The sequence below is a fragment of the Ptychodera flava genome, unplaced genomic scaffold (assembly GCF_041260155.1).
Source record: "Ptychodera flava strain L36383 unplaced genomic scaffold, AS_Pfla_20210202 Scaffold_53__1_contigs__length_892398_pilon, whole genome shotgun sequence".
Classification (NCBI taxonomy): Eukaryota; Metazoa; Hemichordata; class Enteropneusta; family Ptychoderidae; genus Ptychodera; species Ptychodera flava.
In genome coordinates this window covers 14,582-81,570 of record NW_027248375.1, presented here as the reverse complement: position 1 = coordinate 81,570, position 66,989 = coordinate 14,582, and the positions used below count along the sequence as shown (strand labels likewise).

Sequence of the window (66,989 nt, the reverse complement as noted above, 5' to 3'; positions counted from 1 at the left end):
ACAGCTCAAATTCGGCCCGGACACATGTGAAATAAAGCAACACATACAGCGCCCCCTCTAAAGCAGTACTTTTCATCAATACGGCTGAAATTTGGCCAAGACACATTGAAATGCAACACATACACACCCCTCTAACAAAAATTACTTAACTAACCTGCTGTGTGACAACAATCAATACCACTCATTAAAACATACTTTTACTACCAACTGCACACAAACTTTGATAAAGCAAAACCAATACAAAAATATACAATTTAACAATTATTCAAATACCCAAAAATCATTTTCATTACAAAAAAATTGACCTTGCATTTCAATTGAAAATATAAATAAATACTTCTGAATTGCCCAATATAGCGCATCCTCAGGGGCAGCGCGTAGGGAATGTGCCCCATCTCTTCTCGTATGAATGTACTCCCCCCCCCCATTTTTTTAAAACTTTTTTTTCATGTTTCGCGTCCAAAATTTCAAAAATTTTGTTAACTCTCGTGGCTCTCCAAGCTAGTGGACATCTGAGGAGGAACTTTGTCTTTCGATTTGGTGCAATGTTAAATTCATCATCATCAGAGGAAGGTTGGCAGGACCCCGAATCTGTGTCTTCACTGGAAATGTAATGGTCGTTTTAAGGAGCATGGTTATGTACTGATTTTCTTGCTGACTTAATGATGACGAGGATTGAAGCATGTCCCGGCGCCTTGTTAGTTTCTGCAAAAGTAAAAATAGAAGCTTTTAAATGTTTGTGACAGGTAATGATTGATCTATCATATGCCATACAACATACATTCAGGTTGTATTAATAAATTAGCAGAATCTTTATATCTTTCCAATACTAATTCAATGCATTCCTTATATGGTCACATAATAGCGAACTTGCTAAATGCATGACGAAACGAAACGAAAGGAATGATACACGCCCTATGATTGGCTAGACGCTGCAACGTTCGTTCTTTTCGTATGCAATCTTTTGTTCTGATTGGCTGAACGAAAACGACGACAGCGTTTTCGTTCCTTTCGTTCACATTCTTTTTCTTGATTGGCTGAACGAAAGTGACGAAATATTTGCATATTCATTTTTCTGATTGACTGCATGGAAAGAACGAGCTAATGCTGTTCCTCACCTCAAAATGCTGGCGCCCCGCTCTCATTATATATTCACCATGTATAACTCCCGTCCTTGAAATACAAGGAATAACAGTGAACACAGATTGAACAGAGTTCATTCACCGCGACCTCCATTCAACACGCCTCCTAAACGGTTTTGAAAGGCTGACAAATTTGCATTTTTATTCCTTTATATTTTAAAGTTGTTTTTCCAAATTGGTTAAAACAGAGACTTCCGCCCGGTCATTTAGTATTTCGCGTTATTTTGGTCTCAAATATGGAATGGAGCAACAATCGAGCGTGCTGCAATGAATCAAGCTCATTGTTTAGGCCAGTGGCACACACTGCCCGAAACAACACGCCCGGACTCATCTCAACACACGCAGTCATGGAGAGTCGTAGCAGTGCACGTGGTTCTACGACTGCGATCGCACTTTTTCAGGCACACATTGGTGGAATTTCAGTCGTTAAATCTGAACAAATCTGAACTTAACTGTGTGAATTGAGATGAGATGTGATGACTAGGGGTGTGTGGTGTACGGCGGACCTTAAATGTCCAAGCCTCGCTATAATTAGTAACCAGACAGTGGCTGAGCTAGAATGGGCGCGAGGGGAGGGGTAGGGTGTTGATGCCCTCTAATACAAAGTTGACCCAAGATATTATATTCGTGAATAATGCACTTCAAACAGAAATATATGAGAATGAAATATACTGTTTTTAATGACAATAAAAATGAGATAACTCTATAAAGAATTGTTTATATTTTCAAGTGTTCTCTCAATCTGATCTAAAATTCTGGGCAATCTCTGCATAATAACCAGATATGCCTCATAACTTTCCCTGACAATATTGTGAAGCGGTCGTCGGTTGCCGGCCCGTGCTCCTGGAACCGGGATCTCGCGGCCAGGTGGCACATGCTGATTTGGTTGCTCTTGTTCTTGTAGTTGCTGTTGTTGTTGTTGTTGTTGTTGTTGTTGTTGATGTTGTTGTTGTTGTTGCTGCTGCTGCTGCTGTTGCTGTTGGTGTCGTCGTCGTTGTTCTGGCGTGTGTTGCTGTGCGTATCGCATCTCTCTTTCCCGGACGTGTCTTTGACTATAAATAATAATAACAATAATACTAATAATAACAATTTACAAATATTTTTAAAAATGATTTACCAGTAGATTTTACCATGGAAACAAAGATAATTACGATTTTAGAGAATAACTTATACTATCTTTAAAACATGCAATACTTTATCACCTCTACCATAATAGCAACAATAATACAATGTCATTGCATGATACTTACTCTGCAATTCTACTTGATATTGCATCATGAATTCTCCGCCTCAGTCTAGCTGTTGTACCAGTAGTGTACATTTGCCTAATTTGCGATGGGAGCTCATTGCCACGACCTGACATACTCAACAATTCGGTTGTAGTTATTGCCGAAGATTGTGTACCCTTCGGCAATAATTGCTATTTCTGGCTCTCGCACGCAAATACGTGTACGTGTACGAGTCGGCGCGGCCATGCTGAGAATGCTGATCGTCACACTTTTCAAGACTCGTGGACAGACACTTTCCTCGTCTATAGCACGTGTCATCTGTTGTTATTACGCAATCAGCAAAGTGTATATTTACACCTTAATTTGCATACACCAGACACTATTCTATTAACCAATCACTGAAATGATTGCCAACGCGGAGAAAATCGTCCACACTGCATAAACTATAATAACAAATTTCTGCAGTATTGACACAGCATCAATAAATATCACCATGCCTGGATTTACTCGTGAACTGCTTTTTCAGATATTGGGCATTATTGCTCTATATCTGGAATTATGTGTACTGGTATTGCCACCTCTTCCAAACCATCAGTCTTCCGTGGAGTATCAGACTGCTACTATGCCTCTGCTGGACACACTGCTTTTGTTGCATGCGTCACTGCCAATACCTCCACAACTGCCACGGATAACTACGATCCTGTTTCCGCCCCAGTAGTACCACCCGCAAGCATGGATGCAACTCCTTGACAACGCTACCAATTTATGGCTACTGACTGGAGAAACACCGGAATCGCTATTGCAAATAATTGACGATTTGTTGCCACGCCTTACAAGACGTGTCGGACGACATAACACGTTGTCACCAGAACAACGAATCCTGATGGTACTCATATGGTTGAGGAAATATCTCAATATTGACACTCTGGGTGCCTGGTTTAGGGTAAGCGCATCAGTTGTTAGCCGGGACATTCACCATATTGTACCAATGATGTGGCACTATTTCCGCGGTATGGTGCGATGGCCAACACGGCAAGAAATAGACGATTTGCGTGGTAACTGGGAGTTCTTTCCGAATGCAATCGGGACAATTGACGGAACGTTGCATGAAATATATATGCCAACTGTTGAACCTCAGAGTGACTTTTACAGTGGTTACGCACATTATCATTGCATTGCTACTCAGATAATAGCTGATAATCGATGCAATATAATCTTCATCAAATCGGGCTTTCTGGGGCACAATAACGACGCCGGTCAGTTCGCTTTACTACCGACGATTGGTCCCGGCGAGGCACTGCACTTACCACGAGATGTGTATTTATTAGCCGACCAGGGTTATCCTAATGTTTATCCCCTGATGACGAGATTTAGCCGGCGTCACATGACCATACCACATAGTCGTGTTAACCGCTGTCGGATCACAATTGAACATGTCATCTCCTACCTGAAAACATATAGAGCTGTGAAAGAGATGTACCGACACCCCAGGTGGTTTATGCCTGTTGTTGCAGACGTGTGTGCCTTTTAGCGCAGAGACATATAATTTTGTTCAGGAAGTGAGATGAACGTTTAAAGGAAAGAAAATTTGCGTCGTTTTATTTTCGTTTTATATATTGTTGTGTTTCAGACACTTTTATTATCACGTATGAGCAATAAAATGCAATTTTATTTGAAGTTCGCGCAAAGCAGCGCCATCGTTTCCTCCACACACGTAGATTTCATTATTTTATACGTAAATTATTGAATGATGAATGAAACGAATGGTTTTGATCTCATTCCCATGTTATGTAATGGTTATGTATGGGTTATGTATGTTATGAATTGTTTACGTATCAGTGTTTGTATTATTACTATTCATGATTATTTACTTCGTCCGCGTGTAATTTAATTCGCAAACAATCGACCTCTCGCGACAATAAATTGTTCTATCACATAAACAAAATTATCAACTTTCTTAAAGCCGCACTTTTCAATCCCAGGTTCTCGCATTAGTGGCGTTCTCCTCCCAGTAAAACATTTGGCCAGTACGATGTTTGATTTCTATAACATTGATTACACAAACTGATATCAACCTTTTGTCACATTTTGCTAATCCTGCAAACAGTGTTTATACAAGCGTTTGATTGACGGTCGGTTCAAATCACCAAAGGTCATTGATTCCCCACCACAAACGCTCCAATTTCCTAAAAAATTGTCTTCCAGTCGCGTTAGACTTTGAATATAACCACAGAGTTCGATTAGCAGCAACTTCGCGCTGACCACTTGACAGTCTGTCTGTGTTTTTGCGGCCGGGGAAAACTAAAAAGTGGCATTTTCTGGAGCGTGTGCCCGCGTGTTGCCATTTTGGTGTCCACTTACACAGTGAACGCCGCCATAGCTTGGCGTCCTTTAAAAGGGAGGCTCCGCCGCATTATTTCCAGGTACATTGGAAACGTGCACTGAGCGAAATAATACTACACTGTGGCCACGGCAGGGCATGAACGTGAAATCCACCAGCTTTACAAAACACTTCATTCACCGTGACCTACATACAACTCGTGTCATGAAAGTGTTTCAATCTGTGCTCAGTTTTATTCCTTGTATTTTAAAGACAGGCGGAATCACATAGTGAATATATAATGAGAACGAGGCGCCAGCATTTCGGTTAACAACAGCTCGCCCTTCAATGCAGACAAAATGAATATGCAAATATTTCGTCACTTTCGTTCAGCCAATCAAGAAAAAGAATGTGAACGAAAGAAACGAAAACTCTGTCGTCGTTTTCGTTCAGCCAATCAGAACAAAAGATTGCATACGAAAAGAACGAACGTTGCAGCGTCTAGCCAATCATAGGGCGTGTATCGTTCCTTTCGTTTCGTTTCGTCATGCATTTAGCAAGTTCGCTAATAAAACGCATGTTTCAACATTAAATACGGCTAGTTTTCAATCGGGTTCGAACCCACAACATACGGCATCAGTCGCCTAGACATAAAAAGTGATTTTTAAAAACTCGTACTGCGCCTGTGCCTTGCCGATGCTTTTCACAACGCAGGCGTGATGAGGACTGGGTAGTGTACCGAAAGATTTTGTGTTCCGACACAACGTCTCTACGTACATATTAGCGACGTTGCGTGGGAATATACTTCAACATCAAGTCTGTATTGCGAGCACTGGCCGAGCTCGCTCGTATACAACTAGCACGGGCCAACATATCCCTGGATACACAGAGCCTACGTCCGCGATTTGTCACAAACATGGCCTAAATTTAACTTGTACATACCTTAAGTTTTCTCGATGGCCTTATTTTTCGCCTTGCCCGAGACTCTTCTGCCAGCTTTTCTTCTAGTAACTGCTGCTTTTTAGCATTTCTTCTTGGTTCTTGAGGAGGCGCTGAAACTCTTCTCTGCTGCTAGTAACTTCTTCATCTGAGTAGACGGTCTTGCGGCGTCAGTGCCCGGACTCACGTCCTCTCCACCTAGTTGAAGTTCTCGTCTTGGCCGGATGATCCCAAGAAGGGATGACGACTCAGTCAAACTTGACTGCGGAGTTACTTCTGTATGATTTTCAGAGCTCGGAGTAGCCATCGTAGATGATTTCGAAACGCTTAGGTTGTTTAAACTTCGCGGTTGTTTGTATTGCTTGTATACACATGTGTATGCAAATTTAGATTCATCTTTGGCATATACCACGCCCCATTAGGCTCATTCACAGTATAAAGTAACACGCTACAGTGACATTGTGTAATAGTTTGACCCAGAACTCTGTAGCACTGCTGCGGTTCCACTTTTAGAAATGAAAGTTTTGAAGTCAGAATTTACCCTGAATATTAACATTAATTTGGCCTTTTTCACCGAACAATACAGTTTAGACGCGCAGTTGCTTAACAGAGAATGATGACTGCATAATGCTTGCTGTTTAAAGTGGAGCTTCACGCTACCGACAGTTATTTCAAAACAATGTCAATTTAGATGACAAGGAAATCCCCTCATACTATATAGTTTCGAAAAGCAGATAATCTAAAGTTTAGTATGGTAGCAACAGTTTACTGAAAGGATGATGTGGATGTATATTTTTATAAAAAAAACATCAATTTTCAAACTAATGAATACAGTTATTCTTAGTAAAACACAATACAATTTTCTGAAATTTAATATTTTACTTGAAACAAGAGTATATGGACAACAAAAAATATTTATTCTATCATCATTCAAAAATTGCATGACTTGAAAGATTGACATTAAAAAAACGGTGAAAAGCCTGATTAACAAAATTAAAATGCCCCTTACTCAAAATGTAAGAATTTAAATGCCAAGCAAAATAAGTGCTTTGTTAAATAGGATTTAAAGTACATAATGTGAAAATTTAAGAAAATTTGAGCTAGGTAGAATGGATCTGAATTCTTTAGAAATCTTGAAATTGGGAGAAAAGAGAAGCCAGGTAATCGGATGATTTGCATACATTTGCATTTATTAACACTCCGTTATCATGCAATTTACGACTGCTTGACAAGCTAAAAGGTAAATCCAACAAATATGTTAATATTTGGTTAACAAATTGATTTAAATAGATGAATATTTGCAAAAAAGTGGTTTTGAGCAAAATACACTGTGTTGGGTGCAGCGCGCCCGTAATCTTAGCATTACAAGTGTATTTAAATTTTGTTCTTGTCTTAGTAGGCTTCACAGTGTGTAGACAAGACATTTTGCTCAGACTATTGCAGTATTTGTTGATTCCATCCCGCGACTTGGTGTGAGTACGAATATTATTATTTGGTTAAAAAACCCCGTGATCAACTTATTTTGCTTTTTCATTTGATCGTGTATGGAGAGACAGGGCTCGAAATTAGCGGTATTCCCGCATCCACAGACTACCAACTTTTTCCTTGGGTTACCAGACTCCCCCTATTACAGACAGTCCAAGATCTGTTTTTAGCCCTGCCGAAGGTGGTGGACATCGCCATGACGACTATCACATTTGGCATGCAACTCTGAGAATGAAAAGGCTGCCAATACAATGATAGCTCACCAAACCTTTTAGTGTCATTGTCATCAACTAAACCAGTTTACTTTGGGTAATGAAGTTGTGCAAGTATTCACATCAAATGACTGACAAATTCACTTCATGGGCAGAATCTTGAAAAATAGCTTTTCCTTCTCTTGTTACTGAAAAAAATCCCTAAACTTAAATATGCATGGGCTACCAGCCATTGTCTCTGGGCTACCGATTTCAGAAAATGGTAGCCAAAGTTGACTACCAGAGGAAAAAGTTAATGTCGAGCCCTGACTGAGATTGTCGCAGAATAATCGTATGGCCTTTTGGATCTCGATCGCTCTTGAATGGAGAGCTATTTTTAGTGTTTGGAAAGTTGGATACGGGGGCTGGAAGGTGGCTTAGCTTGCACCCCTTGTTTAATTATAGGAAGAGAGAGTACTTTCGGAGAGATGTGTTGGGCCATCGTCCGAGACTATGACTGCGTCAATATATGACAGACTAGTGTCCTTGTTGTGTTACTTATATGACATCTAAAGAATTTATGAAACAATAGCAACACCACAATATTATGTTAGTTGAACTTTATTGGCCAACAACAACAATATCAGCAGTGTCTCAATTGTGAATGCAATCATTAGGTTTACAAAACTTTAGAAAACAGCAAACCTTGCAGTGCATTGTGCGCAGATGCAGTGGCCTCTTATCCAAAAGTTCGGGTATTAATAAATTTTGGCTTTGTGTTACCGTAGAAATCGACACACGAAGGAACATGGGTGGAAATCAAAAGCTGCGAAACAAGATTCAATAGGATGACTGATTTACTGCTTCACCAGATTAAACTAAAAATGCCATGACGAATAATTGTCGCTTAATTTATATTTAAGTTCGTTAATTGAACTTAATTGGCAAACAAGATTCAAGAGGGTGACTGATTTACTGCTTCGCCAGATTAAATGGATAATGCCACGACGAATAATCGTTAATTGAACTGGGAGCCTCCTGCGTTATTTGATTTTCTTACACCAATCAACTCATCATTGACATAACGTTTAAGTTGCTAATTACACATTTAGTGTTTCGTCAAAATTGAGTGTTCTTAATGTATGTAGACCAGAGTTCACGACCCCGATAATAAAGCTTGATATATATGCAACAACAACATAAACTTTACAACAAAGTATTCCATATGCCATGGTGGTTTGTAAGACATCTGTAAGACATGGTCGACAGTGCATAATGGTTGGAAACTGTACACGCCAATTTTCTTAACTATGTTTCAGACAACCATGGAACCGTGACCATCTGTTGTAAAGTTAACACTGTAATTGTTCATACGAATCGTTCACAGCAACCCCTTCCTATGATGTAGAATAATTCATGTCTGAACACTATCAATAAGTGATATGGTCCGCATCGCCAAAAATAATACCAAATATTCATCCTCGAAAAACTACTATTTTCGTCGGTTACGCTTTATTCAACGTGATCGAATGGCTCAATCGGATTCTCGTCATCAATTTCGTTGAAGAGGCCCTGCAATTTACAAAGTATGACATTAGTTAGCCATTGACATTGAAAATTTATTGATTCATAAGATTGTGAGCGTGTGCTCCAAATTAGCATGTTGATGGCCAGTATGTTGATCGTTCTCAGGCAACAAGAAACATCCATGAGAAAGTGATTCATTTACGTCACATATTACGTTATATACTTGAACAGAGCTGTTTCATGTTTTTGAATTTAGCAGATATATCACCATCAAAATATTGAGTCAACATTTTATAACCTTACAAATACACAAAAATTGGAACCACGTAACGCGCTCTTGTAAACGTCATAATTGGATGTCACTGTATCATGCTTGACGGGATATAGTCCAGCGATAATTTTGAAAAAGGTAGCTGAAAACCTAAAATTGCGTTCGGCACAGAAGGTAAGACTGTAAAAGATAAAAACTTAGGAGAAACCAATTTATCAGAGGCATTGCGGGGTATTTAAAGCACATTCCAATATTAGAGTATTCTTCACAAAGAAATAGCATTTACCTCGTTATTCATCAGATGTTCAATTTGTGGTATTAGCTGCTCAGCGGACGGCCTCATTTGTAAAGGTGACTGCCAACATTTCCGTATTACTTGATATCTAAAAGGAAAAAAACAGAAGTATAAACATCATTGTTGTTTATTTCTTATTTGTAAAATGTACCGGTACAAGGTCCACTTGATATGACGCAATGATCAAATATAAGCTGAATCTTTGCATGTTTGCCTTGGCAACCTATTTTACATTCCGTTTAATTGTATTAAAATATGAAAATTACTTCTCATTATAAGTTTTTGACGCCGAAGGCTTCCATCAACAATAATCTCGAATCAAGTTCGGAAGGCTCTTTCCGACTCGAAGATCACGGTCCTGTCCTTATTTCACAACTCTCGTTAAGACAGTTTTCATAAAACTGTGCAACTCACGCTTCTTCTGTACATGTGTTTGGCCTTGGCAGTCTCTCCCCACGGGCTATTCTCCTAATAAACTGGTAAGGCGTGTCTTCTTTGAAAGGCGAGTCACCTTGCAGTGAAACAAACGGCAACAATTGCTATATTGGACCGACATAGGTTCTTTAATTTCTAAGGAAACAGATCTATGCTATCTCTCTAAACTATACATACGAACCCAATTTCACAAATAATTAACTTCCAACTTGAATACTACTGTATTTCCGAAGAATATATGTGAAAGTCAAACGTTCTGTCGATTTCATCGGGTATTCCCTATTGTTACAAATTCAAGTTACGGTACTATTTGCCAAGAATTTGACAATCACACTCTAATCCTGGCTGGGCACATTGAATTGACATTAAAATGACCACACTGAACGTAATTTACTCGTATATTCCGGCTAACGTAAAGGTACTGTAAATATTTACGCAAACCGTTCGACTTCATTGCATCAACGTCAACATATTAACTTTAAGGAAGTATGAAGTATGAAGAACGGTGGCGAGCACTACGATTCAAGAATGCTCTCACTTCGGTGCTCTCATAGTTTGAGGTATGACATGTATCACATTGTCGAACTCTACATACCATGTGAACAAATTTCCCAAAGTAGAACTCCAAATGACCATCTACGAGGAACAACAAAATGGGAATTTGAGTCAGTTAAGATATATTCTTTTCGTCGGACCTTATGTTTCTGTTTAAGTACAACAGGAACTACAAGAAATGCAACACCATATATGCGCTACGCATCCGTATTTTTCACCTTATGAAGTACTACTCTTAAAGCTAAGTAACAAAAATATTTTGCAACTAGACGAGTAGACGTTTGCAAAAGCATCTATTACTTAAGACATCTATTAAGACATCTATTACTTAAGTATATATATATATTATATTATATTACTTAAGTATATATATATATTATATTATATTACTTAAGTATATATATATTATATTATATTACTTAAATATATTATATTATATTACTTAAATATATATATATATATATATATATATATATATATATATATATATATATATATATATATATATATATATACACTCTTCCATAGGCAATCGATGTTCTCTTTGCTTATCAGAAAAGCTACACCTTATCCATGCTTATAAATCAATGCTGTTAATCAAACGCTCTGAATTTAGTTTCAAAATGTCAATACAATATTCGCACATTTTAACAAAACCAAGTGTTTATGTACTTGATACAAGGCGTATGTCAGTATGAAGCCTCGGACAACTCGGCAGATCAATGCATCGTTATACGAGAGGCACAATAAGCATTTACATATACGGGAGATAGTACGATACCTAATTAATTATCCATTTATAGAATTAATGTACAAAAATCAAATTTTCAACTCCATAATATACATGAACATTTTCTCCTTCCTTACACATCACTCTTGTAGTAGAACTCTCCTCTTGTGAGGAATTCTGGTGGCATCCATTTTAATGGCAGTGCAGTCTGATTCTCAGCCTGTTGGTTAAAAGTTATTAGGGAAACGACTTTTAATTTGAGGTTAAACGACAGCACCCTTTTTTTAATTTCGGTAACCATTTGTCATTCGCGATTTAAGTGTATCAAACGCTTAATTGAACTATGACCTTGATTCGTGCGTATAATGTGTAACTATTGTCAATTTCAACAAATTTAGAAAACCCAGCAAAAGCTTAGCTCTCCATAAGATTGGTGGAAGACCTTAAGCCTAACTATGGATAACAACTGCCGCGCGGAAAACGGGAGTAACAATTTTCTTTTGTCGGGATCGAAAATGGCTGTTGTCTCATATCATTTTTATAATATCTATAAACTTTGACGATGTGGAACAGTAATTTAACTCACCCAGGGCATTTTTACGTAAACTCCCTTCGTTTCACTTGCGTCTCTACTGAGACCAAAGTCGCTAATTTTTGCTACTCCACCATTGAATAGTAATATATTTCTCGCTGATAAGTCTCTGTGTAGAATCTGAACAAAAGGAAGGAAACGTCTGCGTAAGAGTGTGTCAATCGACCTAGTTTGGACGTGCATATGATATTTGCAACGATATAATTTTCGAAATAGTACATATTATTGCCTGAAAACATGGGTTATGTGCCCGAGAGCAGGTGACAATTTGCCCTACGGCGGGTAGGACAAACTATCTCTTGCTGAGAGGGCACATAGACCCATGTATCAAGACAATTATATTTGCATTTCATATATGCCTCTCTACAGTTAACGCTATATGACATGTAGTTAAATGTAGGGCATTCTCAAACAATTATATATATATATATATATATATATATATATATATATATATATATATATATATATATATATATATATATATACAATTATCGACCAACATCAAACAGATTATAATGTCAAATAGTAGTGCGCGAACGGATATTTACATCTAGCGTTAAGCGTCATCTTTAAGGACAAAAACGTAGAAGGTCTTCACCGGACCTGGTAACTATGGAAACCGGTCCGTATATAGTTCAAATAACCGGCTAACACCCTGGATGTGCCTATTCAATTCAATGCACTAATTTTCATTCACACCAGCATGTATTAAAACAATTAGAAAATAGCCCTTATTGACGAGGAACTGGCCATCTAATCTCGCTTGAATACAGACGTTGATATGCTTAACATGGTTGAAGTTTTTTTTAAATATTTAACCACTACATTCATTTTCTCGTCACGCCTGACAAAGATTATCACGGCTGTAACCTTTTTCTGTTGGATATATTGCATCCCCAACGTTATGTGCCTTGTGTAGCAAAGTAATTCTTTCTCCTTTTTCGTGGATATGCGCTTTCCCAGGCAGTGAAGATAGTTCAGAAGATCACCACACGTTGAACTCTCCATTACTAGGCAGTTCTCTCCTGTAAAAGAAATAATCCCATATATACATATATTATGTATGCACAACAAACGTCATCCGTCTAAAAGTGTTCCCGAATTACCTGTGTCATTTGACAAATATTAAATCAACCTACGATACGTTATTGCCATCAAAATAATAAAATGGCTTTGAGGAACATGGTTATTATGCTGTCGTTTGTAAAAAAATATTTGCAGTGTTATTTTTCATTCAAAGAAGCCGTGTAATTTATAAAGATGGCTTTTTTATACAAATATTCGATTTCTATGAATGAAAATAAAAGTAAGCCCTAAACTGAAGGTTTCCCTATCATTTTATTATTTCAGTTATGGAAATATCATCAATCGATTCATTACATAATTGTCGCCTATTCTTTGCCTCGTATAAGAAACTATGTCATCAGACCCTCAACTACGTCCCTAGTCCGATGCAAAAGAAATGCCATTTCTGCAGATACAACACAGAACCAAGTGATATTTGGTAAAAATTCCTAAATTATATCATTTCATCTGCTTTTGAGTCTTATCTGCATATTTGTGCAACCATCTGCTCAAAATTTACAGGTAAAAAGATACGCAAAAGGTCATATTCGCTATAGTAATTCGTTTAGTCAAAATACGGTCATAATAAAGTGTGTCCTATGCCTTTAATATGCTCTGTGAATACTTGAACATGCAAATTATAGAAATTCAGCAGCGATATACAATGAATATAATTATCAATGTTTTACCAAGTCTTGTCAATTGCAAGTAATAAGGCGGAGGAAAATGAGTGATTGTCTACCGATCATTATCGTGCATTCTACCTTGTTGTAGAACAATGCCTTTCAATATCACGATATTCGGATGTCCCTGTAGTTTAATTAAACAAGATATTTCTCGAGCGAAGTCAGCATAGCACTGATAGTTTCTTCTGGCTGGAAAACGCAAATTAACAAAACTTTAATTTGGAATGTAAGACAAGACGTATGAAAAATAATGAACTACAGCTCTTTAAAGAAAAACAATATGCTCAGTAAACCATAGTTGTCGGTTGCCATTCTTTGTCAATGATTGTGTATATAGCATGCATTGTGATTAAGTACATCTCCAAAACACTAAATCTACTGCATTACCTTGAGCGTAGGACTGAAGTTGACGATCATCAACTAATTATAACACAAAATTTAGACATTTAAAACAAGAAAAAACAAAAACATTTCCAACGTAGCACCCACCTGGTAGGAGAGATTTTATTGCTACATCTTCGGTAATTTTACTTCCTTGCGGCTTGAAGTTTCCTTTATATACTTGGCCAAATGATCCCTGTCCCAGCAATTCATTTGATTTTGTTAACCTGGCTGGCTGTATTGACCAGTATTCACATTGTCCAATATTTTCCTGTGCGAGTGAGTTGGAATTTCATTTGATTATCACAATCTGAAAAAGTCCCTGTGATGATGTCAATTGCAAGTTGTCATGTTTCGGTGGAATAGGGAGAAATCGATTTCGCTTAAAATTATATGATATTTAAAGGGGTAGTTCACCAAGGATGATTTTTACATATGTGCTAGCTTTGTGGTCACTTACCCCTGAAAAGCTTTTTTCGCCTTTAATTTTTACAAAACCGATAGAAATAGTACAGGAAGTTGCCCATGTAATTTGAATCATGGAAAAAGGTCCAAGCTTGGAGCTTGCATCATGGAAGGGACCATTTTCCTATGGTATGGCATTGTCCACTCAGCCATGCTCAAACCAGGCCGTGCGTATTTACATAACTTTTGTTTATACTGAGTATCCTTGCATAAAAATGAATCACTTATAATAAACTTTCCACTCTCAGATTTTGTTTTTGCTGTTTACTACTGTGTTGCTGTGAGTGGACAATGTGGGGGCCATAATCGTCCGAAGATGATCCCTTCCATACCACATGATGCAAGCTCCAAGCTTGGCGCTTTTTCCCCGTGATTCAAATTACATGGCAACTTCCTGTACTATTTTTATCGGTACTTGTAAAAAATCGCGCGAGTTATCAATGGTGAAAATAGCTTTTCGTCCTTGATGAACTCTGCCTTTAACATATATCAAAGGCAGCCTCATATAGGTAATATAAACTGTGACAAGAAACTTGGCCAAACGTTTTACGTGTATAAAACAAATTCCCTACTGCTTGAACAAGCTAAATAAAGGTCAAATCAAGTTTCAAAGGTATTAGGAAATCAAAAGTATTAAAATTTCGACGGAATTCGAGGAAATTTCCACCTTTTGCATAAGAAATCATATTTGATTGACATTTACACACTAAATATTTATGCTAATTTGTATGAAACTGAATGAATGCTCCGGAGAAATATATGATATCATTTTTGTTTTGTTGTTTAGTATTAAATGAGCTCTATTAAACAGACCAATCTAAAACTCTTTATGCATCTTCACACCACTTTTTAAAATCCGGCCAAAAAAACTTATAAAATGTGATCATAGTGACTACGTATCTTTCGGCTTGAATATAACGAAATAACATCAACACAAGTTGAAGGTCTGATAACAAATTATGGGGTCGAATAACCTTTTCAGAAAATATGACAGTTAATGTGGCAGGTGCAATACAAAAATGGTTATTTATTTATTTGTTTTTATCTTTGCATTTCTTTAGGTCTTACAAAATTCAATGGTTATGGGCAGATTTTCATCAATGAAAACTCCCCGATTTAGATTTAACCGTATATATATATATATATATATAATATATATATATATATATTATATATATATATATATATATATATATATATATATATATATATATATATATATGTGTGTGTGTGTGTGTGTGTGTGTGTGTGGTGTGTGTGTGTGTATTATATAGATATAGATATAGATAATATATATATACAAAAAAACCCAATGAAAAAAGATATACACAGTAAGAATTGATAAAAACGAATAAAGCAATAAAATACAAGTCAATAAAAAGAAAAGTGCACATTGCACACTTTGAGTGCGAGAGTGTCGACAAATTATTGTAATTGTTATGCAAATTTCTTTTTACAGACAACAGCGATGGTGCGCTGACTACGGAAGTAGGGAGCTAGTTCAACTCAAAAACTGTCCTGCTGAAGAATGAATACTAAAGTAGATCTCTTCTATCTTTGGCATTTGTAGCTAAAGATCATGGTTATGCCTACTTGTTGTTATAGGTGAAATCGTAAAGTGCTGATGGTACTGAATATCGATATTATTTCTCTTGATTTTAGAAAGCATAATTGTCCTATAATATATACGTCTGGTATGGAATCCATTGTAATTTGTTTATTAGAGGGGGATAGTTACTGATCTAATATTTTGTAACTAAACATGTAGCACGGTATTGTGCTTTTTCAAGTTGTTGTAATTGACCTTTTCATACAGGTCCGATACCGTGTAAGCAAATTCAAGTTTTGGGGCGTACGAATGACTGGCATGCTCTTTCGATAGTTGCTGGTTTACAGTCTTCCAGCATAAGTTTAATGAGGCCCAGTGTTTTACTGTCCTTGCTTGATACATGTATCTCATTACAATGACCATTGTTATGTACGTCATTTCCCCCACACTCATCATGACCTGAGTTTAATTAGTCTAGAACATTCTAAGGGTCACTGCCCTGAAGGACCTCACAACCTTGAATTCAATTGGTGTTGTTTGGAATGTTCTGAAAATTTAATTAGTTGTGTAAGAGAGATAATTTTAGAACAGTAATTAGCATGTAAATAAAAGTTCTAGATTGTTCTTATATGCTTATGTAATTCCATAAGTATAAATAAGGACGTGCAGGCTTGCAGTTAGACATTTTTGGATCGTGTATCTTGCGTGTTACTTCAAGTCTTTGGAAACTCCAGCGGTATTAATTTCAAGACTTTTCAAAACCTTCACTGCCAACGCTGGATTTATACTGTGGACTTTATGCAACTTCAAGCCTGCAAGCCAAAGGACAGTTCATTCATCCGACTGACTGTTACAACTCAGAGACTGGAGTTTTGCCGTCCCAGCTGAGATAATTAGTCTATATATACACTTTTACAGTTTGTATTCTATCCCTGACTTAGCAATTAGTTTCATTTCATAATAAATTTCGTTTTACACGGAAACTGCTGAGTTCACCTTTTGTTCGTTTTCTGTCACGTAACATCATGCCATGGTAACAAAGACTTTACATTACTCCTAAGAAATCGTCTGATGAAACCTTATTCAGGTTTGTCTTATTTATGTTACAGTTTGATATTACCTCATTATTGCAAATTGCATAACATATATACAATAATACTCCATTAAATACTTACCTTGAAAACATTGCATATTTCTCTCTCTTCGTCTTCAAGACGCTGATACATTTTGTCCTTGTGTTTACTGCGTAAGAAAACTACAGCAGCACCAAATATTGCAAGGGCGGAGAGTAAGATGATAGCCATTATTATCCTTTTTTTGTGCCATGCCTCGTCACTGTCTTGACCAGGTGATACTTGTGGAAAAACCCAAATGAATAATACCACATTTGTTATACTTCTAAAGTTCATTTAAAGTTCATATATTAATGTTAAGATTTATGTCAGAATTTTATATTAATTATGTCCAGTTTAGTACAGTACAGCGAACATGACATGGTTATGTAAATCATTACGTGATGCATCCTTTGTTATGTAAATTCTATAGCATTTACAGCGCCACGAGGTGTACTTTGATACTAAGTGTCTGTATTCATTTAGTGTGTGTAGTAACGATATAGCGGATGCGGTGGCACCACAAAGAGTTTGCTCTGAGTGTGTTAGAATGTTAGACATTAAGTTCCTAAGCCAAGCCATCCGGCCGAAATTGATGTAGTGCCATGACGATATGTAACTCATGCTTCAGTTTGGAAGAAGTTTGTCAGTGTTTGGTAATTTACGGTCCATAGGAAGTCTTCGATTACTCTGTCCATATAGTGCCATTGATGCCTGTACATGCTGTGTTGCAACTCATGAAGAATTGTCATTCAGTCTGGTAAATAATAATATTATATAGGGCTCACCCCTTGGTGTCGCGCAAGGGGTTAAAGCTAGAAATGTTATTTGTATTGATTCAAGATAAAATAGAATAAATTGTTACTTGCTATATATGTTTGTACGACAACCATGCCCATTTACCCTCTGATGAAAACAGTTCACGTACACGATGTCAAACCCTGCAGGTATAGATTTTCTGTAATGTGTAAAATGTTGGACAAAAAATGGCAATTTTTACCATGATAACAACCTATTGTTTCACAAGGGACGTATCGTGCCATCATTTATTTATTTATTTATTTATTTATTTATTTATTTATTTATTTATTTATTTATTTATTTATTTATTTATTTATTTATTTATTTACACTTTTAATGAGCGGCCGAGTTACTAAATAAGTAATTTTCATCGGGGCTCAATAAATACAACAATCTTAATAATGGCAGAAGTACATATAAGATAATAAAGTCGTTCACAATGGAAAATTCAGTTTGATAAACTCTCTTAGCTTCACCTTAAACTGTATAATATTAGGCGCATGTCTTAAGTCGTTTGGCAGAGAATTCCAGAGTTGTGTGGCACGGTAATGAAAACTCCGTTGACCAGTATTTAAAACTGACTTTGGAATATAACAGTCTTGACGAGAAACAAAACGTGTTTGATAAGCATTATAGTTGCAACAGTAACTGCACTGCCAAACTTCCACTTGCAAAAAGCTAGCGTTCCGTCTCAAAACTGGCAATTTGCATCTAGTTATTAACACAGGGGGTGGGGCACTTTTCTAAAATTTAATCCCAGCATTCTTTGCGTATGCCCTCTTTGATATGCCCGACAGTTTTCTGTTTCTAAATTTTAGGAGTGATAGTAACGATATTTTGTATAAGTGACAAGGTGGATAATACATACTGGCCGATAAAAGAGATTATTAATAGCATTTTATAGAATAATGCTTTACACGTTTCGTATTTGTTTATTTACTAGCACTCAAAAACATGGCGGCGCCCATGAATACTTCCGGTTACTTGCGTACTTTATTATGAATCTGCGCATGCGTAGTCAGTAAGCCCTTGGCGTGACTAAAACTGAAATGATATTAGACAGTTGCAGTTTGTAACATATGGTCATTTTGAACGCTAAACTGTATAATCACGGACATTGTGAGAGTGACTTTCACTTGGTAAAATGTTTGATATACAACAATACATACACATATACTGATTCAGTACATGTAATACGTTAACTATATACGTACGTTTACTAATAATCTGCATAAGCGTACACTTGATGTGCAAAAAGCTGCATTACGTTTACTCTTGATCTGCATAGATATACGCTACGCACATCAAAATATTGAAATGTTTCATATATACGTTTCGTATGCAATTGATATTGTGTTCAATATACGTCAATATACGTAAATATACTAAACTTATATCAAGTATTTTGTCCAGTGTCTTTCCTTGTTGTTTTGAGCAGTTGCGAACATAAAGAAGAAAGCAACTCAGCAATTTGCATTATGCAAATTACCAAAGTTGAGAAACATCTGTGTCGAGTGTAGCGAGAATAGAGCTTCGCTTGTTGTTCACACTATTACTTGAGAATATAAATTCATGTACCCTATCTTGTAATGTTAGTTGCTAATATAGAGAAGTCAATTTGCTGTCAGTATGAAGGAAGCTTGCCGTGTATGTGAACATAAAAGCCATCGAGTACCAGAAGTTGGATGTCTCTATATACGAGTGCTGTTGTTTGTTAATGACTGCATAGCATCGTTTAATTATCTGCTTGGAAAAGGTTTACGTTGTCTTTATATGTTGACTCATACTAAATGCCTGTTGTCAGTTTCGATTATTCATTTTGAGAATTCTGTGAAGAGTTGGACAGTATTGTACGCTTATACAGCAAGTTTTGTGTATGGAGTTCAGAGATACTGTAATACATTTTCCTTTGCAATAATTATTTTGATTTATATATCATTAATTTTACCATTTGCTCGAGAGTGTTACATCTTGGTGTAATTGTGAGTATAAATTGCTCTGTAATTTATTAATAATTTATTCATAAATTTAGAAGTGTCATGATAGTTGTTTGCTTGTACTTATGGCTAAAAATTACATATGAACGACGCAGGAACACAACGAATAATGGAAATTATTACCTTCTTCACAATGGCAACCGCTTGTACCATTGCATGTCGATTTTTCCCAAGATTGACAAGAACACTTCTCTTCACACAGGCCCCCACAAACCCCTTCTTTACATTTGCACCATCCTTTTTCAGAGTCACAAGATATCGTGTATTCAGTATGACATAAACACTCTTCGGAACAATTACTCCCGAACATTCCATCTGGACAAGCTGCGAACGAAAATAGTCATTTCACGTTTAAAGGTTTTTAAGCTTACATTTGTTCAGCCGCAGTATCTCGCGATTAGAGCTTTGTAAGTCGAAATTATTATCTCTCGATGCAGACTTGAAAACATTACTGACCTTTTTCACAGTATAAACCAGTCCACCCAAGACTGCATATACACCCAAAGTGTCGATCGCATTCGACAGCATGTCCACAGGCACAGTCAAGCTCACATTTATCACCCCATTTGTTTCTTTTACAACCTGTAAATATATCGATATTGAATGAGGTACACTTAGACTTTTCGAACATGGTAGCGATATTCATGAGCCACATATTTTCAGTTGAAGAAAAGTTGCAATAAAGCAATAACACATGGCGGTTTTTGACTTAATTTAAGGGGCGCTGCACCCAACACAGCGTATTTTGCTCAAAAATCACTGTTTTGCAATTATTTATTCAATTTTGATTAATAATTTGTTAACAAAAGATGAAAATATGGTAGCGTTCACCTTCTACTTGTAAAGCAGTCAAACATTGAGCGACAAAAACGGTTAAATTTATGCAAATTTATGCAAATTTATGTAAATCATCAGATTTCCTAGCTTGTTTTGCCTTCCAATTTTAAAATGTCAAACGAATTTAACTAAATCTGCCTGGGTCAATTTTCTTAAATTTTCACATTACATACTTTACAAAATGAATTTTTTGCAATAAAGTTCTTACCTTTTGAATAAGAGGCATTTTAATTGTGCTAATCATGATTTTTAATCACTTTTTGAGTGTCAGTCTTTCAACCCTTGCCATTTCAGAATGAGGATAGATAATTCAAAATAAATAGTCTTTTTTTCTACATGTACTCTTCTTCAAAGTGTAATATTACATTTCAGAAAATAGCGCCAAGTATTTGACTTAAATTTATTTTTATCATTAAATATCAAAAGTGAGATTTTTTACCCTAAATATACAATCACTTCATCCTTCGAGTAAACTACTGCTACCATACTAAACTTTGGACTCTCTACGTTTTGAAAATATATATGATATGAGGGAGTTTCCTCATCATCTTTGATGAGAAATATTGCTTTGTAAAAACTGTGTTGGCAACATGCAGTTCCACATCAATTTTTGTCACAAATAGAAAAATTGAGGTTTTCTACTCAACATTGATCTTCATTCTTCGAGTAAACCATTGCCACCAGCTAAACTTTAGATTCTCTGCTTTAAGAAGGGGTTTTTTATCATCTTTGATGAAAACTTATCTTTGAAAAAAGCAGTTGGTAACGTGTATGTCCACCTTAAAGGTGAAATGAAAAGGAAAAAAATAGCCAAAAAGTTACCCTGTTCAACGTATTAAGTATGTAAAAGAAGATTAGAGACAAAATAGTGCAAAGAATACGCCTAAAAAGCACCTTTTCGTTTCGCCAAAGAGTCGATCAGCAAGACTGGCCCAGAATCAGTTTTGTTATCGATTTCTCAAATTTGCCATCTGAGGGCGTCTAGTGACGTCATATGAGTCAAACAAAATGTCGCTCAGTGACAGCGAGAACGCAGCAGACTATTCAGACCTTGAAGACTTAGCCAGAATACATCAGTTATTTGGTCTCAAACTCTTCATATTTCATTCTTTTCTATTAATTAAATAATATGAAAGACCAGGTTCAAACATAAAAAGCCCAACACTCTGTAAAAAATTCCATAAACATGTGTACACGATCAGAATACCAAACACAATGGTGGCGTCGAGGCCACGTACGACACCCACACGAGCGCGTTCAAGAAATCAAGGTACTCAAGACAATGCTGGAAAATCTTTACTGCTAGCGACGCTGGCTGATGACCTGCATGGCCGAAGTATTCCAATCCCGTTTCCGGCCACGGAGGCTAAGGAGACTGCGTTCGCGGACGCAGGAACTTCTTGACTCCCTAACTAGGAAATTGATGTCACCCACGAGACAATGACATGATACTGAAGCGATATAGATCCGATCATCAAATGATCAAAAACCAAACGGTCCATTTCAAGGCGGCCACATCCTCCAAAAATAAATCATCCATTTAATAACATTAAGATTCTACTTCCTCCCTCTGAAACCCACAGAAAACTGTACTCAGTGTTCACTCATCCTACACACTGTACATGCACGCGTTCTCACAAATTGGAGTGTTCATGTAACACATTTTACTACTTTTTTGCATTAGTGTTTAAACAGCAGCATGCAGCGCTGCGATATTGAAGTACCAGCGATGTCAAACGAGCCTAATTTTGCAGGATTTTGGGCTCTGAATTTACTTGAAATTTTCGCAATTTTGTGTCTGTAAACATAATGGTCTAAACTACTGTGAATATGAAAAATACAATTATTATTTCTGTCAAAGAAGGTACTGTGTTTCCGTACAATCCACTTAAAGGCAGGGGGAGCCTATAAATACCCCCTATCTCCCTGGGCATTCATAATCCAATATGAGTGGCGTACGGTAACAACGTCAACGAATGCTCCCGAAAATCTGGAGCTTTCAACAACCATGGTGTAAATTAAAGCACTGTTCCAACATATTACGTTTTGTGAATACTTGTTGCATCACCTTATTGGTGAAATTCTCTCATTTTTTCCATTTTAAGTTGATTTTTGATGCCAAAACTGCTTCGATGTTGTGTTCAAAGCGTCCACAGAACAATAGATGAAAGCATTCAAACAGCTGCCAATCACGAGGGGACGCGAAAAGGTGCAAACGATCAAACATTTGATGTGTACATCGGATCGATTACGATGTCAACAATGAATAAACGATTCTTACCACTGAGCAAAATACTTGACCAACGGTTACTGAACACGAGTCTCAGATGAGTTCAGACACAAACGGACTGCTTCATGGTTTCAAGCACATTGCCTCTCCCTGTTTGTTTGTTGATCTGTGTACCTGTAGGCTATGAATGGGTGATGTGTATGTTGACCTGCAGTACGATATTTTATGATAGATCTCTTTTGGAAGTATATAGTGACCTAGCCCTACATACGATGCCGTGTGTTCCCGGCGTTATACGGCCTCCCACCACGGCTCTGCTGATTGCCACGGACAAAACCGGCAACATGCGGATCTAATTTGGACGGAGCACGAACAACTACTTTTCATACTGTTTTCGGCCGAAATCAACTCGAGTCCGATCCAAATCCAATTGCCTACCCAAATCACTCAACCGCTCACAGAGTGCGAAAAGAATGCTCTCGTGACGTCTAAAACCGTTGTTTGCTGGCGATGCATGGTCAATGGCCGAGGCAGTGGACGCCCATTGGATACGTTCATGCATAGACCCTAAAAACGTTTTTAGGGTCTATGGTTCATGCCACGATTATGCAGGTGCCCATGAGCTGCATTATTTCCTGTCGGGTCGGGGCGATGAAACTAAACCGCGATTGACTCATCTCTGTCTGATTTGACCAAAAAGAGACACTTGAAATAGATTATAGCATCAAATGTTGACCGTTCAGACTGAAACATGATGAAAGGTCTGAAGATCGCCGTGATGTCGTTCTTCTCAGTCTACACGTTTTTCTGAGGTTGTTTTTACTAAATTGCTCTAATATTATCTGACGTTTTTTTGATCGATTTTTCTTTCCCAACCAGGGCACAACATTACCCTTTTTACTTAATAGTAACCTAGGATTCATTTAATTCGCAGATTACATGTAATAGACTCTTATGTTCTTCCTCGATTGTCTGTGACTGATTTTGCTTTCCCGATATCGATATTGCGTTCGCACTCACATGTCTTGAACCTTACGCCATTCACTGAAATAGTTTTCGGACAAACTCAATAAATTTGACAACTACTAACGAATAGTCGGCAAAATTTACAGAGACTAGCAATAATAATTATGGTCATTTTACCATCTTTAGCAAAGCGGATTCGCTTGGCGGAAGCAGTATCTAACGATCTGAGTTCCCAGTTTTACCTATCCGAGTGAGTGTAGTATTAATTCGAACGAGTGAGATCATAATCTTACGATGTTCCGAGTGGCCTGGAGATTTTTTATAATATACAATAAACTGACCCTATCAAAATTACTCTGTTTTACATTGCTTGGATATTGATATTTTTTTCTATACATTTTGACTTTTGATTTTTTGATTCTCCATTGGCGGCAGCACAAGTACGGTTACAACCGTCATGTGATGACCGGAGTGCGATTGTAAAGTTGTCGGGAACAGTTGTTGTTCAGAAGAAAAATCATTTTGTATTTAGAGGCTGCAGTTCGGGATTGTTCATGATAAACAACCAATTATACATTTCCTACATCTTTGGAACGGGGATTACGGTAATCTTTCATGTGATGAAAATTTTTTGAACGTGTTTGCAATGTGTTCCACGATAAGTGTGAACGGATTCTTTGTCAGTAAAATCGTCAGAAATGGTCCAGTAACCATGGTAAAATAGACACAGATGAAAAATCATTGTGAGGAAGATAGTAAGAAATTCACATTGCAATATTTGCTGTCGTATTTCTCAGCAGGAATAACCCATTTTTACACGTTGTGTATAAGAACAGCAAGCAGGTGTTCGGCGGTCGATTGCTTCTATCATAATGATCTTGATCGCAGCTATTTGGCGAGATGACAGCGGGTACTTATAATCTCGCAAAATTATTGACATCATGTCTTTGTATTGACAATTTTCGATCGGAGGCAGTTCAAATCAACAGCCGTGGTATATTAGGAATCGTGTTTATCACTGGACACCGAACTACCTGCTATCAACAGTACGTTATGTACCATCGGCGGTAACACATTGGTCGTAATCTTGTCTAATTCTGCCCCGCCTTTTGCACCGTCCTGAAAAAGCTAGATTTTTTTTAGTTACCCTGACATATAATACAGCGACCTTGCACACTAATGATCATTCCAATGTTTCTGTTGGGGTTTGTTGGCTTTTTAATTTGCTCCGTGGCCCCGGTAAGATTTTTTTCAATACGATACACAGTTTGAATTTTTTTCAACGTAAATTTAGTATATTGCCAGTTTGTTGGGTAAAGTTGTCTGGAATGAAAGTTTGAGTTGACGCTGACAGAGTAGACGTCGAGCCCGGTACAGTTGACTGAGATCCGGTCGGTTTGGGGTCGTTTAGTCCGGAAACCTGCAGAGTTCTGTATGATCATCATTCGGAATTTAGGTGAATTTTTGGTCAAAGTAATTCAGTAACAATGTATGCCAGATTCCTGGTGTTGTTTTTGTCACCGTCATACGCGTATACGGACGGTTTTCGATTAAAAACGGTAAAAATATCCAGTGCTCGTAAATGCGTGCACAGTTTATTCAGTGACTGTTTACGCAGCAGTCGTCGATTCGACTAGGATTTGCTACCACGTAACAACTGTAAACACCGCGTCAACAGTCCATACGAAAATTTTGTGCTGAATCGAGTAAGATAATAATTGGCTTGCAGTGGGAAAGGTCAGTCCATCATCCGTCAAAGTTGTTGAGCCAAAAAATCTCCACTGTGCACCAACTACATGAGTGGCTGTTATAGTTGTACACGTAGTTCCATGGGCTTTCCTCTGTCCCTTGTTACGAGCTACTAGTATGTTCAAAGTGCGTCAAGCTACGAATATCGGTGAAGTACCGTACCGGGTACATTGATTTTGTTCAAAGCCACTGCCTGTTTGTTCCCCGTGTTGTTTTTTGTGTCCCTAACGTTGGCTGGCCCTATATGCGTACAAACATAGCAATCGGGATTAAGATTTCCTGGATAAATAGATACACTCATAGTTTATTCCGCCTCTGACGCAAAGATACACACTGTTTTACATGTGCCACTCCTAGGCCCTGGGATCGATTTCCATACCTTTAACTGTAAACTAAAAACTTGCAGTTCTAAAAGCTAAACACGACTGGTCTGACCTTTTTGCTTACATTTCAATTTTCTTGTAAAAGTATGACTGAATTGTACATGCGATCACCAATGATACAAAATGTAATGCAAGTGTCACTACGAGGCGCCAAATGTAAAAAAATTAATTTACACAATCAAGCTTTTTTTAGAGATAGAAAAGGTGGAAAATGTATAGACAGAGAGGAATAATATATATATATATATATATATATATATATATATATATATATATATATATATATATATATATATATATATGTGTGTGTGTGTGTGTGTGTGCGCGCGCGCGTGTGTATACACACATACAGATACATTGCCCCTACACATATGTTTGCGTATGCATTCATATACATACATACATACATACATACATATAGAAAAAAATACGCGCACGCATATAGCGTATTCATTCATACATGTAGAATACATACATACACACATACATAATAAGTACGCGCATACATACATACATACATACATACATACATACATACATACATACATACATACATACATACATACATACATACATACATACATACATCGGACTTTGATACAGCTCGAAGATTTTACATTGAGCCTCGTTTTCGAGGCAGCTGCTGACGTTTACAGTATCTGACAGCGCTGCAAAATGTTATATACTGTATTCAGCCTCGTTCTGATGAAGCTGAGCTGAGTAAGTTTCTTACATATTGAACCTCGTTCTGATATAGCGATACAATTGCAAAAAGTTTATATATATCGGGCCTCGTTCTGATGATACAACTACACACAGCAAAATCTTACATACAGTCTCGTTCTGAGGGCACAGCTATAACTGGGAAGTTTTATACACAGACTCGGTGGGTAAATTTTACATACAGACTCGTTCTGAAGAGAGCTATAGCTGAGAAGTTTTATACACAGACTCAGTGGGAAAATTTTACATATAAACTCGTTCTGAAGACACAGCACGCTGGGAAGTTTTATACACAGACTCGTTGGAACAAATTTTACATAATATTATACAAACTCCTTCAGAAGACACAGCACGCTGGGAAGCTTTATATACAGACTCGGTTGGAAAATTTTACATGCAGCTAGCTGGGACGTTTTATACACAGACTCGGTGGGAAAATTTTACATACAGCTAGCTGGGAAGTTTTATACACAGACTCCGTGGGAAACTTTGACATACAGACTCGTCTTGGATTAAGTGTAATACCTGGTGATGCTTGTGCTCAGAAAGCGTGATTGAACTCTGCCCGGTATTGTACGCGGCTAGACCCTGGCAAGACGAAAGCCAATAGTGCTGGTGCTTGTGCTATTCAAGTGCATTTGAACTTTCCGGTTTATTTTGATCTAGTAAGGTAGCCACAACAATGATCGTGGTACTGCTATCAGGTGAGATCACCACTGATCTGGGCTGCTCGCAGCCTAGCCCTGTGTACATGTCTGTGTGTTCCCGGCGTTACACGGCCGGGAACACACAGACATGTACGCAGGGCTACTCGTCAACCATATAACGATCGCTCACTGAGACCGCTGCAGTTCGTCAACTGTGCAACGAACTTTAGCGGTCTTCACAGTTACGAGAATAAAGACAAAAAATTTAATACTGAAATCTTGGTGCAATAAACCCATGCACAATGATGGATGAAGATAAATTTGAGTAAAAAGACAGCAATTCTTGGTCTTGGACTTTCCTCGGGGCATTTGACACAAGGAGCATGGAGGTACACGCGAGCATGTAGCTAAGGGACTGGTCAGTTGCTTCAGCCAGGGAGGGGGCGGTGGATTCATGGGGGTCACCCTGTTTTTGACTTTGGTGATGGGGGTCACCATGTTTTTGAAATGCCCAATAGGGGGGTCAGTGTGTTTTTCAAGTTCAACAAGGGCTCATACTTGCATAAAATGCATTGTGCCAGCCACAAATTTCAGCATTGAGTTGCATTTTTCGGCGCGCCCTTCGGGCGCGTTACTTTAATAATAATAATAAGACACATTTTAGACCCCTGTCCTAGTGCAAAATTTTAAATATTTGACATATATATATATTTGAGATATCTGTATTTTTAAAATTCTTTGGCGCGCCCTTGGGCGCATTTTGTTTAAAATATCAAACATATTTTTTAGCATGCCCTTCATATGAAAAGCATGACAATTTCCTGATACTTTCTGTTTTCTCTATAAGAATTTAGTATTAGAAAGCAACATGCACTAATATTTCAATCACATTTTCCTTACACAATAGTTTCTGGACATCTGCTTATGCATAAAGGGAGTTGGAATACATACAGCTCATTCAAAATACTGTACTCAAACTTTAGAATTGACACTTTTAAGTTCCTATCTTAAAACTGATATGACACCAATTTCATTAAAACACAGAATGACTGATTGTTGAAAATATACCCCCAAATATATATATATATATATATATATATATATATATATATATATATATATATATTATAATATATATATATATATATATATATATATATATTATATATATATATATATATATATATATATATATATATATATATATATACATACTGAATTATTCAATTTATATTCCACCTTTTGTTAACCTTTGTTTCACACAGGGGGTCACCCTGTTTTCGAAAGTTGGAATGTGGGCTCACCCTGTTTTTGAAAGTTGGAATGGGGGTTCAGCCACTTTTTGACGTCGGCAAAAAATAATCCACAGGCCCCCCCCCCCGGCCAAAACACTGACCGGCCCCTAATACAACGGTTGTGTTTACGAAATGATCAGATACTCAAAACACAAGTAAATCAGCGACGCTCAACCGACAGAGTATATGAGATTCATTGAAGACGGCATGGAGGTCGCAAGAGATCTCTTTCTACCTCCATGCCATGTTCAATGAATCTCATATACTCTATCGGCTGAGTGTCGCTGATTGACTGGTGAATTGGAATGTCTGATCATTTCTAATTCTTGTAAACACAACCAAGCACCATGCTCTGTGTACCGCCATTCTCCTTGCGTCGAATGCCCCGAGGAAAGCCCAAGACCAAGAATTGCTGTCTAAAAATTGCCTTCATCCATCATAGTGCTTGGGTTTATTGCACCAAAATTTCCAAATTAAATTTTTGTCTTTATTCTCTTAACTCTGTAGACCGCGAAAGTAAGTTGCACAGCCGACTGCAGTGACCTGCAGTGAACGAGCACTGTGTGGTCGACGCCTAGTATGGCGTGTAATCCATGCCAAAATTAACACCTTACATTTTGAGCCAACCTACATGCAACTCTCACGAAGGTACAATGCAACTCTCACGAAACTGCATGCGATTCACAAAGCTACACGCAACTCTCGCGAACGTGCATGCAACTCACGAGGCTACATGCAACTCACGAAGCTACATGCAACTCACGAACTTGCATTTTGAGCCAACCTACATGCAACTCTCACGAAGCTGCATGCGACTCACCAAGCTACATGCAACTCTCACGAAGCTGCATGCGACTCACCAAGCTACATGCAACTCTCACGAACGTGCATGCAACTCACCAAGCTACATGCAACTCTAACGAACGTGCATGCAACTCACGAACTTGCATGCAACTCACGAAGCTACATGCAACTCGCGAACCTGCATGCAACTCGCTCGAACCTCATGCAACTCTCTTGAAATGCATTCGCTTTGCGCTGCGACTTATTTGAATCGGACTCCCTAGATTACCTTTGAAGCTCAACTCATTTTTGCTTGAAGCTCGTTTTTGAGCTGAACGCATTCGTGTCGGGGAAAGTCCGTGTGAAGGGGGGACTTGGTTGGGGTAAACCAATTTTAAATAGGGTCTGCTGCATGCTGCCTTCGATTTAATTAAAGGCACTTCTGGTTGAGAAAACCATACGTGAATTGGAGTACACTATGTCGGTTAACGTGTGTGAATGAGGTTCTATCGTATTTTATTTGACTCTCATTTTACTTCAAGTAGACTGTGCCACAATGTGGTTTACAATAACCAACCCATCATTAAAGTGACTAACTTTGCTCCGACAACGCGGAAGCTTATGAGACGTCACAACGCGTCATACCAACGTCATATGACGTATTCAGATGTGTTCTGCCAGTGAGCCAGGGATCTGAAAAAAATGACCCGACATATAGTATATTATGGAAGACCGGTCACGTCATGCGACATGCGACCTGCGACTTCAAAACTGCGACCTGCGTCCCGCGAGTTTGAAACATGCGACCTGCGACTTCGGCATTTAGACCAAGGTGTAGGCCTAACCTGCGACTTCACAACAGCGACCTGCGTCCTGCGTGTTTGTCAAACTGCGATATCAGTCTTGATTTGTTCGCACATTGCTCTGAACACGAGCCTGAAAAACACGAGGGACACCATTGCACTATATTAAAACAGCCGGTTTACCGCATTCTCGCGACCAGAGCATTATTTTCGCACCGCTGGCCTACGCAAAAATCGGCCAGCGAAAGAATTCAACCAGCGATAGAAGTGCATGAAGCTGTGACGGTAGAGAATTCCACAAACGAAGAGCACAAATTTATTTTCCTTCTTACGAAAGGCAAACCAATCTGAAATAATGCAATAGCAATAGGGTTTTAAACGTCTACATCAGTGTTTAATAGTTTCTGGAACTTTTCTGCCTACATGATCTAAAATATTATATACACACAAAAAATAATATGTACATATTATAGTATGTACATATTAGGCTTAAAGACTGAAAATATGATTGTAGGAGGGTTTAATTATGTCCTGTTTTACAGTTTTAACTCGCGTTATCTATAAAGAACTTGAGTCGGTCTCTGGCTATTCATGGTTAGCAAATATGTTTGCACTTCTGTCAATATCAGTATTATTTTAACTGCTTTACTTTGCATATGTTATTTGTGTAGACAAATGTAGTCCGAAGTTAACCAGTAAGAATATTTTTATTTTTCCAACTGAACAAAAGTTGGATCAATTCGATTTTTTGACGAAAAGAAAAATGAAATTAGACGAAAAGATGGCAACATCCGATGATCAATCACTAGATGTGAATCTCCAGGAATCACTCATCATAGTGTACATAGGTAACCATCCTTAAGGCAATCTGCACATTGCAAATGTTCAGTGTTTTTGTAAATTGTTTCTCTTACATTAATTCGATTGTAAAGGATATATCCTTGGGCCACTTCCTGTCGACTTTTATGATTTCAATTTGTTTTGTCTACGTCTGACAAGGCGATTGTAAGGACTACGTATTTAGCAGGCTAATACTCGACCCGTAAAACATCGCCAGCTGTACGCATACGCTGTGTGAAGTTGCCCTCATTTTCCTTATTGAATAGTCACGGAAGTGAATAGCGCAGAGAACAAACAGTAGAGAGAAATTTGAAACGATGCGGAGAATTGTCTCCAGCAGGGAGATTTGAAACAGCCTGCGGAGAAATTTTAAACAGTAGAGAGAAATTTTAAAAGGCACCAAGATTTTCAAACAGCGCGGAGATTTTTACACAGTGCGGAGAGTTTTCAACAGCGCCGAGATTTTTACACACTGCCGCGAATTATTTTACACAGCGCGGAGAGTTTTCAACAGCGCCGAGATTTTTACACACCGCCACGATTTATTTTACACAGCGGAGATTTTTTAAGAGCACCGAGATTTTACACAGCGCGGAGAATTTCCATGAGCGCAGAGATAAATTCACACAGCACGGAGATTTTACGCTGCGCAGGACAATTGTTGTTTTCGTCCATGGTAATCGAGTGACACGATGACATCGTACAAACGAGGCAATGCAACGGGCAACTCAAGTTGCTTGTTGCACTGCATATACTATATGTCGGGTCATTTTTTTTCAGATCCCCTGGCTCACTGGCAGAACACATCTGAATACGTCATATGACGTTGGTATGACGCGTTGTGACGTCTCATAAGCTTCCGCGTTGTCGGAGCAAAGTTAGTCACTTTAATGATGGGTTGGTTTATTGTAAACCACATTGTGGCACAGTCTACTTGAAGTAAAATGAGAGTCAAATAAAATACGATAGAACCTCATTCACACACGTTAACCGACATAGTGTACTCCAATTCACGTATGGTTTTCTCAACCCAGAAGTGCCTTTATTTAAATCGAAGGCAGCATGCAGCAGACCCTATTTAAAATTGGTTTACCCCAACCAAGTCCCCCCTTCACACGGACTTTCCCCCGACACGAATGCGTTCAGCTCAAAAACGAGCTTCAAGCAAAATGAGTTGAGCTTCAAAGGTAATCTAGGGAGTCCGATTCAAATAAGTCGCAGCGCAAAGCGAATGCATTTCAAGAGAGTTGCATGAGGTTCGAGCGAGTTGCATGCAGGTTCGCGAGTTGCATGTAGCTTCGTGAGTTGCATGCAAGTTCGTGAGTTGCATGCACGTTCGTTAGAGTTGCATGTAGCTTGGTGAGTTGCATGCACGTTCGTGAGAGTTGCATGTAGCTTGGTGAGTCGCATGCAGCTTCGTGAGAGTTGCATGTAGCTTGGTGAGTCGCATGCAGCTTCGTGAGAGTTGCATGTAGGTTGGCTCAAAATGCAAGTTCGTGAGTTGCATGTAGCTTCGTGAGTTGCATGTAGCCTCGTGAGTTGCATGCACGTTCGCGAGAGTTGCGTGTAGCTTTGTGAATCGCATGCAGTTTCGTGAGAGTTGCATGTACCTTCGTGAGAGTTGCATGTAGGTTGGCTCAAAATGTAAGGTGTTAATTTTGGCATGGATTACACGCCATACGCCTAGCGCATGTCATTTCTTCTACGAACAGGCCAGATCAGTGGTGATCTCTCGTGATAGTCATACCACGGTCATTGTTGTCGCTAGCACAAAACAAACCGGAAAGTTCAAATGCACTTGAATAGCATAAGCGCTAGCACTATGCTAGCTCTGCATGGCAGGGATGTGTGTTACCGGCGTTATACGGCCTCCCATGGTGGCTCTTGTGGTGGGAGGCCGTATAATGCCGGTAACACACAGCCCTGCCATGCAGAGCTAGCACTATGTGTGTATCAGCTTTAGTCTTGCCAGGGTCTAGCCGCAAAAAAAGGCAGCTCACGGCCGGCCGGGCTGTGCACGGTCTTTTCCTAATGTGTTGCTGTGAAGCAGCAGCCGCTACAGGCCAGCACTGCAAAGAAAACAGGTCAGAAAAGCCAGCGCACGCGCACAGCATTTGGGCTACAATAATTGCACCAAGCCTGAATCATTATTATTAGCCCTGCCATGGTACCTTCTAAGCTCCATGCGTACGATACTCTGTTTTCCCAGCGCGACGCGAGAGGCCTACCGCCTCCTGTCCAGCACCTTCAACGCCGGGAACACACAGTATCGTTTTGCGGCTGTATCAGTCAGCAAGAACAGTTTATATATATATATATATATATATATATATATATATATATATATATATATATATATATAATATAATATATATATATATATATATATATATATATATATATATATATATATATATAAATTTTCAGAGCAGAAAGTTCGGAAAAAAAATCTTCAAACTAGTTTGCAAATAAAAAAAATAAATAAGAAGACAAAGGTGTAAAAAAAAATCTGCAAAAGTCTTCAAACTTTTGAATTTTTTTTAGATTTTACCGACAGAAAGCAACTTTCTGTATTTTTTAGTACATCCTCCAGGCACATTTTTAATTTTAATTAAACATTTAGGGTGACTGTATCCCTTATACTGGAAGTTGTGATTATCTTATCTTTTCAGGACTTTTGTATTCTGATCACTTGAAAATTATGAAATTATAGAGCCTGTTTTCTACTTGTTTCCTGCGTACAAACCAAGCAGGTACACTAGGTAAAACATTGAAACTATGGTATGGTTGTCAAGACAGAAAGTTGTATTTGCCTTTTAAGATCAAAATAACAGATGCAGGCTACATCAGTTTCATTTTTTTCACAGCATTTTATTGCAATGATGAATGCAAGAATGTGGTGAACAAGTAGAAAACACGTCAATTATGATAAAACAACATATCAAGTATTATGTATTATTTTGCTTTTAAAAAGGCATTTTCAACTCTTTTTTCTCAAAAAACAGCCTCAAAACAACAGGAACACATGTTTTAACATTCAACAATACACTAAGTAGAATGCCATCTATCCAACAAATCCCAACACAGAAACACACAAAAGGGTTGAACTTTGAAAGTTTCTCGATAGCAAATACTTAATAAATCTGCATGAATAATCGTTTTTGTGTAGCAAATTTCAAACAAATTGGACAAGCCCTTTCAGAGAATACAGATTTTTGACCATGAATGGCATAAATTGCCCTAAAAAGACAAATATTTAAATTTCAACACATCTATACACATCCAATCAATTTGGACATGCTGCTACAGAGAAATAGATGTTTTGATCAAAAAGGGAAACAATTGCTCTAAAAACACAATTATGCAAATTTAACTATATTATTTAGCATATTTTAGCTTCTCAGCTTTTCAAAATCAATTGTAAATCATGAAATATGCATGATGTATGAATATAGGCATTTCACCACGCAGTAGAAAGGGAAGCCAGGAAACCAAAATAGTCAATTTTCAAAACTATAGGAAGCTACTGAGGAGCAAGAAGACCATGTTTCAGAGGAAGATGTGTAATCCGAAAAAATGCTCCCAAAGTGCCACCAAATAACACCATTTTTATGTCTATTTTTCAAAAGCTCCAAGGGCAGGAGGGGACACCCTCTCCTGACCACCCCCTGCAAAAATACTCCCAAGTGCCACCAAGTAACACCATTTTAATCTCTATTTTTCAAAAGCTCCAACAGCACCAGGGGGACACCCCTCTCCTGACCTCCCCCCCTGTGACCGCTTGCGTGGCCGCTTATGGTGCTTGGCACCACATCTTTGCCCTCTTTATCTTCAGACAGCGACGAACTAAAAAAAAAATTATAAATCTGAAAATTTACTCTGAAAAAAAAAATTGCACAGCTAATCTCAATTGGAAAAAAACAAAATTTCAGAAATTTACAATAGTAAAAAAAAAATTTCACAGTTTCATTGTGACCACCCCCCTCCTAAGGTCTAATGGTCCATCCCTAAGTCAGAACGAGGTCCAGCTGTATCAGTAAGTCAGAACGAGGTTCTATGTATATAAATTTTTTCGCGTCGAGGCTCGACCCCTGTCCAGGCTCTATAGTCTATGTATGCATGTATGTATGTCTGTATGTATGCATGTATGTACGTCTGTATGTCTGTATGTCAGTATGTATGCATGTATGTACGTCTGTCTGTCTGTCTGTCTGTCTGTATGTATGTATGTATGTATGTATGTATGTATGTATGTATATATGTATGTATGTATGTATGTATGTATGTATGTATGTATGTATGTATGTATGTATGTATGTATGTATGTTTGTGTGTATGTATGTATGTATGTGTAGTGTGTGTGTTATGCATGTTTGTGCGAAATTATGTGTGTACGTGTATACGTATGATGTATGTATGAACGTATGTATGTATTGTACATGTCTGAATGAATACACTCTATGCGTACGCGTATGATTATGTATGTAAATTATATATATATATATATATATATATATATATATATATATATATATATATATATATATATATATATATATATATATATATATATACTTGTGTGTGTGTATGTACGTATGTATGTATGTATGTATGTATGTATGTATGTATGCATGATGCCTGCCTGCCTGCCTGCCTGCCTGCCATGCATGCATGCATGCATGCATGTATGTATGTATGTATGTATGTATGTATGTATGTATGTATGTATGTATGTTTGAATAGCATGTTTTGACTTTTTAGTAATCCAATGGACGCTATGATTCTTGGAGAAACGGCACACCAGGCGCCAAATGTAAAAAAATTAATTTACACAATCAAGCTTTTTTTAGAGACAGAAAAGATGGAAAACGTATATATAGAGAGGAATTATATATATATATATATATATATACACAAATATATATGTGCGTGTGTATACACAAATATACAGATACATTGCCCAACACATATGTTTGCGCATATAGCGTATTCATTCATACATGTAGAATACATACATACATACACATATACACACGTACACAAATACATACATACATACATACATACATACATACATACATACATACATACATACATACATACATACATACATCGGACTTTGATAGAGCTCAAAGATTTTACATTATTAAAGCCTCGTTTTCGAGGCAGCTGCTGACGTTTACAGTATCTGACAGTGCTGCAAAATCTTATATATACAGCCTCGTTCTGATGAAGTATCGCTGTATCCAAACGAGGTTCTTTATGTAAGAAACTTACTCAGCTCAGAACAGCTGCGAAACGTTTATATATATATCGGCCTCGCTTTGATGATACAACTACACACAGCAAAATTTTACATACAGTCTCGTTCTGAGGGCACAGCTTATAGCTGAGAAGTTTTATACACAGACTCGGTTGGACAGTTTTACATACAAACCCGTTCTGAAGACACAGCACGCTAGGAAGTTTTATACACAGACTCGGTGGGAAAATTTTACACATACTGAGTCGTTGAAGAGAGCTATAGCCGAAAAGTTTTATAAAAAGACTGGATGGGAAAATTTTACATACAAACTCGTTCTGAAGTCATAGCACGCTGGGAAGTTTTATACACAGACTCGATGGGAAAATTTTACATACAGCTAGCTGGGAAGTTTTATACACAGACTCGATGGGAAACTTTAACATACAGACTCGATTTTGATTAAGTGTAATACCTAGTGATGCTTGTGCTTAGAAAGCATGATTGAACTCTGCCCGGTATTGTACGTGGCTAGACCCTGGCAAGACGAAAGCTAATACACGCATAGTGCTGGCGCTTGTGCTATTCAAGTACATTTGAACTCTCCGGTTTATTTTGATCTAGTAAGCTAGCTACAACAATGATCGTGGTATTGCTATCATGTGAGATCACCATTGATCTGGGCTGCTCGTAGACTAGCCCTGTGTACATGTCTGTGTGTTCCCGGCGTTGTACGGCTGTGGTGGAGGCCGTATAACGCCAGGAACACACAGACCTGTATGCAGGGCTACTTGTCAACCATACAACGGCGTCAACCATACAACGATCGTTCACTGAGACCACTGCAGTCCGTCAGCTGTGCAACGAACTTTCGTGGTCTACACAGTTACGAGAATAAAGACAAAAATTTAATACTGAAATCTTGGTGCAATAAACCCATGCACAATGATGGATGAAGATAAATTTGAGTAAAAAGACAGCAATTCTTGGTCTTGGACTTTCCTCGGGGTATTGAACACAAGGAGCATGGAGGTACACGCGAGCATGTAGCTAAGGGACTGGTCAGTTGCTTCAGCCAGGGGGGGTGGATTCATGGGGGTCACCCTGTTTTTGACTTTGGTGATGGGGGCACCATGTTTTTGAAATGCCCAATATGGGGGGGGGGGGAGGGTGAGTGTGTTATTCAAGTTCTACAAGGGCTCATACTTGCATAAAATGCATTGTGCCAACCACAAATTTCAGCATTAAGTTCCATTTTTCAGCGCGCCCTCTGGGCGCGTTACTTTAATAATAATAAGATATATATATATATTTGAGAGATCTGTATGTTTAAAATTCTTCGGCGCGCCCTTGGGCGCATTTCTTTGAAATGTCAAACATATTTTTTTGGATACCCTTCATATGAAAAGCATGGCAAGTTCCTGATACTTTTCTGTTTTCTCTATGAGAATTTAGTATCAGAAAGCAACATGCACTAATATTTCAATCACATTTTCCTTTATTGTATAAAACTTTTCAGCTGTAGCTCTCTTCAGAACGAGTCTGTATGTGTAAAATTTTCCCACCGAGTCTGTGTATAAAATACACTATTCCATGTGCCCCTTTCAATGAACACGCAGAGAAAACACGGTATCAATTCAAAAATACATTTTCTATTTCCAAATGAAATGCTCATATTAAATACTAAAAAATGTACAATGTTACTTTACACCACAATTGAAACCACTTATTCACTCAGTACATGACTTACATAACCAGATTTCGCAAATATTTTCTATTACTGATGCTGAAAATATTTTGACACATTTAAAATGATACCATCTGTCACAACCGTCGCATTGAATGCTCCGCTGTTCAAACTCTGGATGTCATTGGGTTCTAAACAAACCTCAATGCAAGAAGGACAAATGACTTTCTTTATTTCATCTAATTTCCTTTTATCAACTTTGCTTTTCTTTCTCTCTGTTTTTATGGTTTTAGGTACTTGTATTTCAATGGCGTTGTCCATAAATGCGAAGGCCTGCTTTGTGTCCGGTGATTGAATTGAATTGCTAATTTCTACATCTGGCTGATTGAATTTTTTTGGATTGACTATTTACAAGCTTTTTTGCAAGAAAATTATTGAAAAAAATCTTAAGCTGTAACAATTTTGTCCCAGTATGTACAATCAAACATAATTCTCTCAATGTGATAGACATGTGATGTGTAAACAAAAAAATCACACCATTTACGACATGTGATGGCCATCTGCCCCTGAATTTGTGCATAGTATGCATGATTCTGTTTTAAACCTAATTTAACATTATCATCGACTAAGTAACTTGGATGTCCGGGTTTTGGAGTAGTATGTGAAATACTGATCGGACATTTTATTTCCAAGCAACCGTTACCACAACATTTGCAGTTGACAAGGTAGTCTGGTGTTTCCCCTAAATATGGCCGCTCTTTATCGATGAAAATACCGCAATCCCTTACAGACAAGTCAACATGACATCGTTGCAAAATATCTGTATATTTAACTTTAGCTACAGGTTCCATGTTTCGGCCGTATTGTTATGTAGGTCATTTACCCACACTCATCATGACCTGAGTTCAATTAGTCTAGAACATTCTCAAGGTCACTGCCCTTGATGACCTCACAACCTTGAATTCAATTAGTCATGTTTGGAATGTTCTGGAAAGTTGATTAGTTGTGTAAGGGAGATAATTTTAGAACAGTAATTAGCATGTCAATAAAAGTTCTAGATTGTTCTTATATGCCTTTATAAAAGGGACGTGCACAGCTTCCAGTCAGACTTTTGGGATCGTGTCTCTTGTGTGTTACTAAACTCCAGCAGTAGTCATTCTCAAGACTTTTCAAGACCTTCACTGTCAACGCTGGATTTATACTGTGGTCTTTGTGCAGCTTCAAGCCTGCAAGCCAAAGGACTGTTCATTCATCCGACTGACTGTTACAACTCTGAGACTGGAGCTTTGCCGTCCCAGCTGAGATAAGTAGTCTGTACACTTTTAAAGCTTGTACTCTGTCCCTAACTTAGCAATTAGTTTTGTTTTCGTAATAAATTTTGTTAAACGGAAACTGCTGAGTTCACCCTTTTGTTCGTTTTCTCTGCACGTAACAAATTGGGGGCTCGTCCGGGAGCGAATATTTGAGCCGTTTGACAACATTTTGACAGCCTTTTCAAAACTACTGTATACTGTGAACTCAGCGAAATTCAATCATGGCGGAATTCAAGCCAGACGAATTTATGGATGACCTTGATCAGGACACATTTAATTCCCTCAGAAAAGACAACCTCATAGCACTGGCAAATTTCCTTAAAGTAGATGTCAAAAGATCTATGCGCAAGCGAGAAATACAGTTCAAGATTGCAAAACATTTAGTTAATTCTGGCCATTTTGAGGAGTCTGCCTTAAAAGATTATGAGCCTGAGTCTTCCTCTGAACTCAGAAAATTAGAATTAGAATTGCGGACAAATTTGGAGATTAAGAAACTAGAATTACAAATGGAAGAAAGACAGAAAGAAAAAGAATTACAAATGGAAAAAGAGAGACAGGCATTAGAAAAAGAAAAAATACGAATGCAGTTAGAAATGGAAGAAAGACAGAAAGAAAAAGAAAGGCAGGAAAGATTAGAAATGGAAGAAAGACAGAGAGAAAAAAATTGCGATTAGAAGAACAGCGATTACAGGTAGAAATAAAACGTTTAGAGCTTGGACAGTCAGGAAAATTCTTCCCTTCAGACAAGTTTGACATCACTAAGCATTTCAGGTTAGTTCCCCCTTTCCAAGAAAAGGATGTTGATAAATATTTCCTTCATTTTGAGAAAATTGCTCAGAGTCTGAATTGGCCTAAGGAGTCCTGGTCTATGCTTTTGCAGAGTGCTTTGGTGGGTAAAGCCAGAGAAATTTACATTCAGTTGTCAGTAGAGCAGGCTTCAGATTATGATTCTGTGAAGGAATTAATTCTCAAGGGCTATGAGTTGGTGCCTGAAGCTTACCGTCAGAAATTTAGGGATTGTGAGAAGGTGAAGGATCAAACTTATGTTGAATTTGCTCGAACAAAAGAACAACTGTTTGATCGTTGGTGCTCTTCTGAAAAGGTCAGTCAGAATTATGACAAATTACGACAACTTGTTTTGATTGAGGAATTTAAAAGGTGCATCCGGAGTGACATCAAGACGTTTATCAATGAACAAAAGGCAGATACATTAGAGGTTGCTGCACGTTTGGCCGATGATTATTCATTGACCCACAAATCTTCATTTCTCAGCAAACCATCCCAGTCCTTTTCATACAGAAACAATGCAGGTAAATTTAACTCCTCCTTTTCGTCCAAGAATTTTTCAAAGGACAGTAGAAAATCAAATGACAACAGTTCACAGAGTTCAAGTAACACTCCCACATCATCAGATCCCAAGTCTCAATCTCCTTCTGACAAACAGTTTCGGTACACTTTCTTGTAATTATTGTAAGAAAGACGGCCATTTAATGTCAGATTGTTTTAAATTGAAAAGAAAACGTGAAGGTCAAAGTGGTCAAAGTGGATCTAAGCCCACCGGCTTTATTTCTTCATCAACTCAATTAGAGTCTAATAATGTGTGCAACACATTTTCTGAGGTTAAACCCCTCTTATCCCCAATTAATGAGGTCAAGGTCAATTCTTCTCAAGATAGCATTATGGGTATTTTCGAGCCATTTATTCATAATGGTTTTATATCACTTTCTAGTGATTTTTCTTCCGCTACCCCTGTCAAAATTTTAAGAGATACCGGGGCTTCCCAGTCTCTTTTGTGGCAGATACCCTGCCGTTTTCTGAAAAGTCATTTTCAGGTTCTAAAGTTCTTATTAAGGGGGTAGATTGAATGACTACATTCCTGTTCCTCTCCATAATGTCTATTTGTCTTCGGACTTTGTTTCTGGACCTGTGACTTTAGGTATTAGGCCTTTTTTGCCTTTTGAAGGGATTCACCTTCTTCTTGGAAACGACCTTGCTGGGGACAAGGTCATTACTAATCCACTTGTGACTGATAATCCTAGTTTAGATCAGGATCCAGAGCCAATTGAACAAGACATTCCCGGCCTTTTCCCATCATGTGCCATTACTCGAGCCATGTCAAAGAAAACTTCCGAGAATCAAAATACTCTCAAAAATAATGTCACAGATGTTGACTTAAATGACACCTTTCTCAGTCAGGTGTTTGACACGGATCATTCCGTTATCCCTCGTGGATTTGAAACTTCCAGTAAAACTTCTGCTGACCAAAGTCAGACATTTTCTAGATCAAATCTCATTGCAGAACAACACAAAGACCCAGATATTTTGTCTTTGTTTGACAGGGTAGATGATGAAGGTAAAACTTCAGATAGCTCTGTTTCCTATTATACAAAATCTGGTATTCTCATGCGTAAATGGAGACCTCCAGACGTTTTGGTTGATGACGATTGGCTATAAAACATCAAATTGTGGTTCCAAAGCCCTACCGTGCTGAAATATTGCGCCTGGCCCATGAAACCCCTGGGCTGGTCACTTAGGAGTCAGGAAAACTTATCATAAAATTCTCAGTCACTTTTATTGGCCTAATCTCAGGCAGGATGTAGCACATTTCTGTAAAACTTGTCACACATGTCAAATGGTAGGAAAGCCAAATCAGACCATTCCAAAGGCCCCTTTACAACCAATTCCTGCATTTCAAGAACCATTTAGTAGGATACTAATAGACTGTGTTGGGCCCCTACCAAAAACAAGATCAGGAAATGAGTACATGTTGACAATAATGTGTACATCAACTCGGTTCCCAGAAGCCATACCACTGAGAAATATAAAGACAAAGACTATAGTGAGAGCTTTAGTCAAATTTTTCACTTTATTTGGCCTCCCTAAATGTGTCCAGTCCGATCAAGGCTCCAACTTTATGTCTGGTATTTTCAACAAGTAATGGATCAGCTAGGCATTAAACAGTATAGGTCCTCCGCCTATCATCCAGAAAGTCAGGGTGCTCTTGAGCGATTTCATCAAACTTTGAAAACATGATTAGGACCTACTGTTTTGACACTGAGAAGCAGTGGGATGAAGGAATTCATTTTCTGCTCTTTGCTGTTAGAGAGTCAATTCAGGAGTCTCTTGGTTTTAGCCCATTTGAGCTTGTATTTGGACATACAGTCCGTGGCCCACTTAAGCTCGTTAAAGAGAAATTCCTATCAGACGATGATGATTGTCTGAATATTTTGCAATATGTGTCAGATTTTCGTACGAAACTCTCTAAAGCATGTGAATTAGCCAGAGAAAATCTTGAGTCATCTCAGCAGTCAATGAAAACCAAATATGATAAAAGCACCTCAAAACGGAAGTTTGAACCAGGTCAAAAAGTTCTTGTTCTACTTCCAATTCCTGGCAAACCACTCCATGCTCGTTACTTTGGGCCATACCTAATTGATAAGAAATTGAGTGATTTAAATTACATCATAATAACACCTGACAGGCGAAAACAAAAACAGCTATGTCACATAAATATGCTTAAGCCATATTTGGATAGGGATAATCCTACTATAACTCAGCCTGTCAGTGCAGTCAGTTCAAACCATTATGAAGATAGTGATACTGAAACTGACTTGAGTGAAAATACTCTAAACTCAAAGCTGGGCTCGGTCAAGCTTCAGAACTCAGAAATCCTGGAGAAGCTGGAGTCTACAAAGTTGGCACACCTCCAGCCAGAACAACAACAACAGGTGAAAGAACTGCTCCATGAATATAAACACCTGTTTCAAGATGTTCCAACGAGGACAAACGTCATCTATCACGACGTTGATGTTGGGGACAGTAAGCCTGTAAAACAACATCCATACAGACTGAATCCAACAAAAGCGAAATATCTCCAGGAAGAAGTCAAATACCTGCTGGACAATGACTTTATTGAACCCAGTAAAAGTAACTGGAGTTCGCCGTGCATACTTGTTCCCAAATCAGACCACAGTTATCGTATGTGCACGGACTTTAGGAAGGTCAACACTTTAACAAAGACAGACACTTTCCCAATCCCGAGGATTGATGACTGCATCGACCGAGTGGGAAAAGCCAAGTAGTGACAAAATTTGACCTACTGAAGGATTTTGGCAAGTCCCTCTGACGGATCGTGCTCGTGAAATATCCGCCTTTGTTACACCAGACGGATTGTTCCAGTACAAGGTGATGCCATTCGGAATGAAGAACTCTCCGGCAACGTTCCAACGGATGATCAACGACGTCATATCCGGGCTAGACGGGTGTGCAGCTTACGTTGACGACGTCTCCTGTATAGTGACACCTGGGAGAACACATCAAGCTCATGCGGAAGTTCTTTGAGAGACTGAGTAAAGCAATGTTGACTGTCAACCTTGCCAAATCTGAGTTTGGTTGGGCGAGGGTAACTTACCTCGGACATACTGTAGGACAGGGTGAGGTAAAACACTGTTGATGCCAAAATCAGTGCCATTTCAAGTTTTCCCATACCAAACTGCAAACGACAACTGATGCGCTTTCTTGGTATGGCTGGTTACTACAGAAAATTCTGTCCAAATTTCTCCACAATTACTGAGCCTTTGACTAACTTACTTAAAAAGAAAGTAAAGTTGTTTGGTCAGAGCAATGCCAACAGGCATTTGACACACTTAAAGCCATACTGCAAAGTGCCCCAGTGTTGTCTGCACCAGATTTCACTTTGCCATTCAAATTAGCTGTGGATGCTAGTGATACGGCTGCTGGTGCGTTTTATTGCAAGAGGATAGTCATGGTGTAGATCATCCTGTTTGCTATTTTCACGCAAATTTAACAAATCCCAGAGAAACTACTCTACAATTGAAAAAGAGTGTTTATCTTTGATATTAGCTTTACAGCATTTTGAAGTTTATGTTACTTCTTCAAATCAGCCAATAGTGGTTTATATTGATCACAACCCTCTTGTTTTTCTGCAGAAATTGAAAGGCAAAAATCAGAGATTGCTAAGGTGGAGTTTAATGTTACAGGAGTTTAATCTTGACATTACACATATCAAAGGCAGAGACAATTTAATTGCAGACTGTCTCTCTCGTATTTAGAGTTTATTGTTGTTCACTTTCAAGAAATTTTATTGTTGTTCACTTTCAAGGAATTTTACTTTAGAGTAAAACAAAATTTGAGTACTTAAATCCTTTTCAAGATTACATTTGTAAAAGAAAGATTTTTCTTTGAAAAATTTTCTTTTTTGAAGAGGGGGTGTGTTATGTAGGTCATTTACCCCACACTCATCATGACCAGAGTTCAATTAGTCTAGAACATTCTCAAGGTCACTGCCCTTAATGACCTCACAACCTTGAATTCAATTAGTCATGTTTGGAATGTTCTGGAAAGTTGATTAGTTGTGTAAGAGAGATAATTTTAGAACAGTAATTAGCATGTCAATAAAAGTTCTAGATTGTTCTTATATGCCTTTATAAAAGGGACGTGCACAGCTTCCAGTCAGACTTTTGGGATCGTGTCTCTTGTGTGTTACTAAACTCCAGCAGTAGTCATTCTCAAGACTTTTCAAGACCTTCACTGTCAACGCTGGATTTATACTGTGGTCTTTGTGCAGCTTCAAGCCTGCAAGCCAAAGGACTGTTCATTCATCCGACTGACTGTTACAACTCTGAGACTGGAGCTTTGCCGTCCCAGCTGAGATAAGTAGTCTGTACACTTTTAAAGCTTGTACTCTGTCCCTAACTTAGCAATTAGTTTTGTTTTCGTAATAAATTTTGTTTAAACGGAAACTGCTGAGTTCACCCTTTTGTTCGTTTTCTCTGCACGTAACACTATTGCAAAGAAGCAATGTTTGGGCTTACAGCATTGTATCCCATTAAGCGTGAAAATAAAGATGATACGTTTATATCACCAGACATACTGTGACCTTTCATACTCTTAACTTTCGTATACACGGCGTAAAAATTGGAAGCTGTTATTCTCCCAGACCTGAGTTTATGCCACATTGGATTGTCATGTTGTTTTCTTGTCTTTGTTTCAATATGAATAATATCTTTGTCAGAATAAAGGGCAATGAAGTGAGAAATCTTTCAACTCTGCTGTCTAAATTACAAGTATATGAATTATCAATAAGTCTGATCGCCAAGTCCGGTAAGTATGCATTCTCTACACAGTTATCAATTACAGTGTTGCTATTTTCAGAAACAGAACTCTCGGCAATTGGTGTTTCAAACAACGTATGGAGGCAAGCATTAGGTACAACTCTTTTTAATTTATCGTGCAAAGTAATATGCCTGTCATCATGTGTTGTATTGTGATCTTCTGGGAGTGGTCAAAAGAATCGTTTCATCGCGGCTACTAGTGGCCTCTTCACAAATCCTGAAAATGAATGAGAAGTGAACATGGCGGCGTAAATATTTTGATTTATACAATCCGCTATATCACCACTCTTAGTAATATAATTAATGATTAATAGATAATTAAATGTATTCCCACACTCCCTTCCTCCCTCTCTCTCTACATGCGTCTCTGTCGCCGTCTCTCTGTCTCTATCAAAAGATGAACCACACCGAAAATTTCACACATGTTAATAATAATTAATATAAGTATTATATAGAAATAATGATGCGAATAATAATAGGTTCAATTTCCTTGAAAATTTCACCATTGGGTCGAAAAGACCAAATATGATATCGATTTCACTTCCCCATGTTCCCATGGTAACCATTTTAGGGGTTGAAAATTTCAGTTTTTCTAATATCCCATGAAAAGTTACTTTGATTGATATGAAAATTACCTAGTGGGGGAGTTCGGGTCAGAGAACACAAAAACAAGACTTATCTTAATGTTTCGAGTTGCCATGGTAACTATTTTGGGATTGAAAACGTTACTTTTTCCCTAATTCCTATTAAAGAATTATTGATTGATGTAAAAAAATTGATAATAAGGGTTTTTTCTTGTTAGCCCACAAAAAAATCACACTCATTTTAATGTGAGATGTTTCCATGGTAATCATTCAGGAGTAAAAATTACCAGTTTTTCAAAGATTCCACCTAAAATCCAGTAACCAACAGAATATGTTATATCAAAGGGATATTTTTGGTTAGGAAGACCAAATATCCAGAGTAAAAATCCAGTAATCAACAGAAATATTATACCAAAGGGTTATTTTGGGTTAGAAAGACAAAACTTGATATCCATTTTTACTGCCCTGTGTTTCCATAGTAACCTATTTGCGTTTTAGAATTTCAAAGTTTTTCCAAATTCCATTAAAAGTAACCCCAGTTACTATGCAAATGCTCTCCTAGGTGTATTTCTGACAGCATGAACTCCATGTTCATTATTGTTTCATGTTGCCATGGTAACCATTTAGGTAACCACAGTTTTTTATTTAAAACCATGCATATTTTAGATCAGGGGTATCTTTTTTCGTTAACCAGACAAGAAAAAGCTACATGTACTTTACGAGATTCTGCCCATGAAGTGAATTTTCTAGTCTTTTGATGTGTATACTTGCACACCTTTGAAAGGTGTAATGGACGACAGTGGGACTCAAAAGTTTTGTGACCTATAAACAACCCGTTTCACTCTCACAGTTGTATGCAAATTTTAAAAGTCGCCATGACAACATGACAACAATATGGCCTTTTTAGCACTGAGACATACTGTAGCAGGGCTAAAAATAGACCATGGCCCTTCTGTTGGGAGGAGGCATAATTTCCGTGGCATTTAGATTGATACATTATTATCAATATGCAACGAGAATGCGTTTTTATTAATATTGGCCATCGTTTCCTGTGCCTGTCATTCGAGTACGTCAGTTCAGATATGGAAACTTTGTTGCAAAACCCCACCGCACGGCCGGTGTCTCCAGAACAAAGTCATACTATGGCAAATTTCTATGCCCAGCTGGGTTTGACTGCGTCGGTCCCAAAGTGACCGACGCATCTTTCAACCTTTCAGCTTGGTGAAAAACGCCTTTATTGATTCGCCACAAGCCTGTGGACTCGCTTATTTTTGCACAAGTGCTACGTGGACATAGGAAAAAGTTGTTGAATACTCACTGTTTCAGTAAATCCGCCATGATGAGAGTTCTCAAATCAAAAAATGTTGCCGAGCTCGATTACAAATATCTTCAACGTCATTGTTATACAAGAGTTAGCAGTCCAAAGTCTGTCACCCTGATTTTTTTCAAAGTTTGGAGAAGGCCGGCATTTCATCTGAATGATTGTACGACGTGAAACGCAAAATTCCATCGCATATTATTCGGCAATATGTTGAGTAGAAATACTGTATATCGTCGCTCCATGTACGTATAAGCTTATACTCCACAAATGGCCACAGGCGGCGTGAACTTTCTGAAAGGATTTCCTAAACGTCCTACTTGGTACCTTAGGGACTCACTTGTGATGTCCTGAAAAGTATTCTCTGCAGTAATTCTAGATTCTGTCAACATGCAAAACTGAACGACAAGATTATAGCATGGGACGTAGTGTACAGACTACACATTCACGCGCAGGTAAACATAATTGCGCACGCTCATATTGGCAGACTACACTGGAAAACGAGTGCGCATGCGTGAAGGTATATTTGCAGCAAATACACTGGCATAGACTCTCCATAGTCACTGTGCCTTGTTTTGTGTGCGTCCACGACTGCCACGATGGACCTGCATTCGAACACCTCTTTTTCAGAATTCCCACCGCTTCAATGACGTGTTATTAGATTTCTATATAATACTTATAGCCCCTAAACTTGTAATAATAATAATAACAATAATAATAATAATGGGTTTTATATAGCGCACGTATCCACAAGTACATGTGCTCAAGGCGCTTTACAATTTTGACGATACTTACCTGTAGCATTATATCGTGCCTGTTTAAAATTCATATCGCTCACATTTATATATGGAATGGACGTCTTTTGAGAAGGAATATTCCATCTAAATCTTTCCTGTGTTGCAGCTGGGTTTGTCATGCCAGACCGATTAGCTGCCTCAACCCTGAAGAGCAGGGCCGTTACATGACAACATGTTTCACTTAATCTGAAACAAATTCGAAAAAAGAACAGTTGCATGACATATCAAATCTTTGATTAATCGAAATCTATCGATGTTGTCTTGAATATGATATTATTCGGAATCATTTATGTCGCAATATCAGACAATATGATTTGACATGATATAGTATATTGTACCAATGATCTAATGTGATATAATGTGATATGACGTGACATGAAAAATATATAATATAATATATATATATAATATAATATAATATAATATAATATTATATAATATCATATCATATCATATCATATCATATCATATCATATCATATCATATCATATCATAGCATATATACACCTACCCAGCAGTACAAGTGCAATATGCAGAGTGAATGTTGCCTTCTTTTGTCTCACATACCCACAAGTCATGTGGAGGACAATTCAACGTTGTGATGGTGTACACTTTGAACGCAGAAACACATAATTGCAAGTTTCTGAAATCTCGTGGACAAATATCTCTTTTATCCAATTAATTTCGAAAAATCGGAAAGATTTCCCTTCTTTATATTCATTTAAAATTCTTTTTCGTAAGTCTATATCGCCATCTGGATGGTCAATCATAACGAACTGGCAGATATCATTAAAATATACTGGGGGCCACTTCTTTAGTCCATTACTTGATTTACCGAACCAGCAATCCTCTAAGTGGAACGGATTGGGAAGTTGACCACTCGTAGTTTGTAACAGCGTACTGTACAGTACTTGTTTTTTCTAAAGTAATTTGCTCCCGTGTCTTTAATATAGGTAGATGCATCTCCCATGCCGCAAAAGCGCGAGAAACAAGCATAGCCTTCGTACCGTCTTTACTGAGTCCTCTTTGAGATACGTATTCTTTAAGAGAATTCACAGACCGTGTTTGGAACAAATCAGGGGCCATTATGGCAAACACTGAGGACCTATGATAAAACAGAAGAAGGGGAGATTTGCTTAGTTATGTTAGACTTTATGTTAGACTTTATATTTTATTTTATATTTCCTAAAATTTATCATCAGATAGGCGTACGTCTAAGATACCAGTTAGTCAAATGATGAAAAATCCTTATACAATAGGTGTGAGTTATTGTTCCGGATGTCACAACGTCTTTAGACCAAGGGTTGAGAAATTAGGCCTTATAGAAATTTTCCCGTCAAAAGTAGCCCAGAGATGTTTTACAACATTTTACATATACTTAGTCCTGATAAAAAAAATTACAAACAACGCAAATATTCCGAGTGGTCATCAACTGTATTTTAGGCCAAGGCTTTGTTATCGATAGGCTCTATAGCATGAAAGACTGCGTCCTTATACAACGCATAATTTTACACAAAAAAATAATTTTAAACAAGTAAGATGAAATCATGTACACTTACGTGTCAGATTCTTCGTGTTGGTGTATATAAATCTCCTTCCTGGGCGAAAAACTTTCCAAAAACAAAAGAAATTTGGCGAGATAAGAAGTGGCGCTGCGCTTATGTGACTTCCTCGATCGTCTGCTACCGCTGCGCTGTTTGGCACGATTGACCTCGTGACCATTATTATATTTCCCACATTCCAATGTAAACATGGATGACGTGCGTAAGGGTAGAATCGTGTATTTCCCAGCGTGCTGTGTCATCAGAACGGGTTTGTATGCTTTCACACCGACAAACAAACAAACAAACAAAAACTAACTCGATTCTGTCATTCGGATGAAGTACGCTCTTTAATAATATATCAGCTCGTACGATGTTTTGCATAATGAAACAGATTGATTTTTGAAGACTTGTGTAATTTTCATGTAACTGCCCCTCCTACTTTGTTGCTTAGTTACTGTCAAGGGCGCAGTCATTTCAAACATTCCAGCCTGACATCATGCGCCACGCGCATCCGCCATTTGCCCAAATCTGGGTAAAATGGCTGCCGCATGGATACCTGACCCTTTTCGTGAGTGTAGCGCAGCCAGCGGTAGAAAGGGGCAGGGAAACAGACTATCAAATACTGTAAACGTCAGCAGCTGCCTCGAAAACGAGGCTTAATGTAAAATCTTCGAGCTGTATCAAAGTCCGATGTATGTATGTATGTATGTATGTATGTATGTATGTATGTATGTATGTATGTATGTATGTATGTATGTACGTATGTATGTATGTATGTATATGTATGCATGTATGTATGTATGTATGTATGTATGTATATGTATGTATGTATGTATATATGTGTGTATGTGTGTATGTATGTATTCTACATGTGTGAATGAATAAGCTATATGCGTGCTTATTTTTTTCTATATGTATGTATATGTATGCATATGCAAACATATGTGTGGGGCAATGTATCTGTATGTGTGTGTGTATACACACGTATACATATATATGTGTACAATATATATATATATATATATATATATATATATATATATATATATATATATATATATATATATATATTTAGAGGTTATTACCCAATATCGCCTGTTCCTGTGTCGTATCAGCATGGGTGTCATTTGTGCTGCGTCAGACACGAGACGAAGTCGAGTGTCTGACGCAGCACAAATGACACCCATGCTGATACGACACAAGGACCAGGCGATATTGGGTAATAACCGATTTATCATATACCCTTGCCCATAATAGGAAATTTTTACAAATAGAACGAAAAACCTTTAATTTTGAGGCTTTACTTGATTACGCTTTGCGCATAAATATCAGAATGTTTATGTGAACAGGCTTCATTCATAAAGTATACGACGAAGATGACAACATCACGCGCAACATCGCTGCAAGTCGTCCATATCTCAATGAAACCCAAGAAGAAAGACACCGGGATACAAAAATCGTCATACAGAAGGAACATTTTAAGGTGCAATATGCTATTACAACTGTAACTGATCAAAGACTGCTCAGCTTTAAATCTATCCTGATTTCGATCGTCGTACGGCACGGAGCTCGCGCGGAAAGGGGATCCCCCCGGCTGAAAAATAACCAAAACCCATATGTCGAATTTACCTGCACGGTTTGGATTTGAACTCTGGTATGCGGCGCACTTTATTTGTGTAGCAGAGATGCCAGTGCACAAACTTCTCAGCCACATCCATGCAAACGTCTGTTAATTAGGACGTCTATAAAGCAATGTTTAACTTCATTTCCATAGGCAACTTATGTCCATGGACATTGTATAGAGTAAACTTTATAAAATGGTTCTCCAAAGGCAGCCCTCCGTTAAGAGGGTCATGGGCCATTACGCAAAGTGAACTTTATTCTAGTGGGCAACCAAAGGTGGCCCGCCGGTAAAGAGGGTCGATCATGGCCATTGCATTAAGTAAACTTTACTGGACAGGTCTGCCCAGGTAATGGGGTATTACATAAAGTCAATTTATTGTAGTGGGCCACCGCAGGCGACCCACCGGTAAAGAGGGTCGATCATGGCCATTACGTGGAGTAAACCTAATTGGAGTGGGCTGCCAAAGGCGTCTGCCCATTGAAAGGGTCATGGGTAATACATAAAGTATATTTATTGTAATGGGTTGCCAAAGGCGGCCCGCCGGTAAAGAGGGTCGATCATGGCCATGGCATAAAGCGAACTTTATTGTAGGTATTATGTTTTTTAAAATGTGGTGACCCCCCTTTCCTACCAGTGAAAAAGCGATGAACCCCCCCTTCGCGGATTCCAAAATTACGATGAACCCCCCTGGATTTCGCCCCCCGGCCGTAAAAACCGAACGGTCCCTTAATGAAAGAATACAATTATAACATATACCACTCGTTTGAAAGATATATATTTATATTGTGAGATGTAATAAAAAGGGGCTTAACTTCGCTAACTTTACGAATGTGCAGATAATAGAAGTCTTCATAGCCAACGAAAAACCCAAACCAGATAAAGACATACTATGGGGAAATATTTACAAAGGACTGGTGAACAACATTAACTTTTTATTCACTGATACATTGATCATATTTAATGTGACTCTGTTGTTACTTCTGACAGTAATGAGAAATGCGACTACTTTTCCTTTTATGAGACTCTAATAAAAAGCTTATAAGTGGAAAAAGAATAGTTATCAGCAAGTCCAAATTCAAATTCGTGTCAAGTTTGTGAACGGCATGTTTCTATGTTCACATGGGCTCACACATACGGATAACATTAAGAGTAACGAGAATGAGGATGATGGCAAGTTACGATAGAGACGTTTGTAGAACTTACGGTGGAAACATGGTATTTTCCTGACTTAGCTGACAATAGTTATTCCTATTTTACAGAAAGAAAGAGAAAGATTAAACACGCTGTCCTTACCAGTGATCTCAGCATATCCTGTATCCGAATACTCTACTCCTGATATATCTTCAACCACACATCTATATTCCCCGGTATAGCTCTCAGTCAAATGATTCACCTGGATATTGCTATAACTAAAATATCATACAAAATATAATTTACAATGATAGTGGAAAACAATATCACATTAAACACAAGCATGCAATTCATTTACAATAAGACAGCTCTATATTACAGCGGTGAAATCTACCGATAAAACGTAAAATTTTGGACGATCATTTCGTCTGTCACGTCTGTCTTCTCTTGTTGACCAAGTAAATATTTAATAAAAGAATAAACATATCACGAGTTTTAAAGATATGTCAGTCTGCGCAAGCCTTTTTATAAATTATGATAACACTCAATTGAGTTAAGATTTACGCTATTACTGCTAAGAAAAAATACGTTGGGTATAAAAATCATCATCAATGTCCAACGAACCCACAAATTATGTGCAACTCCATGTTAAATCTTTTTTTTTCCTTTAAGGTTCCTTCTTTATTTATTCCCAGTGGAAAAAAAGGTTTACATCACAGAATGTATGTACGACAGTTTCTCAAAACCTGATGGCTACACTCTTAAACTATGACAGAAAAAAAGATGAAATTAAATCAAATTCCTTCGTTGTAATTCACATTGCAATAATTGTCTCAGATGTGACTTGTTTGTTTCTGTACAATGAAATTTGTGTATTATCCATTTTGCTACTAACACAATTAAGTTGAGTTTGCTATTCAAGTTTCTTGTAACATCTACTCCACACACTATATTTTGCCATGTTAAATCTAGCCATACACACTTTCATTACGTACGGAAATAGACAAGCTTAGGTATGGCATACAAGGAGTGTAGTGTCCGTGCACAAATAAAGAAAGAAATCAGCACAGGTAGGCTACTTGTGTTTTTTTATGCTTTCGACGTTCAAAAATAAAAACCGACAGGCATGTTTACGACATAAGGTTATTTCATTGTACGTACTTTAAAATAAATTGATTCTCAAATGGCTCCGTCGGTAATTGTAATGGGCATGAAAGGTACTTATATAGAAATGCCCGCACCATAGCTGTGCTGCCCTATACGATCATATCATAACCAAGATCAAACGGCAAATGTATTAACAGTGATTATTTCCTTGCAGTAACTTTAAAGATTAAAATTGGTGCAAAAACTGCAAAGCAATAGACATGAAAAACTGTAAAATAAGGGCTGTCTGGCAGCCACATTTGATCGTATTACAAAACAATCTATTGAGTGCATGTAAACATAGAACTATGTCTTTATGTCAACTTTGAAAAAAATAGTCGAGGTATGTCTGTGTTAAAGATTTAGACATAAATTCTTAAATGAAATCACTACCTGTCAGCCATATTAGATCATATCGCGATAGTAAATAGATGTGCATAGAGCAACATACGGTTATTTCCATGTCTCAACTTTAATGCAAACGTGAAGGCACACGTCTTAGTTATGGCTGTGGACAATGCATGATAGCGGCCATACTGACTCATATTGTGAAACAAAATGGTGCACATATATAGCTCTTGACATGACAACATTGAAGCAGAACGCCCCGACTACATTGAATCGTATTATATCGCAAACACATCTGCATGCATATGTATGACATAGACTTACTACGTACTCGTACCAATTTGAAAGAAATCGATTGAGGCATCTCCAAGAACAGCTTGTACAGGGGTGTAAGGACGGACATGACAAAATCTTTCACTTTCCGGTACTTCGACGCAAACACTTCTTTTCATTTGATGTATTGAAACAAATGTACAATTATTGCAACCTAATTCACCTGATTATTTTCCTTACTTACCTGTAGGCTTCTTGAATATGTTCTGATATGTAGGTATTATCGTCTTGCTTACTGTCGTGCAGCTTACCATTTATATACCACGAAATACGTGATTTATTCGAAAGATAATTTTCAAATTCTATGTTATAGGCGTGACAAAAGAAGGTTGCTGTATTGTCGTAATATGTTGACATCGTTCGTGGTGCCATCTCTAAGTGTTGTAAGCTGCATAAGTAATTGATTATACGAAATTAATGATTTCACATTCATAACTAAATTTGAATGTTAACTCTCAAAATACTTTAAGAATTACAATCGCCTTTCTCCATCCCCTACTGTATATTCAAAATAGTTTCATACATCACCATTTTTACTTCTATTCTTACTTTAAGTCTAATTTCCAAACAAGGTCATCATCATATCTCTTAATCCTTGCTTAAATCTCAAATATATAAATTCGCAATTTTACACCCGAGAATCGCGATCAGGATTGGAATAAATTTCTATAATCGGACCTCCATATTTTTCAAATTTCTTAAAAGTGTTAGGTGCTCTGTATCCGAAAGTTCCGATATCACAAATTACTCATAAAAACAAGTGTATAACTTAAGAAGAAAATCAGATGAGCGTACATTTCTAGATTAAACCGATATTACTTCACCATTCAATTATCCTTAACTACTTCCAATCATGTTCGCAACCTTTTTGACTGTATTCTTAGCTTTCATATTTTAAAAAAACCAAATATATGTAATTTTTACCAATTTATTAGTATCGGCTAGATGGTTGGAATGCCACAACTCACTGCAGGAAGTTTTCTTTCATAGAGCGCACTTTCCATGCTAATTATAATATTGAATTATCTTCCAGGGCCAATTGAATGTCGCTGTTAAAACGTCGGCAGCTAATTTAAGTAAGGAAACAAAAATATTTCTTGACAACTCACGAATGTCACAAGCAACTCCCTTCCAACCTTTCCGACATTTACAGGCTCCATTAAATGTATGGCAGATAGCTCCGTTCTGACAAATGCAATCGTACTGGCAAAAACCTCCATATTTTCCTGCTGGACAACCTTCAAAAGACATCAGAAAAATACATTTAATGAAGATAAGTATGTTTTATATCCTCTTAGGTACATCCAGTCAATAATCCTTCCATACCGTCATTCTTCACTGCACACACTTCATCTCGACCCTTCCTTGCATATGCATTCATTTGTGCATTTATACACAAGACAAGTACAGACATACATTTTTGTTTTTTTATTTGATTCAATACAGAAAGCACAAAATATTCAAATTCAGGAAAAAATCTACAGACTAAACACACAAGAATCATTGCGTTTGGATAACACAGGAAAGTTGTAAGCATGTTCATTTTCCCAATGTTGCTCCATCGGAAGCAATTCAATAAATGCAAGAAAGAGACCGCACTATTCTATACGATCATATAACTAAGCAAAGCTCATGACCAGTTTTAAAAATATGACATTGGATGTTAATATGCTGCTTTTTACGTAACACACAATCGTTACTGATCTCTCTGTCAGGTACATTCTATCTGGAACATATAAATACACAAACGCTGAAGAATGTAATACACCATAAGAACAGGTAAAATGTTAACTTTACCTAATGCCTTAGCTTGACCAGTCAGTGTTAACTCATTCCATGAGAGTTCAAACATATTTTCTAAGGCTAAAGAAATATATTCATAGGGCACTGTCAGAGCAAAAAACTTAAGCGATACTGTCATCCCACGTTCCACTATCGTCTTTGCAATATTGGCTGGTACATCTACAGGATTCTAATAATAATAATAATAATAATAATAATAATAATAATAATAATAAATAAAGTAGTAGTAGTAGTAGTAGTAGTAGTAGTAGTAGTAGTAGTAGTAGTAGTAGTAGTAGTAGTAGTAGTAGTAGTAGTAGTAGTAGTTTTCAAACCAACTAAAATCTGAAAGCGGAAACAGTTTTCCAAAATAGCAAAAAAGTGAAAAAGAGAACCTGCGAAATACAATTTACAAATATTTACAATGTAAGTACACAAAAGATCTAAACCAGCGTGAGAACAAAGACGAAATTCCGATGACGAAAGATACTTGAGGTACTGCTACATGGACATATCGATGATCAGTGAGGGAATAAATTCAGGAGACAGTTCAACGCTGCTTACTGGAGAAAACAGAACTTATGTTGTTAAGTGTATGTATAACCCTCCATCAAACTTTTAACGGATCCGAAGATCGAAGGAGTACGGTGCCTAGGGTTAAAAGTCGACAATGACCGGGAAACAAGGAACTGTCAGTATATATGTGTGCAGGGAAAAACAGGAACATGAAAGAAAACAAGGTTAGATTAAATCATTAATGAGTAGTAGTAGTAGTAGAAGTAGTAGTAGTAGTAGTAGTAGTAGTAGTAGTAGTAGTAGTAGTAGTAGTAGTAGTAGTAGTAGTAGTAGTAGTAGTAGTAGTAGTAGTAGTAGAAGTAGTAGTAGTAGTAGTAGTAGTAGTAGTTTTCAAATATCTTTATTTCACATAGGTCCCTACATACTAAAACTGTAAAAAGAAATTTTTACATTTCAAGGAACCAAAGAAAATATAAGATACAAATAAAAGAAAATCACTATAAAGTGCTCGTCGGCATTGAACAGAAAACGTCATGAATGACAACAGTAAATGTCAGCAAGAAAGACATATCTTAAACCTATCACATAACAATTCAAAGATGACACAACCTGGCGATGCACAAAAGCAGGTAAGTATCTTAAATGTGAAAATTGAGTTTACCATCATGAGTGTCACAAAGAATATCATCAAAAGCCCAATTAATATTAAAAGAATGTAAATATTCATTGAGACGATGATATCCAAATTCAAGTCTCAATCTGGTGAAAATCTTGCTTTTTATGTCCACACAACTTAGCCATTGTAGAAAGGTAAATAAAAAGAGACATTGCACGTCTATGAATAAATACAGAGTTTTTAACAGGAGGATTAATGAAAAACCATGCAATGTTTACAGCTTGCCCATGTAAAACTAAACGAGATGTTATAGTGGAAATAACACCTAGAAGCGGTTGAATGTTTGGACACGCAAGGAAAGTATGTAAAAGTGAATCAATGTCATTACAGAGAGAACAGTTTTTATCTGAACGAAAACCAGCACGGAACAAAAAAGGACTAGTTTGATAGGCTCCGTGCATAATGCGCCATTGTAAATCCTCTTCTTTCCAAGTCGGTTGCTGTGACCAACTCTTTTGGGTTGGAAACGGTAGCCGACTGGTTTTGTGTGAGGCTTAGCAGCTAGGCGATGTTGCCGTGAGTGTGTGGGGGTTCGAATCCCGTTTGGGTTATAGTAAAAAATTTATTTCTTTAACCTGAGTGGACAGTTTGTGCTGGTGGATATTTACTTGTCCCCGAGTCTGTCTGATAGCTCAGTAAAAGCTTCGTGCTTTTCCGATTACTATATGTGTGTGTTTGTACTGTTTCTGTGTGTCGTCTGCTCCATGCACACTGTGTTGCTCGGTCGTGCACAGGATTGTAACATCTAAGTCGGTTGCTGTGACCAACTCTTTTGGGTTGGAAACGGTAGCCGACTGGTTTTGTGTGAGGCCTAGCAGCTAGGCGATGTTGCCGTGAGTGTGTGGGGGTTCGAATCCCGTTTGGGTTATAGTAAAAAATTTATTTCTTTATGATGGGATCACAATAACATGAAGCAAAGTTTGGTTTGATGGAATGTGGAATACTCAAAATTTCCCTCCAGATGGTGTCTAATCTGTCTGGTAAACATGCATAATGATGAACCATTATCAAGTACTTGTAAATTGCACCTTTCTCTATTTTACACAGAAAAAAATGTGCTCTGTAGAATGTTGCAGCTGAAAAGAATACACAGTATCTGCGCATTGTTTTGACCTCGTCAATGTTTATAAAATTTGTTTTACGAATTTTTGACAGTGATTACCAACAAGTCAGCAGGTCATTGTGAAAGTTTGGAATACAAATGAAAGGGGAATCAATTTCAACTGCAAGAAGATTTTTAGAGTAACAGAGGTCTTGAACTTGACTGAAATAATGATTAACAAAACGGAAAATAGGATGGTAATAGTCGGAATGGAGATATCTTTGAAAAAACTGGAGACGAAAGGACTTGATACGAGACGGTAAATGAACGAGACCTTATCCTCCTTCATTAATAGGAAGGTATAATTTTTCTGCAGGGATCCAATGTTTACTTTGCCAAAAGAAATCAAGGAGGCGAGACTGAACGTAGGCCACCGTGCCAGCAGGAGAGCAAAGTGAGGAACAACGGTACACAAATTTGCTTGCTAGTAAGTTATTGATAATCAAAACTCTCCCACTATACGATATGTTTGGAGCGTGTTGATTCCAGTAGTCAATATCGTTTGAAAGTTTATCAACCAGCTCAGTCCAATTTCGGCTTTCAAAATGCTGGTCGTTAATAAGATATACCCCGAGGCATTTAAGACCATTGCTATTCCAGGTGATGTTGAGAGGGCTATCCTTCCTTCGCCGCCAACTTCCAGCCTGAAGACCCCCCTCCGTCTTACCAAAAATTGTCATAGAGTTTGACGCTTTATTGTAAGTATTCAGCCAGCGGTGAAGTTTACTGAAAATCATCGCTACGAGTTATTATAAAATCAACATCATCTGCATACGCGGAGAAAGTACAAATTGTATGAGACTCTGGAATGGTAAGACCTTTGATAACACTTTTAGTCCGGATTTTATTGAGCAAGGGTTCTATGGCGATAATGTAAAGTTGTGCGGAAAGGGAACAGCCCTGGCGGATTCCTAGATTAAAAGAAATAAGGGCAGTGAGGTTGTTATTGACCCGGACCAAACTCTGTGCATTGGTGTTATACAGTATAAAAGTTTGATGTAGTTCATGAAATTTTGGCCGAATCCAAAAGCCTCTAAAGTGTGAAAAAGGTAATGATGATGCACTCTGTCAAATGCCTTTTCTTGATCAAGTGTAATTATTGCGAGAGGAATATTTTCAGCATTTGCAAATTGAAGGCAGTCTCTGAGCATAGCAATATTATCGTGAATTTGTCAACCAGGGACCTGCAGCTTTGATCATTATGAATAATGGCACTGAGAACATTACGAAGCCGGAGGGAAAGGGTCTTGGTGAAAATTTTGTAGTGGCTGCAAAGAAGACTAACTGGCCGCCAGTTTTTAAGTTTTGCATTGTCCTCGGATTTCGGCAAAAGACTTATGACTGCTCTTCTACAAGACATTGGCAGTTCCCCGTCGCTAACGGATTTAAGGAAACTTCATGAACGTCTCTGCCAATTACTGACCAGAAAATCTTGTAAAATTCGTTTGGTGAGCCATCAATCCCAGGAGAGCGACCATGAGAGAGGTTTTTAACTGTATTGTGAGTTCGTCATAAGTGATTGGACTATCTAAAACATATTTGTCTGTCTCATTAAGTTCTGGCAAACTATCGTGCAGGAGTTTTTCAGAATTCTTATCAATCGGGTCCGGGGAATACAGATCTTGATAAAACGCATATGTAAGGTTTCTTATTTCCTTTTGATCTTAAGTAAGTGAACCGTCATCCCTCTGTAGATGGATAATAGGCTTTCTTTTCCCATTATTGATTTCGATATCACGGAAAAAAATTATTGGGAGTATCATTCGTACTGATATGTCTATGTTTGGCGCGAATGGCCGCCCCTTTCGTGTCATAGTCAAGAATTTCCTTAAGAAGATCTTTCTTAGCTTTATAAATAGCATGGACGGACGGGTTTTGGAAGAGGAAATTTTCTAGCTGGCGAATTTCTTTTTGAAGGTCGCGTTTCAAGATATTTCTTTCTGTATTTTTGTGATAAAAATATTGCCGAGTTAGCAGCTTGACTTTGTTTTATCCAATATCCCACCAATGTTGAATTTTATGATAATTTGATTTCTTTTGGCGCCAATTTTCCCCAGGACAGGGAAACAAGGTCAACATAATCATTGTCATTTAAAATATCTGTGTTCATATGCCACACTAGATTATGGTGATTAGCGCATTTCTGAGAAATAACTATTTTCACGGCAGAGTGATCAGTAAAACAGAGAGAAGAATTAATAATATTGCAACAGTTTATACCGTTTGCAGAATGCTCTTTAATATAAATTCTGTCAAGCCTGGCATGACTGTGATCGCGGGACCAAGTGAAATTATGAAGGGAAATGTTTTTGATTACGCTACGCATCAACTAATTCAAACGATGAATAATTTTGTTGAAGAGTTGTGAAGTACGAGGGTCAGGCTCTCTACCAGATCGGTCAATATCAGAATCAAGAGTGCAATTAAAATCTCCACCCAAGAAAATCGGGTCACTGTTAAGGGAATCAAGATGCGTTTTAAGTATTTTAAAACACTGGAACGATCCGTAGAATTCGAGGGGGCATAAACATTGATTACATGCACTGGTTTATCATTGATAAGCACGTGTGCGTGAAGGAGATGACCATTCATTAATTCTTTCGTGTCAAGGATGTCAATTTTCTGCTTGGTGAGAGTCAAGGATGTCAATTTTCTGCTTGGTGAGAAAAGAATCGCCACTCCTCCTTGATTTGTACTTTTATGAAAAAAGGACTTTTCCTTTCCAAATAACTTGCCAGATTCTTTCGTCACTTTCAACGTATGTGTTGCTTGGAGGAGCTGAAAATCAGTAGGAACCTCGTTTTTGAGATATTCGAGAACTTGATATCTCTTGAGTGCATCTCGGCAGCCACGGACATTTAATGTCGGCCCAGAAATGGTTGCCATAGCAGCTAGTAAAATGAAAAAGAGACTAAACATAGCGGGAACGTTAATGGGCGAATTCACCAGTGGTTTTAATGTGCTGCTTTACTTTAGAGCTAATTTTTTGAACACATGCTTTTTGAGCTCCAGTTAAAGGTTTGGATTTACGATATTTATTGAAAGCGGTGATTAAAAGTTTAAGATCCGGACAAAACTCGATGCATCTGGTAATTATATTCTTTGAGTGAAGAGTATCCTCAAGGAACTCATCGATTGATTGAGAGGACGTAACTGGCGGTTATTTTCAAAGGTCTGGGAAATATTGGATAGTTCTGATGCCATAGACATCGTTTCATCGTGATCATCTTCTTGACGAGGAGTAGCAAAAAGATCTTGAGAGATACTGACGAGAATTGATGGACCGGGAAGAGACGAATCGGAAAGCTGAACGGAAATTGGTTGTTGAGAATCAGACGAAGTCGTGTAATCTGAGGCTGGCGAAAAGGTGGGAGAGGGTGGGAAAGGTGAAGGAGGGGTTAGTACCCTCTCTTCGACACTTAAGTTTTCTTTATCGGCAGCCAAAATCTCTGATGGGAGCGCCTTTTCATTAGTAGATTTTTTATCATTTGCACGAGGGTTTTCTTTGTTGTCGGTTTCCCTCTCATCAAAATTTTCTATTGAAGTGTCGCCATTGTTAAGTTGCGGTAATGTGCTACCTTTTTTGAAATAGACTCGCTACTGTCATTGATCGGTAATATTGAAACGTCTTTATCACCTGTGTCACTTTGTGTCTTATTGTTTCGTTTGCCATCGGTATTTTTATCAGTGGTGGTCACCGAGCTTTCATCATGCACGTTATCTCTTATGTCACCGGTTTTGTCATTATTAGTTTCTTCATTGTCAATAACAGGTGTATCATAGCGTTGAATATTTTCCATCATTGCATACTCATTTTCGTCAACCATGTCAGTAACGTTGTCGGTAGTCATCTCTCTGGCTCGTTTTTAGCTCACGTGTGTAAACACGTGGGCTATTGTCATAGCGATGTCTGTCTGTCTGACCGTATGTGTGTGTGTTAGTGTTAGTGTGTGTGTGTGTCTGTCTGTATGTCTGTCTATTTACACGATAACTCAAAAACGCCTGAACGGTACCAGGTACCATATGCTACTTGCAAGAACTGATAAGATTTTGGTTAGTGTGGCTTGCATATTAATGAAGTTATGCAATATCGTTTTTTTCCGTACAATGGTTTCCCTATGGAGACGGTAATGACAGTGTAGGCATATATCAAGAAATACTGCACCAAATTTCATGAAACTTTTCACAGATGACAATCTCAGAACATTATGATGATACTGTGAGTGTCATGTCAATTGCCTTCTCATTTGCATATTTAATGAACTTTTGTTATTGGTGAGATAACTCTGAAATTCCTGCACCAAACTTGATGATACTTGCAACAAATATTGATCTGATATATATCTAATTATACTTACAAGCATTGGACAGTGTCAAGTTAATAAATAGGTCATTTGCATATTTTATGAAGTTTTGTAATTAGTCATATAACTTCGATATAACTTCACCAAATGTGATGAAATCTGCTGCAGATACTGATCCGACTGATATCTAACTGTAGTGTAAAGCATTCAGTAGTGTGAAATTAATTTAGGGTTCATTTGCATATTTAATGAACTTTGTAATTAGGTATATAACTCTGAAATTACGGCACAAAAGTCTTAAAAATTGGGTACAGATATTGTTTTGATAAATATCTAATTGTACTGAGAAGCATTTGGCAGTGTCAAGTTAATAATTAGCTCATTTGCATATTTCATGAAGTTTTATAAGTAGTCATATAACTCCGAAATAACTGCATCAAATGTGATGAAAACTGCTGCATATACTGATCTGACAGATATCTAACTGTGTTGTAAAGCATTTATTAGTGTTAAGTTAATTAAGGGTTCATTTGCATATTTAATAAACTTTTTAATTAGGTATATAACTCTGAAATTACGCCACCAAATTTTGTGAAACGTGCTACAGATATTGATTTGATAAATATTTAATTGTGCTATGAATCATTGAACAGTGTCAAGTTAATATAGAGATTATTTGCAGTTCATGAACTTTGTAATTAGTGACATTACTCTAAAATTACTGCATTAAATTAAATAAAACGTGCTACAAATGTTGATCTGCTGGATATCTAATTGTCCCATGAAGCATTGAGCAGTGTCAAGTCAATTAACAGCTCATTTGCATATTAAATAAGGTTTTGTAATTAGTGATTAAAATCTGAGAGTACTGTGCGATGTTGAAAAAAACCTGCTTCATTTAGTGATAACATATAACTTATTTTTGTGAAGCGTACTACTATTAATGAACCTGTTGTAAAACACGTGAGCATATTTAGTTCATATCTGGTTTCCTGATTATCTTTAGCATTTTCCTTTTCAACGATTGTCTCAGACCCAGGGCAATTGCTCTTTATGTGACCAATCTTATGACAGTTAAAACATCTCACTTCATCAAATGACAAATAAATGCGATATGTTTTGTCCTCAAACGTTACATGGTAACATCCTAATAATTCATTGTCAGTAACTGTTGGCAGAATATACATTTGACGTCGGAAAGATTTGACATGCTTCAATCTCTCCGACTTGCAACCTAAAGGAATGGTCTTGACCCCACCAACAACTCTACCACACTTGTTTAGTTCATTTATCAGAACTTGGTTTGGAATAAAGGGAGGTACTCCCGAAAGTATGACCTTTGTTGCGGGCTTCACTATGGTTCAGTCGAAACCCAACAGCCACCAAGTTCAAAACCGTCTATACAAACGGATTCGACCCAACTAGTTGAACTTAAAAATACAATTACTGCACCATTAACACAAGACGCAGCGATAATATTTCCAGGTCCCGTGATTTTTGCAATTTCTTCAACATATGTCTCAACTCTCACACCCTCAACAGATGAACATTTCAAACCATGCTTTCGAGTGAGACCTCTGAACACCTGGCTTGCGGACGCCATCTTGCCTCACTGGCCTTGCCCGGGCTCGGCAAAGATAGAATCCAACAAAATCGATCACAAATCCGACCAAAAACAACAAAAATGACAACTAACCGAAAGTAGAACTCGATGACAACACATATCAGTGAAGATTGGCGAGGGATGTCTTCTCAGTCAACCAAAATTTTGCGTTGATACGGAGCACCTCATACACACGTCTTCACTGTAGTAGTAGTAGTAGTAGTAGTAGTAGTAGTAGTAGTAGTAGTAGTAGTAGTAGTATAGTTAGCTTTCAAACCATCGTTTATTCACTATATACACAAAATTGAACAGAGACTAAAAATCTGAAAACGGAAACGGTTTCCAAAAAAGGAAAAAAGTGGAAGGGAGAACCTGCGAAATACAATGAATTTACAAATATTTGCAATATAAGTACAGAAAAATCCAAAAACGGCCTGAGAACAAAAGACGAAATTCCGATGACGAAAGATACTTGAGGTATAGCTACGTAGACAGATATAGATGATAAGCGAGGAATAGTTTCAGGATACAGTTCAACACTACCTATTGGAAAGAACAGAACTTATGATGTTAAGTGTATGTATGACCCTCCATCAGACTTTTAACCGATCCAAAGATCCGTAAGGAGTACGGTGCCCAGGATTAAAAGTCGACAACGACCGGGAAACAAGGAACTGTCAGTATATATGTGTGCAGGAAAGAGACAGGAAAATAAAAGAAAACAAGGTCAAACTAGAAAGCATTTGCAAGCAAAAGCGAAGTTCCAGAGACCAGAGCAGCGGAAGAAACAAGAGAATGTGTGGCAAAGATAGGTGCAGAATGAAAGAGTACTTTGGATTTTAATATTCAGGGCTGATAGCAGTAAACTCCATAATACAACTAGGAATTACAGTACACAGATTACAAATGCCTACATGTACGGTAAAAACGCAACAGATACATACGGGGGCGACAACGCACGGAAATGTTTATCAGACGACATTCTCGCGAGCCAGAGCAATAATTTTCACTCCGCTGACCTACGCAAAAATCAATAGCTTGACGGGTAGCGCTGAGTTGTTGCCGTAAAGAGGGGTGTCATTTACGACGATGATCAGACGAGAGGAACATCGGACCTAGGCCGTTGAAATTGAGCCACATGCATTTTCATTTGATTAAAAGCACAGACTAAAACAATTTCATTGCTATGTCGCTGTTTTCACAAGATACTGACCATTTGATCTTGGAAAGTTGAGTTGCTTTTACGTGCAGCCAACGCATGCCGGTGCATGACAGACAGTACGTTCACTATGAATGCCTAGCTCTGCATGGCAGGGCTGTGTGTTTAATACCGGTGTTAAACGGCCTCCCACCACAGCCCCGCAGACTGATATAGGAAAAAACCGCTGGTGGCTCCTCAGAAATACGGCGGGCAGTTTCTCCGCCAAAACAGCCGATTTTGAGTCCAAATTTTGCATGATCATCGTTTTCGAGCACACCCACCTCGCCTAGGTACACGATGTGCCCAGCCGCGCTTGTAAACTTAGGGAAAGGCTACTTTTCTCTATCTGTGCGAGCGAGGCGATCGATACGCCGCCATGTTGTCTCATGAGCATTCGGGCGAAACAGTATAGCGCCACGTACGGCGGGTATTTAGAGAAAAATAAAATCAAAAAGCAACAAAAAACAAAGCGAAAGAAAGCTAGAATTATTAATAACTGAACGCAATATGATAGTTGAGCAATGCAAAATAAAAAATAAATAAATAAACAAACAAGAAATGCCCGAAAAACCCGTCCGAGCTGAGCGATGACGTCATAGGCGTATCGCAATACATTCTGGGTAATTAAGGTAAAATTTGTGTATAGCATGTTCTATGGTAGTAAAACCGGAAATAGAGAAAGAAAGAAAGAAAGAAAGAAAGAAAGAAAGAAAGAAAGAAGGAAAGTGAGCAAAACTAAAAGTTCCAGAGCTGGTCTCTGGAACTAATTAAATCATTAATGACAAGGACTCCCTTAGCATTAACTCTACAAAGGGCGTCATTAGTCGTCCAAGTGGTCTTGAAAATGGCAAGTTGATTGTTAAGTTTGTGGTGCAAAAATTCTATGTGAATCCGCGATTTTAGACGAGTTTTAAAAATTTGTAGAGGGTCAGTAGGAAGATTATTCATAAGTCTTTTATTTCTACGACAAAGGTAAATCGACGTTTTCCGCGAGAGCATTGATAAAGACAAAGAGACTATTTGCTTGTTTCGAGATGAAATTTCCTGATTTGTGAGGTGGGTTTAAAATTAACCAGTGAATGGGAATGGAAATTCTGTTATCATTTAGCAGAAGTTTTGATAATGTTTTCAATGCAAAGATAAGGTCTCTATTATAATTACACTCGTAAAAAGTATGAAGGAGATCGTCGGGTTTTCCACAAAAAACGCAATTAGAGCTTGTAGTGAACCCCATTTTGAACAAAACTCTCTCCGTGGAGAACGCGCCATGCATGATCCGCCACAGATAATCACCTTCTCTCGATGATAACGGAGGACTATAACAGGCTTTAAAATTAGGAACAATTGAATTGAAAGATTAAGAATGGAGCGCCAGATAGCATCAGCAGTATTTGGAAGGCGTTGTTTTTGCAGAATATTGACTAAATATTTGTAAATGGCACCCTTTTCGAATTTGTACAAGGGAAAGTTGAGGTCATTAGAAAAATGCAATTCAAATGAATAATGAAAAGGAGCAACATCATTTGAAATTTCACCTCTAAGATAAGAATTAATAATATATGTCCACTTTATAGGGAT

The 66,989-nt window shown here is 37.8% G+C and overlaps 2 protein-coding genes across 2 annotated transcripts; both read right to left on the bottom strand.

Annotated features, from left to right (window-relative positions):
* Window positions 1–1,845: 1,845 nt before the first annotated feature.
* On the bottom strand, window positions 1,846–2,505 carry LOC139128422 (putative mediator of RNA polymerase II transcription subunit 14). Its single transcript, XM_070694192.1, has 2 exons — window positions 2,393–2,505; window positions 1,846–2,194 (listed from the first exon to the last, which is right to left on the bottom strand). The coding sequence occupies exons 1-2, from the start codon at window positions 2,503–2,505 to the stop codon at window positions 1,846–1,848; spliced, it is 462 nt and encodes a 153-aa protein (XP_070550293.1).
* A 4,022-nt stretch (window positions 2,506–6,527) lies between these two features.
* LOC139128427 (insulin-like growth factor 1 receptor) lies at window positions 6,528–56,199 on the bottom strand. Its single transcript, XM_070694196.1, has 17 exons — window positions 56,025–56,199; window positions 55,337–55,465; window positions 54,412–54,615; window positions 52,563–52,678; window positions 20,227–20,352; window positions 19,894–20,094; window positions 17,036–17,214; window positions 13,955–14,117; window positions 13,544–13,654; window positions 12,585–12,739; window positions 11,706–11,831; window positions 11,257–11,339; window positions 10,430–10,470; window positions 9,814–9,910; window positions 9,391–9,487; window positions 8,367–8,878; window positions 6,528–7,875 (listed from the first exon to the last, which is right to left on the bottom strand). Exons 3-16 carry the CDS (start codon window positions 54,597–54,599, stop codon window positions 8,819–8,821), a joined length of 1,743 nt encoding a protein of 580 aa, XP_070550297.1. The 5' UTR covers window positions 54,600–54,615; window positions 55,337–55,465; window positions 56,025–56,199; the 3' UTR covers window positions 6,528–7,875; window positions 8,367–8,818.
* Between the last annotated feature and the right edge of the window lie 10,790 nt (window positions 56,200–66,989).

Bases quoted from the DNA above. Each gene is read 5' to 3' on its own strand.
- LOC139128422 (XM_070694192.1), bottom strand. From the start codon at position 2,505: ATGTCAGGTCGTGGCAATGAGCTCCCATCGCAAATTAGGCAAATGTAC. The intron at 2,195-2,392 runs GTAAGTATCATG...TATTATTTATAG, and splicing joins ATATCAAGTAGAATTGCAGA to TCAAAGACACGTCCGGGAAA.
- LOC139128427 (XM_070694196.1), bottom strand. From the start codon at position 54,599: ATGGCACCACGAACGATGTCAACATATTACGACAATACAGCAACCTTC. The intron at 10,471-11,256 runs GTAAGGAAGGAG...TGTTCCTCGTAG, and splicing joins TTCTACTACAAGAGTGATGT to ATGGTCATTTGGAGTTCTAC. The intron at 9,488-9,813 runs GTGAGTTGCACA...TTTTCCTTTTAG, and splicing joins AACACATGTACAGAAGAAGC to ATATCAAGTAATACGGAAAT.